A 72,089-nucleotide genomic window follows, 5' to 3' on the forward strand; every position below is an offset into this window, starting at 1 on the left:
AGGGAAAGACGGTATTCCCTCAGAAATCCTCAAATGTGCAAACGGTACCCTAGTTTCAGAGCTGCATGGAATACTTTGCCAATGCTGGAGAGAAGGCAGTGTACCGCAAGATATGAGGGATGCTAACATCATTACTGTGCACAAGAACAAGGGTGACAAAAACAATTGTAACAACTATCGTGGCATCTCCCTTCTCAGTACCATGGGGAAGCTATTTGCACGTGTTGTTCTGAAGAGGCTCAATGTTCTCCTGGAGAGAGTCTACCCTGAGTCTCAGTGTGGGTTCAGAGCTGAACGGTCCACCATAGATGTGTTTTTCTCTGTTAGGCAACAGCAAGAAAAGTACAGTTAGCAGAACAAACCTCTGTATATTGCCTTCATTGACCTGACCAAGGCATTTGACCTCGTTGGCAGAAAAGGTCTGTTCACGATTCTGGCTAAGATCGGCTGTCCCCCAACTCTGCTCAGCATTATTAGGGCCTTCCATGATGTCATGAAGGGGACCGTATAAGACGGATCCACATCCAAACCCTTTGAGATTCTCAGCGGAGTGAAGCAGGGATGTGTGCTGGCTCCAACATTGTTCGGCATCTTCTTTGCAGTTTTGCTCACATATGCCTTCGGAACTTCTACAGAGGGTATCTCTTTTCGCACGAAAATGGATGGCAACCTCTTCAAACTGTTGAGGCTTAGAGCGAAGACCAGGGTTCTTATGAAGCATGGAATTTGGCCTCACAATCAGCTTAAAGAAGACCCAGGTGATGAGCCAAAACGTGGGTAATGAGCCATCTAGCAGCGTGCTAGACTACAAACTGGAAGTCGTCCATGAGTTCATGTACCTAGGCTCGACGATCTCGGACAACTTGTCACTTGATAGCGAGATCAACAAGTGCATTGGAAAAGCCGCCACAACATTCTCCAGGCTGACGAAGAGAGTATGGGCTAACAATAAGCTCACTGTACACACCAAGGTTGAGGTCTACACAGCCTGTGTTTTGAGCACACTGCTGTAAGCCAGTGAAACATGGACTTTGCGCTCAAAACAAGAGCAGCGGCTCAACACAGTCCACATGCACTGCCTTGGATGCATACTCGGTATCTCATAGCAGGACAAGGTCCCCAGTAGCGCTGTGCTTGAGAGGGCAGGTACCGCCTCCATGTTCACCCTTCTCAAACGGAGGTATATGCGCTGGCTGGGCCATGTCTCACGCATGACGGATGGCCGAATACCAAAGGACCTCCTCTTCGGTGAACTGGCGTCTGGAAAGAGACCAAAAGGGCGAGCTAAATTGCGCTACAAGGACACGTGCAAGCGTGGCCTCAGCGTTCTCTCTATCAGTGTGAACACTTGGCATTTGCTCACCTCAGACAGGCATGCCTGGAAACAGGGAGTGAAGGAAGCTCTTGCTATGTATGAAACTACCTTGGTGAAGAAAGAGGAAGATAGGAGAGCCCTCAGGAAGATCCGTGCCCGTGATACCAGAGCGACATGTGCCTACTGCTGCTCACAGTGCGGAAAGGACTGCCACTCCTGGATTGGATTGCACAGCCACAGAAGATGCTGCTCGAATCAGTCCAACTGGGGCGCAAACCCATTATCCCTAGGGATCGAAGGATGCCTACTACTAGTGTAGGTATGGTTTCTTGATCACTGGCTCTGATGGAAGTACCTCTCTGCAGGGAAATTCTGAAGGCTGCCAGGTGTGCCCAGATTACAAGGAGCTGGACCCTGGATCTCCTACCTACCAGCTGTGGGCCCTAAACATTAGTAGCATGACCATCCATCCTGTTTTTACCAGCACAGTCCCTTATTTAAGCTGTTCCTCAGGCTTCCCAAGTGTTTTAAAGAAAATAGGCAAATTGTCCCATATTTCATGTGACTCCTATTCCCTGGTACTCTGTGTCTTGGGGTGGCAGCCAGGGAGCTCCTCCACTGGGTGGTTGCCCTGTTCCCCAGAGCTCTGCACCTTGTGACAGCAGCTCTTGCTGCAGGGAAACTTCTCTGTGGGTCAGCTTCCCCATTCCTTGTCACCCCATGGTGGCAGCTCCCACTGCTGGTAAGCTCCACAATAGGATGACTGCCTCGTTTCCTGGTGCCCCACGCTACCTTATTCCCCAGCCTCAGGGAGGCAGCTCCTGCTTTAATCCCTGCCCTCCCCACTTGCCAGAAGGCATTGGAATACCCCCTCCCCATGACCAGGGAGTTCTGGAGCTCCTATCCTTCACTTCCTAGTGCCTCTCCATTGGAGGCTGCATAGCCCCCATCCTCGGTGACTCACCCTGGAGCAGTAGCCCCCTTCTCCAAGGACCCCTGGCATGTGACAGCAGCCCCACCCCATCCCCACAGGCCGGTGTCGTGTATGTGCCATAGAGCAATGTGGTCACCCTAACCATTAATGAAATGAGGGTTGATCCTGCTTGAAGCAGGGGGCTGGACTAGATGACCTCCTGAGGTCCCTTCCTGCCCTATGATTCTATGACTATGAAAGTATTCATTCACATTGATCTTACTTCAGTATGGAAGACTAACTTACCTTTAGTATATTCGCTACTTTGCATTATATTCTGGTTTGTACTATATTCAGCAGTAAAGCCAGGAACCTATAAGCCTGTATCCTGTAATACAGCTCTTTCTGCAAGGTAGAGTAAAGCCTGAGGCCTATGGACTTTGAACAAATAGAAAATGTCAAGTATTGGGAAGCTGAAAATGGATTGTTTAAAGGTAAGGAGAGTTATTGGGTAATGGTAAGTACTGGCTGCCTTATTTTCAGTACTGTAAGACCTCTTGCTGAGTTCCAGTCAAGGGATCCCTCTTGGCATCATTGGAAATGGCTGTGCAGAGGGCTGGGTTATGTATTAGGAGGGATTGTTTGAGATGGATGCAGGCTTTCTGAGAGCAGTGAAGGCTGGAACAATTTGGACACTGGGTGTGTGTGTTGAGACTGACCACAAGTTACCTCTCTTGTTATCACGGGCCTGTTCATCTGGAGGAGTGATCCACCAGCTCTAACCAGCAGCAGGTTGGCCTGAAGCCACTACCAGCTGTGCAAACTAGTTGCAAGATAATTGGGTCCATGGCTGCTGTGCATGTAATGTAGAAAACACTTGCAGATTATTTTAATTGGCTGAAAAGCATTGTCTAAGTGAACAGTCTCACCTGAGGACTTTGGCCTTGTGGGTTCCAGGGACTTCGAATGCTGGGAGTCCCTGGACACCCATTGGCTATGCACCCTAGAGGACAAGGATAGAGGGTCCAGTGCTGTCCATAGCAGAAGGGGCATAAGTATCAATTCTTGCTTGCCTGAGTGCTAGCTTGCTGGCTGGTCAGTTTCTCAGCTTGTGGGAACCACCCATCTTGTAATTCTTTAATGGTTGGGAGACTTAATATAATCTGACAATAAAGCCTATTATATCTATACACTTAGTATGGTCTCACCGAGTGTATCTGAGCCAAAGAGCGCAGCAGCATTTCCAGCACCTAAGTATGAAAACGAATAAATAAATAAATAAATAAAAACGGCATTTGCATTCACACTATAGTCCTATACAGTGATCTATGGGTCTTCAAACAGAGTGATGTAAAAGGCCCTTAATTTAAATGAATCAGGCCCTGGACTAGACTGGTTCTAAATTAATAAAACCATTTAGTATTTATTTTGCCTTCTTACATGCTTGCATTACATTTTTGTCTTTCTAACCACCAAAGCTGTGACTCTTCATCTTTCAAAGCCACCTCTCAGACTGACAAGCTGATTACAACACTAGGAGAATGGAACCTCTGATTTTGATATACATATTTACAAGCTACTTTTCTTTTTATTGATTTACGAATATACATCATATTTTTTCATAAGCCATTCTGTCTTCTGGGTTCTTTCAGGATACACAACTTTCTTTTACTTTCTTTTTTTTTTCCTTTTCTGCAACTTAAAATATAAAGTTTTACAAGGTAGCTTCTAACATCCTTCAAGTATTAGATTTTATTTTGCTGGACACTCACCTTGTCACTCCTGGAAGTCAGTCTTCCAAATTACTGTGGACTCCCAGGTTATTGATTGATATTTTTATAAATGTGATACCCTCATTTATTCACAACAGGGAAAATTAAGACCGGAAAAAGTAGCTCCACTTTTTGCACAGAATCAAAATGGACAATATTGAAACAATTCTCAATAGCTTAAGTTATATATTTCATATATAGACCTCTGCCAAGGTACATTTCCTATATGAAGCAATAACTTCAGTTTGATTTCAGGGAAATTAATTTCTAATTTGCTGAAGAAGCAGGATTAATAGTTATATATACAACAATGAAGACCAATTAAATATTGCCCCATAAGTAGCCTGTGTGTTAGGCTGATAATATTATACTAGGCTGCTGCTTTCCAGGTGAGACAGACATCAGGTATAGGATAAATGGATTTCCTTCCCACACAAAACATGTTTCTAGTCATTAGAAGGGTGAAGTTTTTGAACTCCTTACTAAGGGGAGCAGTGTGGCCAAAAACCTAACTGGCATTGAGACTAAGCTTGATAAATGTATGGAGTGGGTGGTATTATGAGACTGCCTACAATCTCATGCAGCTGTTATGTGATGGCAAGCAGCAAATATCTCCAGTGGCTGTCAGAAGGCTCTGAGTTACTACAGAGAATTCTTTCCCAGGTGTCTGGCTGTGGGCTATGCCCGTATACTAAGGGTCTAAATGATATTTGAGTTTGGGAAGTAATTTTTTCTCTGTTTATATAAAAAGAGATTCTGTCATGGTCTCACTTACCTCTGGAACATGGGACATAAGTCACTTGCAGGTTTAACCTAGTGTAAATGGTGGGTTCTCTACAATTTTAAGCCTTTAAACCATGATTGCAGGCTTGCAGTAATTTAGATACAGATTATGAGTCTATTACAGGTTGTGTGGCCTGAAGTGTGCAGGACGTCAGATGAGAAGTTCTTGATGCTCTTGTCTCACCTATGAGTCTGAGTCTATACTTTTTCCAGCCAGATCAAAGAATTCAGCTATCACCAAGCTCTTTTGGTCGCCAAGAAACCAGTGATAATACTGTCAGAACTGAGTTTGGCTTTTTGATCACAATTGAGTGACACAGCCAGTCAAGGACATAAATAAAATGCAATTTGAATTGCATGTGGTGATCAGCCCATGGAACCTATCCACAAAAATTAACTATGGCACGGGGCAGTGGTTTTTTATCCATGGCTGGATAAAACTAGCTTTAGTATTGTTTGAGATTGAATCTTGTTGGATTTAAAACACTGGCATTTTGCAAAATAATGACCCGAATGGGTGGAAATCTCACACAGTGTAACGTGCTCTTTAAGTTTTTGTTAACTTTGTCAAAAAATTGTGGAAAAGTATGTTCGTAAGAGATTTCTGCTGCATTTCAATTTTAATTAAGGCAACAGACACCTTAACATTTGGACTGAAATGAAACCAAAAACATAGCAAGTGTTCAGATTGGAGTTTTTAGTCTGAATCCCAGCAAACAAAAATCTTTCATAGGCCAGAACTGTTATCTCTAAAAGGAACTAGAATGAAACATAAAGTACACTACAAATACTTGAGCAGTCTGACAAAGGTAGATGATAACTAAATGACTTACTACAAACAAAACCAAAAAAGGCACACACACCTCCACATCACAAGCAACTAAAACAAAAAATAAAATAGAACAAAACAGAAAGTGCACAAGATCATTTTATGGACATAGGCAAGCTAAATTCATATAATACCAACAATGTTACTCATACACATTTGGACTAAGCCAAGTCTCTTTGGCTGTGTCTAGACGTGCATTCCTCTTTCAAAAGAGGCATGTAAATGAAGGAAATCAAAACTACAAATCAGGTACAGATTTACATATCTGACACCTCATTTGCATATTATTTTGAAAAAAGAAAAGCAGTGTAGATGTGGCTCTTTCAAAAGTAAACCCTATCTTTGAAAAAGCTCTTCTTCACATAAAAATGTCAAGAAGGATTCTTTCAAAGATGGAGATTACTTTGGAAACAGCCATGTCTACACTGCTTGTCTTCTTTCAAAAAAAGCTCTTTTGAACAAATATGCAAATGAGGTGCCATATATGTAAATCTGCATCTCATTTGCAGTTTTGATTTCCCTCATTTGCATGCCTCTTTCAAAAGAGGAATGCAATTGTAAGCACAGCCTTTGTGAGTAGTTCTGTGATCTGAGTCAAGCAGTTCCCGTATCAATAGTTTTAACATTAGAAGGACATTTTATAAATTTTAATAGTTGAACCCCAGAAGAAATAGTCATACTACACTACAAGTCACAAAGAGAAATATTTTCATCAGAATGTTTTGTAGTCTTGCACTGAAAATGACAAATATACAGTACTTTTTCCTTCTGGAAATGAATGTATTCCCTTTTAAGTGCTTAAAAACGCAGATACACACACACACTTAATCATTAATGCCCAGGAAAGTTCAAATTTGCTCTAAATATTTGAACACAGAATAGATGAGTAAATCTGACTGTCTAATCTCACAGCTACCCAATGCACAGCTTTAAGAAAGGCATAAGATTCATGATTGCAATTTTAAAAGCAATGGCTTTCTTAGTCATAAGGGCTGTGTGATACCATCAGACCTTCACTATGGATCTCAGAACTCTTCATGAATACTAAAGCCTAATAATATTGCTAGTAAAGAAAGCACAGTAAATCACATGACAGCATTTGAACAAACAGATCTTTAGTAAAATTGGTAAGAAATGTTTATGCTATCTTTATATGGAATAACTTGTGCTTTTGAACATACATGTGTATTCAGACACTAGGGAATTGTGTGGCTACATATACCACCACTTTACTCCACAAAAGTTATCTTTTGTGAATGTGTGTCAGCCATACAGATTCAGAGGGGAAAACAAACAAACAAACAAAAAAAAAGAATGGTCAAATGGATTAAGGACACGAAAATAGTTTCCAAACCCATTCAACTAATTTATTTAAGCAAAAAACGTGAACACCCACATCTCTAACCTATTTTTTCAAGCTATCCAGAGCAGCAGGCAGCCCCTCTAATTCAGCTCCAATTACCTCTACCTGCCAGTCAGGAGGGTCGTTGCCTCCTGAAGTCCTCGTTATTTATTGCCTCTTCCTGAGGGATTGAGTGAAATGCTGGCCACGCCACGTTGGTGATGCAGGGGTGAGAATAAGACCTGTTAAGTGTATTGCTTTCTTCTTGTTTTCTTTGTGCACATTCAATAATAGATCTATGAATTGTTACATGCTAGCTATTGACAACTAAAGAACAAAGTGTAAACCTTGTAATTTTTGTAACAAAGTATAAATCTTGTAAGTTTGCAACAAAGTATATCACTTGTAATCTTGTAACCATAAGAGTTAAGTCTCCCTGGTCAATAAATAAGTAACTGGTTAAGCTGTAACCTGACTCTCCCTGTTTCTGTGCAAGCCAAACACAAAACAAAGAACCCAGCTGCTTTTCAACTGCAATTAACCTGGTCATTGGTAACAGAGCACTGAGAGCTGAGCACTGAGTCTTGCCGCCTCCATGGGACAGACTCTCTGGGGCACCCGTCAGCCACCCCTGGTTGCCCACTGAGAAGGGACTTTCTCGTCCTGGCAGTTAAAGACTTGGGTGTGGGAAGCTCTCAGTGTGATTGTTGGGGCACCCGTCACCCTGTCCTGGCTGCCTGCTGCAAAGGGACTTTTCCTGTCCTAGCAGTTAAAGACTCAGGTGTTAGGACCTTGGGGCATCCGTCAGCCTGCCCAGGCTGCCCGCTGAGAAGGGCCTGTCTGTCCTAGCAGTTAAAGACTCGGATGAAAATAAGGGCATAAGTGGTATCTTACTCAACCATCGGCTAACACCTGACCAAGTACGTTTGTCTTCTTTAGGCTGATGGATAGACCGAAGTCCTTGCATGCTTTGGAGAACTGATCCAGCAGTTTCTGAAGCTGGTTTTCTATGTGTGACACTACAGCAGCATCATCTGCGAACAGCATATCTCTGATGAGGACTTCTGGCACCTTAGATTTAGCTTTCAACCTTGCAAGATTAAACAGTTTCCCATCAGATCTTGTGTGCAAAAAGAAGCCCTCTGTTGAGGATCCAAAGGCGTGCTTCAGGAGGAGTGCAAAGAAGATCCCGAACAATGTCGGAGCAAGGACGCATCCTTGTTTGACGCTGCTCCTGATGCTGAAAACACCCGATAATGTGCCGTCATATTGGATGGTTCCTCTCATGTCTTCGTGGAAAGACTGGATCATCTTGAGTAACCGTGGTGGACAGCCTATCTTGTGGAGCAATTTGAACAGTCCATCCCTGCTGACCAAGTTGAAGGCCTTGGTCAGGTCGATGAAGGCAATATAGAGTGGCTTCCTCTGCTCCCTGCATTTCTCCTGCAGCTGCCTCAGAGAGAAGACCATGTCAACGGTAGAGCTCTTTGTGTGGAATCCACACTGTGATTTGGGATACACCCTCTCAGCAATCTTTTGGAGTCTGCCGAGGATGACACAAGCAAAGAGTTTACCAGTGATGCTTAGGAGGGAGATTCCACGGTAATTGTTGCAGTTGCTTCTGTCTCCTTTGTTCTTATACAAGGTTACGATGTTAGCATCACGCATATCCTGTGGTACCTCTCCCTCTCTCCAGCACAGGCACAGTAGCTAATGTAGGGGTTCCAGGAGAGTGTCCGTGGCACACTTGATTACCTCTGGTAGCATACCATCCTGGCCTGAGGCGTTTCCTACTGCAGTGCTGTCAATGGCTTTCTTCAGTTCATCCACAGTTGGTTCCTGATCCAGTTTGTCCATTACTGGTTGGAGCTCGACAGCATCGAGGGCTGTATCAACCACAACGTTCTCACGTGAGTACAGCTCGGAGTAGTGCTCGACCCAGTGATCCATCTGTTTGGCTTTGTCAGTGATGACTTCACCACATTTGGATTTCAGAGGTGCCATCGTGTTCTGGATGGATCCCATTGCCTTCTTGATGCCCTCATACATTCCCCTGAGATTACCACAGTCACCACTGGTCTGGATGCTGCTGCATAGCTCGATCCAGTAGTTGTTGGCACAGTGCCTGGCTGTCTGTTGTACTGTTTTTCTGGCTGCTCTGAGTGCATGCAGGGTACTCTGGCTCGGCGAGCGTTTGTACTCCAGGAGTGCAGCGTGCTTCTTTTTGATGACTGAAATCATCTCATCGGAGTTAGCTTCAAACCAGTCATTTGTGTTTCTAGCTCTTCTTCCAAACACCCACAAGGCAGTATTGTAAATTGTATCCCTCAGATGCTGCCATCTGGATGTCACATTGGCACCCCCAGGGCTGCTGAGCAGATTCTCCTCCAGGGTCTCTCTGAACTGTTCGGCTGTCTCTGAGTTTGTTGTATTTCTGGCATCAGTGCGGGGTCTATTCTTAACCAGCCCCGTATAGGTAAATAGTAACAGATGTGCCAGCCAGCACTATGCACTCACAAAGGTAGAAGTTAACTAAAAGCTTAATGCTGTGTGTGCATGTGTACACAGAAAGAGAGGGAGAGAGAATGTTATTTACTGTATACCTCTTCCTATCTCCTTTCATACTCTGGGGCTTAATGAATTAGTTTGCTTTATCTCTCCCTAGTCATCTGTGTATTTCAGTCAGTTATTACTCACTACTTAGAAGGGCCATCTGAAGTTGGAGAGTACCTGATGTTGCTTTAATCTGTTTCAGCTCCCTTGGAGTGTGTCTGTATTGGGTTTGCCTTTACTAAGCAGAATCTAAGCTATGGCTTTCCAAGCTTTTCACATATACTTTTGGGTAGCTTTTGTACAAGGCAAACTCCTTAAGGAATTTTCCAAAATGGCTAGTTTTATGTCTGCTCAGATTTAACTCTAGTTCAATGAAGTTGTTTGCCTGGCACTAGCCATCTATGGTTTTCACTTAAATTCCTACTTTGTAAAGGGCCTTTCTCTCCTGAAATATATTCCAAAGGCAGGAAGCCCAACCTGAACCTCATTTCTATACATAAAAAAGGCCTACGTAAAGACTCACAGAGGCCATTTCTTTCTCCCAAGAGCAGTCTAATTGACTTCAGTGGGATTTACATCTATAAATAAAGGACTAAATTGTACCTAGAACTCAGCAAAGGATGATATGCAAACTGCCTGAGGAAGTTTTGGAACTGAAATATCCCACTGAAGCACAATTTCTCTGGTGCTTGCACATTATTCTTCCCCAAAGCAAGAGGCAATAGCTTTTTATAGGGCACAGTATAAATGCTTGTTCTCTGAGAAGGGTATGAGCATGCAGTATCTAATGAACTTTACTAGCCTGTGAAGAAAGTTTGCTCATGTTAGGAGCTCTTCTTATACACAAGCATGGCACAACTGCTAGCCAGGTGGCTGGTGGGAGGTTGGGCAGGAGCAGGACAGCAAGAGCAGAGAAAGCGAGGATGGGGAGTGTAGAGGGAACTGAAAGAATGGCTAACATGGGAGCGGGAGGCTGGAACAGGAAGCTGGTCATGGCCCTGGTGAAATTGTTCAAGAATCCTGCTACCCGATCCCAGGGCTGTCCCCTGCAATACCAGCAACTCCCTCAGGATGACATTTTGCTCCTGCCAGCTGGCTGTGTCGGCAGCGGCCTCTTCTTTGTGGTGGCACCAGTGGGCACCCCTGGTATGGCCCTGCATGGGCATGAGAGATGGGGGTTTCCAACCCCCTTGCTGGCTGTTGCAGGTCTTCCTGTCCCATGGATGAGGCTTGGATGGCCCCCAGATGGTGGAGCGGTGGAGACTAAAGGGGAGAGAGGGGTGACCCATCAGTCCCATGACCTGCCCCTGGGGGCTATGCCTCCCACCCCCATGGACTCCTCTGTCCTCCTGTCCAATAGCTCAGGGGCCTGGGAGATCCTGGTCACTGTGGGTCCCTGCATGGGTGGAGCATGCACAGGCTTCAGTCAGAACCCCTCCTTCCCTCCCTGGGTGTGTGGCCTGTGGTGCTGTCCACGAGGGTGGGTGCTGAGTGCCACATGCAGCTCCATCCAGGGCCCAGGGAGCGTGGCCATCCGGGGTGTGTCTGGACAGGGGCTCTCAGCTCTATAAGTGGCCTGCTGCCCAGCTGTGACAGAGGCAGGTGCTCCCTCCTCACATGCTGAGGCATCTGAAATGCCTAGGACCTACCAGAGGGTCCTTGCAGGAACTCGGGTGAGGCACAGGTGGAGGGGGCCCTGGCTGGATGACCCACATGGGATAGCAAGGATGAGGGTCCTGTCACTGGAGTTCTAATCATTGCTGGTGGCCTCGGTGTCCTGGACTATCCACTTGGGGATGCTGGTGCTGAGGAGCCCGGCAGGTCTTCGGCCTCAGTCTCAGGCTCTGGCTTCGGTCCAGCAGTGTCAAGGATGACAAGTGGGGAGCTGCCTCCTTTGCCCTGAGGAAGTGGTCCAGCTCATCAAAGTGGGGGCAGCTGGTGCATACTTCCCCAGAGCGGGTGGCCACATCTTGGGCCTGGCTGGGTGCATGCTTCAGTCCTTCACCTTACCATGGACCTGGTCAGGAGTGTGGGCAGGGTGGCTCTGGGAGGTCAATCCAGTGGACAGGTGCCTGAATGCTGTGGTGTCCCAGCACCGGCTGGTGTATGGAGGAAGGACCTCTTCATCTGCCCACAGTCCTAGCAGATCTGTCACGTCAGCCTCACTCCATAAGGGTCCTCTTCTTTGGCTCCTGGGAGGGCTGCAGGGAGCCTTCAGCTGCCTGGGAGTGGGATCCTTGAGGGTCATGGTGCTCCGGGGTACTGACCATGGTGTCATTGGGGTGTCTGTTCTTGCTCTGGCGTCACAGGTAGGGCTGCTGGAGGCTTGTGCTCTTTGCTGCAGCCAGCCCACTCTCAGCATCCTGCCACCATGTTTCTGGGTCCCTGTGTCTTTAAACACAGCTGGAGGCAGAGACCATAGAGACCCTCTTGTGCTAGCAGGGGCATCCTTATGCTCTAGACAGCTGGTGCCATGGAGGACACCCTTTTTCAAAAGAGCAGCTGCAGGGGGAATCTACACACATTCTTTTTTGAAGGAACCTTACGAAAGGAGGCACTTTTCATGAAATGGGAATGGAAGAGCAGATTCAAAAGGCAAGCCATTTTCTTTCAAAAATACTTTCGAAAGAACACATTTTGTGTGTAGATGCTCTGTGTGATCTTTCAGAATAGTCCCTCGACCTGCTAGTGTAGACACAGCCAGAAAGATTTTGTAAAATTCTGTTTTCTTGTTATCAGAACTTCTGAGTAGGCTGTCAGTCACAGTTGGACCTGGCCGTGGCTAGTCTTGCTAAGAATTCCATCTATGCTTCTAAATTGCCTGTTAATTTCTGGTGTCTTGGTATTTTCATTTATCTTCCCACAATACTTCCTCCAACTCTCTTTGATTTTTTTAAAAATAATTCTTTGTGCTATCACTTTTTTTGTACTTCATTAGATTATCACTATTCATTTTGTTTTGCTTTTAAAAATAAGCTTTGTTCTTTCTTTTAATTCCATTTTGTACTCCTTATTCACCGTGGAATGAGATTTTAGTTTCAGGGCACTTCAGTGTTGTAGATTTGGCTGCAGTAGCTGCTGCCATTAATCCCTTTATTATATTAGCATTGAAATTTTTTATGTCATTACTTCCACAAAGATTATTCAAAACTCAAGTACATTTACTTGTAAATAGTTCCCAATTAATTTATTTAAAATTCCTGGAGGGTGATTTTCCATTACCCACAATTTCACAGTGACCTTGAAAAGTGGAAGCTGTAGGGAAATGATCACTCTTTCTTTCTTCTTCCTTGTATATTTCCTAGTTGAATTTATTTGTGATGTCTGCTCTTATAATTCACAGATTTAAACAGAAACACTGCAATCTGATGCTCTAAATCTAGTTGGGCTGTGCCAAGGGGCATCTGCCCTGCACTGGCCTTGCAAGGGTTAAACTCAGCTCTGGGAGAGGGCTGAAGTTGTGGAGCCAGCAGCTGTGGCATGTATCAGCCAATAAGGGCCCAGATGGTACTGCATAAATAGAGTGCACCCTGAGAGGAGAATGGGAGGAAGATGTTTGCTCCAGTTGTAAATTAGGAGTGACCTAGGCTACGTCTACGGCTACGTCTACACGTGCACCCAACTTCGAAATAGTTTATTTCGATGATGCGACATCGAAATAGGCTATTTCGATGAATAACGTCTACACGTCCTCCAGGGCTGGCAACGTCGATGTTCAACTTCGACGTTGCTCAGCCCAACATCGAAATAGGCACAGCGAGGGAACGTCTACACGCCAAAGTAGCACACATCGAAATAAGGGAGCCAGGCACAGCTGCAGACAGGGTCACGGGGCGGACTCAACAGCAAGTCGCTCCCTTAAAGGGCCCCTCCCAGACACACTTTCATTAAACAGTGCAAGATACACAGAGCCAACAACTAGTTGCAGACCCTGTATATGCAGCACGGACCCCCAGCTGCAGCAGCAGCAGCCAGAAGCCCTGGGCTAAGGGCTGCTGCCCACGGTGACCACAGAGCCCCGCAAGGGCTGGAGAGAGAGTATCTCTCAACCCCCCAGCTGATGGCCGCCATGGAGGACCCCGCTATTTCGATGTTGCGGGACGCGGATCGTCTACACGTCCCTACTTCGATGTTGAACGTCGAAGTAGGGCGCTATTCCCATCCGCTCATGGGGTTAGCGACTTCGATGTCTCGCCGCCTAACGTCGATTTCAACTTCGAAATAGCGCCCAACACGTGTAGACGTGACGGGTGCTATTTCGAAGTTACTGCCGCTACTTCGAAGTCGCGTGCACGTGTAGACGCAGCTTACACGTCCTCCAGGGCTTGCAACGTCGACATTCAACTTCGACGTTGGGCAGCACCACATCGAAATAGGCGCTGTGAGGGAATGTCTACACGCCAAAGTAGCACACATCGAAATAAGGGTGCCAGGCACAGCTGCAGACAGGGTCACAGGGCAAACTCAACAGCAAGCTGCTCCCTTAAAGGTCCCCTCCCAGACACAGTTGCACTACACAACACAAGATCCACAGAGCCGACAACTGGTTGCAGACCCTGTGCATGCAGCATGGATCCCCAGCTGCCGCAGCAGCAGCCAGAAGCCCTGGGCTAAGGGCTGCTGCATATGGTGACCATAGAGCCCCGCAGGGGCTGGAGAGAGAGCGTCTCTCAACCCCTCAGCTGATGGCCGCCATGGCGGACCCTGCTATTTTGATATTGCAGGACGCGGATCGTCTACACGTGCCCTACTTCAACGTTCAACTTCGAAGTAGGGGGCTATTCCCATCACCTCATGGGGTTAGCGACTTCGATGTCTTACCGCCTAACAACGATTTCAACTTCGAAATAGCACCCAACACGTGTAGCCGTGACAGGCGCTATTTCGAAGTTGGCGCCGCTACTTCGAATTAGCGTGCACGTGTAGACGCGGCCCTAGTGGCCAGGGAAGACTCAGGCTTCCTAACACAGAGCAGGGCTGGGGGGAAGGCAGGCAGAGCTGGGGGACCTCTAGCCAGCCAAGCTCCCAGGCTGTGTGGCCCAATACCAGGGCAGAGGGTGCCATGGTTGCAGGGAGGTAGCCAAGGTGACAGAAAGCAGCAGGTCCAATCTCTTGCCAATGATGAGTGGCCATTTCAGATGGCAGCTTGCCCTGAGGTAAGGGACTAAATGATGACTGGCAGTGGGTCACTGAGGCAAGATGGATATATAGGTTCAAGGTTGCCTTGCGGGGGAGGGCACTGCACCAGAGCAGTAGTCTGATGGAAGACCCTGGTGGTCAGAGAAGGATGAGGGTCCTGGTTTAAGGTTGTGGAGAACAGACAAAAAGCAGGTAACAGCAGGCAAGACACCAGCCAGAGGAGGGCATACCTGAGGCTAATTCACAAGTGACCAGCAGGAAGCACTGTGGCAGTGAGTCACACACCTGGACAGTCTCTCTGTTAAAGAATAAATGGACATAAATCAGACATCAGGAACGGTAATGTACAGAAGCCTGTGGGTGAACACTTCAATCTCCTTGGACACTCAGTGGCAGATTTAAGGGTGACTGTTCTGAAACAAAAAAATTTCAAAAATCAAGTGGAGAGAGAAATCTCTGAGCTTCAATTTATTTGCAAATTTGACTTCATTAACCATGGATTAAACAGAGACTGGGAGTGGCTCGCAGCTTACAAAGGCAGTTTCTCTGCTCTGGGTGCTAATGTCTCCCCATTATACTCTGACAAAGGCTCACATCCCCGTCTGATCTGACTTGTTTTTTCCTCTTTTAATAAGTACTGTTGATACTGGGCCATTTCCACCTTGCTGAATAGACCTTGTCAGCTCTGGCCCTCCCTCTTACTGGGATCTCACTCTTTGAATACCCCTCTGAAACCACCCCCCAACCTCATGAATCTGATGAAGCAGGTCTTTGCCCACGAAAGCTTATGCTCCAGAATATCTGTTAGTCTATAAGGTGCTGCAAGAATTCTTGTTGCTCTGGAAGCTGCAGACTAACATGGCTACCTCTCTGATCCTTGACACCTGGTTAGAGGGTGCCATCATTTAAAACCCACTCAATTGCTTTAGTCAATTAACTTTTTCTAAAAATGCATAATTTTTATCAGTTGTCTTACTTCCCAACAATTTATTATCACTCTTGAGTCACCACATGTAAGTTTTTTTTAGCATTTTAAACTATTTCTTATAACTACCAACTTTCTAATTTATCATGTGAGTTTTAGCTATCATAAATCCTTAAACAAATATATCTCCTCTGCTTTGCAATCTGAGAGATGTTACATTCTAGTCCTATATATTTGTTCTTTACTGCTATATAGTTTGCTAATTTCCTTAGGAAAGAATTAACGTCATATTTTCTTCCTAGTTTTCAAATTTGCTTAAAAGCAAAATGTACTGGAATTTTAAAAGCAAGATTTTCAATCAACCATATTTTGTAATAGTTATGATATCTAGTTTAGTTTTCATTTCCAGGGTTTTTTTTCTTTTAAGGTATTGACAATATGCTATTAGACTGTACATATTCCAACAAAAGATTGTGGTCCCTGTAAGAGTTATATTTTATGGGAAGGTGGAGGGCAGCCATCTGTGGGGAAGGAACAAGTTCTGACCTATCTAGAAAAATTAGATGTGCACAGGTCCATGGGTCTGGATTTAATGCACCCCAGGGTACTGAGGGAATTGGCAGACATCATTGCTGAACCTTTGCCCATTATTTTTGAAGACTCTTGGAGGTCAGGGGAGATACTGGATGACTGGAAGAAGGCAAACGTAGTGCCCATCTTTAAAAAAGGAAAGAAGGACAATCCAGGGAACTATAGACCCGTCAGCCTTACCTCAATCACTGGGAAAATAATGGAGGGAATCCTCGAGGAATCCTTTTTGGAACACTTGGAAGAGGAGAAAGTGATCAAAAGTAGCCAACATGGATTCACCAGGGGCAAGTCCTGCCTGGTGACCAATCTGATTAGCTTCTGTGATGAGGTAACAAGCTCTGTGGACATGGGGAAGTCAGAGGATGTGATATACCTTGACTTCAGCAAGACTTTTGATATGGTCTCCCACAACATTCTTGTCCATAAGTTGAGGAAATATGGATTGGATCCTTGGACTACAAGATGGATAGAAAGCTGGCTTGATGGCTGGGATCAACAGGTAGTGGTCAATGGCTCAATATATGGATGGAGGTCTGTTTCAAGCAGAGTGCTGCAAGTCTCGGTTCTGGGGCAGTTAGGATGAGGGACTGGATTGCACCCTCAGCAAGTTTGAGGATGACACAAAACTAGAGGGAGAGGTAGATTCATTGGAGGGTAGAGAGAGAATCCAGAGAGACCTGGATAAATTGGAGGACTGGGCCAAAAGAAATCTGATGTGGTTCAATAAGGAGAAGTGTAGAGTCCTGCACCTGGGGCAAAAGAATCCCAAGCTTTGTTACAGGCTGGGGACTGACTGGTCCAGCAACAGTACGATGGAAAGGGACCTAGGGGTTATGGTGGATGAAAGGCTGGATATGAGTAAACAGTGTGCCCTTGTAGCCAAGAAGGCTAAAGCATACTGGGGTGCATTAGGAGGAGCATTTTGAGCAGATCTAGAGAAGTAGTTATTCCTCTTTATTCGGCACTGGTGAGGCCACATCTGGAATATTGTGTCCAGTTTTGGGCCCCCCAGTATAAAAAGGATGTGGATGTACTGGAGCAGGTTCAGTGAAGGGCAACAAAAATGATTAAGGGTCTGGAGCACAAGACCTATGAGGATAGGCTGAGGGATTTGGGCTAGTTTAGTTTACAGAAGAGAAGACTTAGAGGTGATTTAATAGCAACCTTCAACTTCCTGAAGGGGAGCTCTGATAAGGAGGGTGAGAAACTGTTCTCAGTGGTGTCAGATGGCAGAACAAGGACTAATGGTCTGAAGTTGAAGAGGGAGAGGTGTAGGTTAGATATTAGGAAAAACTACTTCACCAGGTGCGTGGTGAAACATTGGAATGCGTTGCCTGGAGAGGTGGTGGATTCTTCATCCCCTGAGATTTTTAAGTCCTGGCTGGACAAGGTCCTGGCTGGGATGACTTAATGGGGGTTGATCCTGCTTGAAGCAGGGGCCTGGACTAGATGACCTCCTGAGGTCCTGTCCAGCCCTCTGATTCAGTGATATGTCACCACTAAACTCATTCAATTGCATGAATAAGGTCCATTGATAGATGGTTAGCATAAAAGTACCTTCCTTTACCCTGGCTATAATTTTCATTTTTTTTTCAGATTTATTTTCCTATTTTGTGTGGTGCAATATATCACTTCTATCAGAAATGCAATATACATGTCCTTTACACAAATAGCATGTCATTCCCTATTGCTTAAACATTGTCTATCATATTCTTTATATAATGCGGCTGTGTCTGCAGTTTTCCTTTCCCTGTACTGATTGTCTCTCCTTTTTTCCATCAATGCTAACCCTAACTAAATCATTCCAACTAGGGCTTTGTCAAGCCTGGTTTTAAAAACCTGTGTGGAGAGAGATTCCACTGTCTCCCTAGGCAACCCACTACAGTGCTTTGACACCCTTCTAGTGAAATAGTATTTTTTCCTCCCCTAATATCCAGCCTAGCTCTCTCTCACTGCAACTTGAGACCATTGCTTCTTGTTCAGTCATATGCCAGCCCTGAGAATTACTTAAATCCATTGTATTTGGAACTCCCCTTCAGGTAGTTGAAGGCTGCTATCAAAATCCTAAATCAGTCTTTTCTTCCACAAACTAAATGAGCTCAATTACCTCAGCCTTGACTCATAAGTCATGCTCCCCAGCCTCCTAATCATTTTCATTGCTCTCTGTTGTAATCTCTTCAATCCATCCATGTTGTTTCTGTAGAGAGGAGAGGAAAGGAAGGAAATGCATGACTCACCAGAAATAATCACTTCCCCCAATCTGTTAATGCAGTCTCGTATCTACTATAGTCCCCAGGTCCTTTTCTGCAGAAATGCTGCTGACCTATTCAGTGTGGAGCCTGTAGCAGTGCGTAGGATTCTTCTGTCCTATGTAATGATCTCTGCTTTTGTCCTTGTTGAACTTCTTCAGATTTCTTCCAACCCAATCCTCCAATTTGTCCTGATCACTCTGAACCCTATCTCTACCTTCCAGCATATCTACCTCCCCCCCACACCCCTAGCAGTGTCACCTGAGAACTTTCTGAAAGTGCCATCCATCCTGTAGTCCAGGTCATTAATGAAGATGTTCAACAGAACTGGTCCTGGGACTGACCCCAGGGCACTGAGCTTGATATTAGCTACCAACTGCACATTGATCTATTAATCACAATCCATTGAGCCTGATGATCTAACCATACTTATTTATGAATGAGTTCCAGTACATTTACCCCATCTCATTTTCCCTTTGTGAAGAGTTTCTACATTCCCACAACATCTGATGAAGTGAGTCTGTGCTCACAAAAGCTCATGCTCAAAACTTTTCTGTTAGTCTATAAGGTGCTACAGGACCCTTCGTTGCCATTCCCACAACATTTGCACTTGAAGTGGGGAACACATGACTTGGCTTTAAATATCTGAAAATGTAGTCTTACTTTGAATACAAGTGCTAATTAATCAATGACTTACTAACCCTTTGACTGTGACCACACTACCCTCCCTTTTGGGAGGGGTATGTAAATTATGGCCATTTAATATGCAAATGGGGTGCTGCCAGGCATATCCAGTGCTTCATTAGCATAATGGCAGCCGCATCAATTTTGAAGCTGCGGGTGCTTCAAAATATGCATCCAGCTTCGAAATTCCCTTACTCCCAAAATGAATTGGGAGTAAGGGAATTTTGAAGTTGGGTGCGTAGTTTGAAGCTCCCGCAGCTAGATTGCCAGTCAGCACTTCAAAGTTAGCAGCTTTGAAATTTGCATGGCTGCCATTATGCTAATGAGGAGCTGCATATGAACGGCAGCATCTCATTTGCATTTTCAAAGGGCCGTAATTTGCATGCATCTTCTGAAAGGGAGGGGTAGCGTAGCCCCAGACTTTGTGTTTTCCTCTCCTTTTGCTTATATCATCATTGGACAACTCTAATGACATTGCATACATTATCCCTGTTGTTTCAGTGAAACACTTGTTGGCATCTGATACCTTATTTCAACCTGGTTTATTTCCTTCCTTAACTTGGCTTTTTTGCTGTCATGACCATCATCTGGTAATGATTCTGCTTAATCTCTCTCTTTCTTTTTTTTTTTCCCCTTTATCAATTCTGCCTTTTTAATAGACTCTTCTGGAGTTTCCACACTGACTTCATTTTGGGTCAGAAAATATCTCTCTCTCTCTCTCTCGCCCTCGCTCTCTCATTCAATTCCACCCACCTCCTTCAGCCAGCAACCCAGGTGAGTTCTGCTGAATACTTCCTCCCTTTATAATAACCAGCCCACTCCTACCCATATGGAACATCAACCCTCTCAGTGCCTGTGTGATGTACACACCCCATCACAGAGCCAAAAACAGAAATAAACTTCAGTAAATATTATTACAATAAAGTCTACTAGCCACTCCATTTGATAAGAGTCTAATTTCTAGATCCTTTGAGAATAATTTTCTACAAATTCTGTTTTTCATCTTTTAAATTTCTTGAAAACTGGCAAATTGTGACGTGGAGTACATGATGATTTTAAATCACTAGACATTGTCCTCTATTCATCTTGTAATGTCTTAGTAAAAGTTTTATAAACTCTAATAATTAGAAATGACTTTACTTTTTGTTCCCATTTTCATGAATTATATCTATTATGCTATTAGCTGAAGGAGGTATTTAATCCAGACACCCTATTACTCAATGGACAGATGAATGAACCACACCATTTCTGAATGTCATAACTCATATCTTTTGCATTCCTGCAAGCTGGATAAACACATTTGAACAACACTGTAATTCACTTGACATTGGAATATAGGGTTTAAATTTTAAAAAGCACAATCTACAAATCATCTGGGAATAGGGAGACAAAGCATTACTGAATGATTGGTTCCCTTACATTATTTGCAAGGTGAACAGTAATTTAATTGCAAGCTACAGAATTAATAGCTGGATACTTCAGGTCACTTGAAAATTCATGAAGATTGTGGATCCATTATATTAAGCTAAACTCAAATATTTTCCACACCAGCTTTTTAAAATGATAAAAGACTATTGTACTAATGCCTATAGAAGATGGAAGGTACAAAGGGTGTCTTACACTCCATATTTGTACTGCTGTGATCTTGGACCTGTGTCCTTGAATTGATTTTATAACAGCCTTAGGGCTGCTCTAATCTACTGTGAGAAATCTGGGAAGCAGCACCCTCCATACTGTAAGTCCCCTGAGAGCATCATCCTGAGGGGGGTGTCAGAGCCTGCAACAACTGCCTACCAATGTCCCAGGCATAGGGCCCCCTATACCACAGGCTGCACCCCTTCCCTTCTCCATCCCTACCCTGACCCCTGGTACCCTCCCTGATGAATCTTGTTGGGGATTATCTGGTGTGGGCAGGGGATGGTGGGCTGCAGCAGCAACAGGAGGTCAGGTCTCATGGCTTCCTTCTTCCCACCCCTGCACTCAACACCTGGCTCTCCATCACACCTTCCTGGCCTCTGCCCTAGGTAATCCTCTTCTAGGCACCCATCCATTGGATGGCTCTGGCAGCTGATGCAGCAACCCCAAAAATGCGAGGCCTAAGGCAGCCACCCCACCGCATCCTATGGATGGGATGCCTTTGTTCTCTTCCTCAGTGAAGCAGGAATTCCCTTTCGCATCAGCCTTCTCCCTATTGCACTTCACCTTCCCCTGGACAGAGAAGTGAAAACATCCTGTAACAGGTTATGATTGAACTCTCTTTGAGGGTGGGAGCTATGTGGAAGCAGATTGCTGCTGAACAGCTAAAAAAGGTGTGGACAGAACCACATGTGGAACAGACTGTGAATGCCAGTTATCAGAGCTGTGTGCCAGTCTCTGATGCTTATGGGGGGAGCAGCAGTAGCTCGAAAGGGGCCAATGTGTGGCTTAAAAACCCTCAAATGCTTATCTACTTAAACAGAGGGTAGACTGGAGAATTTATCCCAGGCATTAGCCTGTATGGCTATGACTCAACTGGGCAGTGGAAGGGACTCAAATAATAAGTACCGTTGCTTGTTTTGAATTGTAATTATTTAAGCCTTCGTATCTTTCCTGATAGTCCTAATGAAAACTCTTTCCTTAGCCATATAGCAGAGTTGTAATTGAGATTATCTTAAATTAGTGCTCACAAGGTCTAGCTGATGAAGCATCTATGTTTGCCTCCAAGATACACACAGCAGCCAGAAATCAATATGGGACACAGGCATGATGGTAATGCCCCTTTCTTTGGACATGCCCCATTTTCCTGCCTCATTCAGTGAATGGCATAAAAGCTTCCTTGAGAATTCTACACCACTAGCAGTTCATTCTTGCCCTGGGACATTCCTTTTGGAACCAGATGAACCCCATGTGAGATTCAGTGTTGCACCACTCAGAATGATCTTGGCACTTATTTACTATTAACTTATTAACTTAACTATTGATTTTATTAAGGCCAGTACTTCATCTTTTTTGTATTGATCACTTATGTTGAGGGTTTAGAAAGAACACTAATATTAAAGGATTTAATTTCCCTCACCTATGTAAAGTAATTTACTGTTATGGTTTCCTTAGGTACTCAGGACCTACAGTATCCATTATTTCACTGGATTTGCAGGTGCCCAGCCTTCTAGAAAATTGAGCCCAAATACTTATTTTCACTGCATGATTCTTCCTACAGATTGCTTTGTTTCAGAAAATGAAAAATATATATATATAAATGTATGAGCGCACAGAGTATGTCTTTTTTTAAATTGGAAAAAACATCAGCAGAGTCCTGGAGTCGGAGCCTTGGAAGTAGTATAGAATGAAAACTTGATGTTTCCAAATTCCAGTGTGTATTGCCACCCAGTTCTGCATATCAGCTTCACTAACTCGTTTTACAAAAGTTCAGTTATTTTGTATAACAGGTAACTTGTTGAGTGTTTGTGGTGAAAACATTTCGTTTATAGATTTGCATTGTGTACATTGTTTATAAATACATTAGAAAAGGAGATTTTCCATATTCACTGGTTTCTTTTGATACAGTTTACAGACACACACATGCTAATTAAAGTTATACAGTTTGAAATATTTCACCAGCAATAACAGAGGTAACTTAAAAACACAACCCACTTCCCTTTCAAACAGTTACCTACCCTTACAAGTCCTCTAATATCTTGAACAGTGCAACATGTCCTGAAGATCATGTGCTTTAGGTTACAGTAGTCCCTTGGGATGTGCGAGGGTTGTGTTCCATGGGCGGTGGGTTGGGGCTGAGGGGTTAGGGCTTCCAGTGGGGAGGGGGGAGTTGAGCTGGGGTGTACGGGGGTGGAATCTGGGGCCATGGAGATTGGAGCAGAGTCTGTGGGGGTAGTAGGCAGCGGGCTGGAGCCTGAGCCCCATGTAGGGCTGTAGTGTGCCAGGGGCTGGGAGCCCCGTGCATGGGTTGGTGGTGAGATGGGGCCGCAGGGGAGGGAGGTTGAGCGATCCTGTGCGGGTAAGGGGGTTTTAGCCCTCCTAGCTGCCTACAGTGCTTCTCTGGGAAGGCAGGAGGAAGGGGCTATTAGCCTGCCTAGCTGTCTGCAGCTGTGGGAAGCTAGGCAGGCTGACAATCATGTGTCTCCAAGTTGTGTGAAACTTGCATTAAAGAAAATTTTGTGCACCCTGAAAATACATAAAGTAAGGGATTCCTGTACTCTGAAGGAAATGGAAGCTAATACTTAAGTATAGCACTCTCTGAACATTTCAGCTGGTCCTTTTCATTTACAGTACTACGATTCCAGCTTGAGCTCTTCTGGATTCCACTGTGCTGCTCAGGCACAGGCAGAAAGCAGACCCTTCAGGAATAAGCAAAGATATTCTTAGTAATCCCATACACACTTGGAAGGGTATTGGTGGAGAGAAATAATTCTTTGTCACTGCATTATTCCAAGGTAAGGAGATTAATTATAGATCACAAAAGGCAGGGTTTATACTGACCTTGGTGCTGGTTCCATGGATGCGGTGGGGATGGACCACGCACACAAAAAAGGATGCTCAGTACTCACTGGTGGGTCCCACCAATCAGCTCTTCTCCCACCTCTCCTTGTGCCTCCTGCCCACTGCTGATCAGAGGTGCACAGGAAGCACTGTGGAGGTGGGGGGGGAGAAGGGGAAGAGTGTGTGTAGGAAAAGAGAGAGGGTGAGATGTGCACAGGGACAGGGTGGAATGGGGTGTTAAGAGGGGGCAGGGTTTAAGTTTGGGGGAAGGGTTGAAGTAGTAGGGTCTAGGGCAAGTCAGCATCGAACATCACTGGAGGAATCAGTCTGTGGGACAGACAGTGAACAGTGAATACATGGTGATAGTTTACTAGGGAGCCAGCTGGTAACGCTTCTCTGGCTCTTCTCCTTGTTCTGAGCTGCTATACTACAATAAATATGGTTACCAAAAGACTGAATAAATACCTTCCCTACACTGCTTTTCTGTGTAAACTGTTGCTGAGGTTGCCACAAGTATGTTATGGATTGTGAATGTAGATGTGATGGATCGTGATTGTGAATTGTGAAATTATTGGTCAAACTAGTCTCAAAAGTTTGCATTTTCTTTTACAAACTAATCGTTCAGAATTAAGGAAATTGTCACTTTATTTTCCTCCAGCTGCTATTTAAGAAGGCAAACAGGATGAATGATATCTCCCAACCTGCCTTGCCAGCCGGAAGCCAATAATGGACATCTTGTCAGCTTCTCATCAATGAGTTAAGAATTGAGTTGTATCTACCCTAATGCAGATATTCTAATAGCGGATTCCAAAATTATAGTCACCAGGATGGCCTTGTACCACTGCACTTGCTTTCCTGAAGCCACTCCTGCCCCTGATTGGCAATGGCCAGTGTGAAGGGATGATACAATGGGTTATGACTAGGAATAATAGGATGAAGTTAAGAAAAGGACAATTGGACTAAATTTCCTGACAGTGAGATTTGTTAGACTGAAATAGTCCAATTCTTCAGAGGAAATAATGAAAGCCTATCATCTGGAACATTTAAAATTAGACTGGATAATGAGCTTGTGAAATATGGTGTATGAAACAATCCTGTATGAGCAGCTGATAAGCTACATGTCCCAGAAGTTCTTTTTAATCTCCAGTTTGTGATTTTAAGAAGGCTCTAGAGATGGTTGCATTTATACGTACGAACGTATTTTATTTCACAAAAATCTATAGTGACAATTGTGCAAGTGTAAAATTAAAATGCAGGGATGTGAAAGTGAAATGTTTCACACGGTGATTCCATTTGTGGTATTGTGGTAGAGTACTGCCTATAGTAGCTTAGGGATAACAAACTCATATGAGTTCAATTACTGCAACCCCATGAAATGCTATGCAATGTGCCTTGTAGTAGGACAGCAATCAATCATCCAGCTGCCACCACTAGTCTGTTTCATTTCTTTTTGGGCTCTCTGGTAAAATAAGAAAACAGCTCACATGTAGCAAACAAGAAAAAAACCAGGAAAGAGAAAGAGAAACATGAAGATAACTCACTCTAGGTAATGGCACCCCAGCGTACCACTGTCCACTTCAGAGCTCACTGAGCGCCAGTGCAACTCTGAACTCAGGGAATCTGACCCCTCCTGCAAAGGGAAGGGTTCTGCAGCTGACCAGACCTTTCCTGAAGGCTGGAGAAGCTCAACAGCCTGTTCAGTTCCCAATGTCTTTGTCTTTTGGGGAACTGACCATCAGTATCGTCATTCATTTTTTATCCAAGGATTTGTCAAGGTTGTTTGGTTTTCTTTAATCCTTTCAGTCAGCCTAGTATCCATGAGGAAATACAGCCAGGCTTTTTTACACGAATTCATTGCCCAGACATTTTCACTAGTCCCTTTGGAGAAACTTGTTTAATTTTAGCCAACTCAATTTTTCATACATAAGAACATAAGAATGGCCATACTGGGTCAGACCAAAGGTCCATCCAGCCCAGTATCCCGTCTGCCGACAGTGGCCAATGCCAGGTGCCCCAGAGAAGGAGAACAGAAGACAATGATCAAGTGATTTATCTCCTGCCATACATCTCCTGCCCTTGTACTGAAGGCTAGGGGCACCATACTTTACCCCTGGCTAATAGCCATTTATGGACCTAACCTGCAAAAATGTATTGAGCTCTTTTTTAAACCCTAATAGAGTCCTGGCCTTCACAGCCTCCTCCGGCAAGGAGTTCCACAGGTTGACTGTGCGCTGTGTGAAGAAAAATTTCCTTTTATTAGTTTTGAACCTACTACCCATCAATTTCATTTGGTGTCCCCTAGTTCTTGTATTATGGGAAAAGGTAAATAATTTTTCTATATTCACTTTCTCCACACCATTCATGATTTTATATACCTCTATCATATCACCCCTCAATCGCCTCTTTGCCAGACTGAAAAGTCCCAGTCTCTCTAGCCTCTCCCCATATGGGACCCATTCCAAACCCTTAATCATCTTACTCGCCCTTTTCTGTACCTTTTTTAATGCCAATATATCTTTTTTGAGGTGAGACCACATCTGCACACAGTACTCAAGATGTGGGCGTACCATAGTTTTATATAGGGGAAGTATGATATCTTTTGTCTTATTATCTATCCCTTTTTTAATAATTCCTAACATCCTATTTGCTTTACTAACTGCCGCTGCACACTGCGTGGATGTCTTCAGAGAACTATCCACTATAACTCCAAGATCCCTTTCCTGATCTGTCGTAGCTAAATTTGACCCCATCATGTTGTACGTGTAATTTGGGTTATTTTTTCCAATGTGCATTACCTTACCCTTACCCACATTAAATTTCATTTGCCATTTTGCTGCCCAGTCACTCAGTTTGCTGAGATCTTTTTGTAGTTCTTCACAATCCCTTTTGGTTTTGACTGTCCTGAACAACTTAGTGTCATCTGCAAACTTTGCCACCTCACTGCTTACCTCATTTTCTAGATCATTGATGAACAAGTTGAACAGGATCGGTCCCAGGACTGACCCCTGGGGAACACCACTAGTTACCCCCTTTCATTGTGAAAATTTACCATTTATTCCAACCCTTTGTTTTCTGTCTTTTAACCAATTCCCGATCCATGAAAGGATCTTTCCTCCTATCCTATGACCGCCTAATTTACATAAAAGCCTTTGGTGTGGGACCGTGTCAAAGGCTTTCTGGAAATCTAGGTATGTTATGTCCACTGGGTGCCCCTTGTCCGCATGTTTATTAACCCCTTCAAAGAATTCTAATAGATTAGTTAGACACGACTTCCCTCTGCAGAAACCATGCTGACTTTTGCCCAACAATTCGTGCTCTTCTACGTGCCTTGCAATTTTATTCTTTACTATTGTTTCTACTAATTTGCCTGGTACTGATGTTAGACTTATCGGTCTATAATTGCCAGGGTCTCCTCTAGAGCCTTTTTTAAATATTGGCGTTATATTGGCCATCTTCCAGTCATTGGGTACCGAAGCGGATTTAAAGGATAGGTTAAAAACCACGGTTAATAACTCCGCAATTTCACATTTGAGTTCTTTCAGAACCCTTGAGTGAATACCGTCTGGTCCTGGAGACTTGTTATTATTCAGCTTATCAATTAACTCCAAAACCTCCTCTAATGTCACTTCAATCTGGGAGAATTCCTCAGATTTGTCACCTAAAAAGGCTGGCTCAGATTTAGGAACCTCTGTAACATCCTCAGCCGTGAAGACTGAAGCAAAGAAATCATTTAATCGCTCTGCAATGGCACTGTCTTCCTTGATCGCTCCTTTTATATCTTTATCGTCCAAGGGCCCCACTGCTTCTTTAGCGGGCTTCCTGCTTCTAAAGTATTTAAAAAACATTTTACTATCATTTTTTGAATTTTTGGCTAGCTGTTCCTCAAAATCTTTTTTGGCTTTTCTTACTACGTTATGACACTTAATTTGGGAGTGTTTATGTTCCTTTCTATTTTCCTCACTAGGATTTGACTTCCACTTTTTAAAAGCTGCCCTTTTCTCTCTCACTGCCTTTTTAACATGGCTGCTAAGCCATGGTGGTTCTTTGTTAGGTCTCTTACTGTGTTTTTTTATTTGGGGTATACATTTAAGTTGGGCCTCTAGTATGGTGTCTTTAAACAGTTTCCATGCAGCTTCCAGGGATTTTAGTTTAGTTACTCTACCTTTTAGTTTCTGTTTAACTAGCTTCCTCATTTTAGTGTAATTCCCCTTTTTGAAATTAAATGCCAGATTGTTTGACCGTTGCGGTGTTCTTCCCAACACAGGAATATTAAAAGTTATTATATTGTGGTCACTATTTCCAAGTGGTCCAGTAACAGTTACCTCTTGGACCAGATCCTGCGTTCCAGTCAGGACTAGATTGAGAATTGACTCTCCCCTTGTGGGTTCCTGTACTAGCTGCTCCAAGAAGCAGTCATTTAAGGCATCAAGAAATTTAATCTCTGAATCCCGTCCTGAGGTGACATGCACCCAATCAATATGGGGATAATTGAAATCTCCTATTATTACTGTGTTTTTTATTGTGATAGCCTCTTTAATCTCCCATAACATTTCAGCATCACTATCACTGTCCTGGTTAGGTGGTCGGTAATATATTCCTAACGCCATATTCATATTAGAGGAACGAATTGTTATCCATAATGATTCTACGGAACATTTTGATTCCTTTAGGATTTTTGTTTCATTTGATTCTATATTATCCTTCACATATAGTACCACTCCGCCACCCGCACGACCTGTTCTGTCTTTCCGTTATAATTTATATCCCGGTATGATAATGTCCCACTGATTGTCCTCATTCCACCATGTTTCTGTGATGCTTATTATGTCAACTTCCTCCTTTGATATGAGGTACTCCAGTTCACCCATCTTATTGGACAGACTCCTAGCATTTGTGTAAAAACACTTTAAAAAACTACCACTATTTACATGTCCGCCTTTCACAGACGCCTTGGATTTTTTTATATGCTATTGTTTCACATCTGATCTTACCCATATATTATTTCCCATGTTCCCTATCTGACTAACTTCTAGGGCATCCCTATCTATGGAGCCTCGTGCAAGAGAAGTCTCCGTCCGATCCACGTGCTCCCCCGCACCAATCGGCTTTCCCTCACCTCTTAGTTTAAAAACTGCTCTACGAACTTTTTAATGTTTAATGCCAGCAGTCTGGATCCACCAGGATTTAGGTGGAGCCCATCATTCCTGTATAGGCTCCCCCTACCCCAAAAGTGTCCCCAGTTCCTAATAAATCTAAACCCCTCTTCCCTACACCATCGTCTCATCCACGCATTGAGACTCGGAAGTTCTGCCTGTCTATCTGGCCCTGAGCGTGGAACTGGAAGCATTTCAGAGAATGCCACCATAGATGTTCTGGATTTCAGTCTCTTTCCTAGTAACCTAAATTTGGCCTCCAGAACATCTCTTCTACCCTTCCCTATGTCATTGGTACCGACGTACCACGACCACCGGCTCCTCCCCAGCACTGCCCATAAGTCTGTCTAGATGCCTCGAGAGATCCGCAACCTTTGCACCAGGCAGGCAAGTCACCATACGGTTCTCCCGGTCATCACAAACCCAACTATCTGTATTTCTAATGATCGAATCCCCCACTACTAAAACCTGCTTCTTCCTAACAGCTGGTGCTCCCTCCCCCGGAGAAGTATCCTCGGCGTGAGAGGATACCATAGCACCCTCTGGAAGGAGCGTCCCAACTATGGGATGGTTTCCCTCTGCTCCCATTGACTGCTCTCCTTCCTTGAGCCTTTCTTCCTCCGTAACAGCATCAGGACTGTCAGATTGGAGGTGGGACAGCCCTACTATGTCCTGGAAAGTCTCATCAAGAAACACCTCTGCCTTCCTTAGCTCCTCCAGTTCAGCCACCCTGGCCTCCAAAGCATGCACTCGGTCTCTGAGGGCCAGGAGCTCCTTGCATCGAGCGCACACATACGCCACCCACCCACAGGGTAGGTAGTCATACATACTGCACTTGACACAATAAACAGGATAGCTCCCACTCTGCTGCTGGGCTTCTGCCTCCATTTCCTACTCTAATTATATATGAGGGTTTAATTAAATGTTTCAGATAGAGGTTGTTATAAAGGATTTAAGTTTAAGGGCAATAGAAGTCACTGGCTCCCTCCAAGCTCCCCTCTCAAAACTCCCTCCTGTTAGCACTTACCCTGTTCACAAGCACCCGGTTGCAAAGCTCCCTGGTCGCTTACTAGCGGGCTTTAAGTGCTCGGCCTCCCTGAGAGCTCCTCCCTCTGCTTACAGCTCAGCCAATCAGCATACAGTGTTTCAATTCAAACCTAATCAAGACTCACAGCTTCCAACTGCCTGCCTGAGCACACAGCTCAGCACTCCAAACTCCAAACAAACAAACAAACACAAGCCCAGAACCCCCAAACACAAGCAGCCGCTTACCCCAAGCTGCTTAAGTTTGCTCCTTCCTTCTCCTCCTCCAGGAGAGCCTCTCAAAACTCCCTCCTGTTCGCAAGCACCCGGTCGCAAAACTGAATACAGAAACTTTTCCTTCATAAAATATTTCCACAGTTCCACAGGACATGATCAACAGCTTATTTGGTTTTGCACACATTACTCGGACCATCATTGCCTTTTTAATAAGGAAGGATTACCATTTAAGGCACAAAGACCTGTTAACATTCTAAACATAATTAGTTTTCCTGTCATGAGGGTGGAGTACCCTATTGTTTTTGATTTTGAATACACATCATAAAATATTTATGTTTTTGTTTTCTCATTCCATGGTTCTTTTCTTTCCTTTGCAAGTTCCTTTGTGACCATGCTTTAAAATTCTTGTCGAGCCAGAAGATTGTTTATACTCTACCTATGCTATGAACTTTTGATCCTTCACTAGACTTGTCAAATTTGGCCCTGCGTTTCATAAATACTTCCAGGAATTTCAGTGGACATAACGTTTAATTTTCTCTTTCCTCATTTTTTCATACTTCAAATCCATGAATGGTGAAATAACTGCCCAGCTGTAATTTGCTTTTCCATGTCTTATTGTTTTTTTTAGTTCACTCAGTTTTGTTTTGATTTGTTTTGTTTTTTTCCACATATGTCCTTTAATCATTTGGCCCTTGATAGTTGAGGCAGTGGGTAGAAGGTCTATAATTTTGTGCAGTAAGCTCCCAGAAATCATATAAAGCTGTTTCATATTCTATTTTCATAAATCCCTTTTGCCTTTTCCCAAAAAGGTTAGCTTTAATATTTTTTCCCCTTAGGTTTGTAGCTGCTTTCTCCATGTCTATTTGCAGCATAGCATCTGTTGTCTGAACCAAAAGTATGGCATCTGTTGTCTAAAACTGGTCTTCTCGGTGCTTTATACATCATCACCAATACTTTCTTACATGAATCTCATTTGTTTCCAGTTATATTTTAAGACAGCTCATCCCATTATTACAAACCTAGAATCTTAGAAACATAGAGGTGGAAGGGACCTCAAGACGACATCAAGTCCCGACCCCTGCACTCGTGGCAAGACCAAGTGTGATCTAGATCGCCCCAACAGGTGTTTGTCTAGCCCAATGTTCATAATCTCCAGTGATGGAGATTCCATTACCTCCCTAAGTAATTTATTCCAGTACTTAACCACCCTGACAGTTAGGAAGTTTTTCTTAATGTCCATCATAAACCTCCCTTGCTGCAGTTTAAGCCCATTGCTCCTTCCTCTATCCTCAGAAGTTAAGGAAAATATTTTTTCCCTTATTTTTACAACGTTTACATAAAAGCTGTTATCATATCCTTGTCAGTCATCTCTTTTACAGACCAAACAAACCAAATTATTTCAGTCTTCCCTCACAGGCCATGTATTCTAGACTTTTAATCATTTTTTTGGACTTTCTTGGACCTTCTCCAATTTGTCAACATCTTTCTTAAAAAGTGATGCCCAGAACAGGACACGATACTCCAACTGATGCCTAATCAGTGCTGAGTAGAGAGGAAGAATCACTTCTTGTATTTGTACCTCCGTATTTATTGTCATTATATTTTCAGCCATTTTCAGCCAGCCATTCATCTTCCTTTTCTGAAAAAAAATTGTACCTTGGTTATTGTGACAGTCCGTACAAATATTTACTCTTTTTCATAAAACTATACTATATGTTGTGTCCCTCATAAGGTATCATTTGAAAACTTATACTCTGCTCAACAGTCTTGTCCTGTTTAACATTACTGCCACATACATTTTAAGTTATAAGATTCTACTATGTGGTGTTAATGAAACATATTCCAACCCTGGTGAACACTCACAGGCCAAGGCCCTGGAGACAAGAGTCACTTATGCCTCCACAGGGTGTCAACAAGATCAAATGGACTATCTCCTGTTTGCTACATCTATGAGATGTTTTTTTCTGGCAAAACTGGCCTTTGGTCAGAAAAACCCACAAAGCATCTAAACGCAAAGGTTATGTCTACACTAGCACACTACGTTGAAATAGCCTATGAACTAAGAACATCAAAATAGGCTACTTCGATGCGTATTGTCTACACATCCTCCAGGGCTGGTGCCATTGATGTTCAACGTTGAAGTAATGATGGAGAACATCAAAAGGAGCCACCCCAGAAGGAAATGAGGAGTGCCCACACACACAAGTGCTCCCTGTCGAAATTCGGGGCCAGCAAAGTCCCAAGCCGCTCCCTTAAAGGACCCTTCCCAGACACACTCGCCCTGCACTGCACGAGATCCACAGAGCTGACAATCAGTTGCAGACCCCGTGCACTCATCATGGACCCCCAGCTGCAGCAGCAGCAGCAGCCAGAAGCCCTGGGCTAAGGGCTGCTGCATGCAGCGACCATAGAGCCCCGCAGGGGCTGGACAGAGCATCTCTCAACCCCTCAAGTGATGGCTGCCATGGAGGACCCCGTTATTTCGGTGTAGCAGGACACAGATCATCTACACATGCCCTATTTCGACATTGGATGTCGAAGTAGGGAGCTATTCCCATGTGCGAATAGGAATACTGATTTTGACATCTCGCCGCCTAATGTCGATTTCAACATTGAAATAGCTCATGACACGTGTAGATATGACGCGTTCTGTTTCAACGTTGTGCCAGCTACTTCAAAGTAGCAGGCTAGTGTACATGCACTCAAAACGTGCTTTGTCGACCTACTGTCGACAAAGCCCAGCACATCCTCTGGCAGCATTGTGCTTCTCTGCATTCAAGTATAACACATATGTTGCCAGTTTTTTGTTGACAAAAAAAAGCCATGTAGATGCTCCAGGGGTTCCTCTGTCTACAGGCAGGGCTTCCAGTTCATCGGGCAGCCCTGTGGGTCCATTCTGTTGAGAGAGGGCCAGGCAGTCTGGCAGTTCTCTCTTGACTGAGTAGATTGCTCTTTTGATCTGCTTTTGCGTGTGGATGTGATCTATTGACAGAAGTTTTGCTAGAAGATCTCTTCTGACAGTAACTTATGTTGACTTATCGCTGTAGTGTAGACATAGCTGTTTAGTAGCCATTATTTTGCGGGAAAACATAAGAACATAAGAACATAAGAACATAAGAATGGCCATACTGGGTCAGACCAAAGGTCCATCAAGCCCAGCATCCCATCTGCCGACGGTGGCCAATGCCAGGTGCCCCAGAGAAGGAGAACAGAAGACAAGTGATTTATCTCCTGCCATCCATCTCTTGCCCTTGTTATGAAGGCTAGGGCACCATACTTTATCCCTGGCTAATAGCCATTTATGGACCTGACCTGCAAAAATTTATCAAGCTCTTTTTTAAACCCTAATAGAGTCCTGGCCTTCACAGCCTCCTCGGGCAAGGAGTTCCACAGGTTGACTGTGCGCTGTGTGAAGAAAAATTTCCTTTTATTAGTTTTGAACCTACTACCCATCAATTTCATTTGGTGTCCCCTAGTTCTTGTATTATGGGAAAAGGTAAATAATTTTTCTATATTCACTTTCTCCACACCATTCATGATTTTATATACCTCTATCATATCGCCCCTCAATCGCCTCTTTTCCAAACTGAAAAGTCCCAGTCTCTCTAGCCTCTCCCCATATGGGACCCTTTCCAAGCCCCTAATCATCTTAGTCGCCCTTTTCTGAACCTTTTCTAATGCCAATATATCTTTTTTGAGGTGAGGAGACCACATCTGCACGCAGTACTCAAGATGTGGGCGTACCATAGTTTTATATAGGGGAAGTATGATATCTTTTGTCTTATTATCGATCCCTTTTTTAATAATTCCTAACATCCTATTTGCCTTACTAACTGCCGCTGCACACTGCGTGGATGTCTTCAGAGAACTATCCACTATAACTCCAAGATCCCTTTCCTGATCTGTCGTAGCTAAATTTGACCCCATCATGTAGTACGTTTAATTTGGGTTATTTTTTCCAACATGCATTACCTTACACTTACCCACATTAAATTTCATTTGCCATTTTGCTGCCCAATCACTCAGTTTGCTGAGATCTTTTTGTAGTTCTTCACAATCCCTTTTGCTTTTGACTGTCCTGAACAACTTGGTGTCATCTGCAAACTTTGCCACCTCACTGCTTACCTCATTTTCTAGATCATTGATGAACAAGTTGAACAGGATCGGTCCCAGGACTGAGCCCTGGGGAACACCACTAGTTACCCCCCTCCATTGTGAAAATTTACCATTTATTCCAACCCTTTGTTTTCTGTCTTTTAACCAATTCCCGATCCATGAAAGGACCTTTCCTCCTATCCCATGACCACCTAATTTACATAAAAGCCTTTGGTGTGGGACCGTGTCAAAGGCTTTCTGGAAATCTAGGTATATTATGTCCACTGGGTGCCCCTTGTCCGCATGTTTATTAACCCCTTCAAAGAATTCTAATAGATTAGACAGACACGACTTCCCTCTGCAGAAACCATGCTGACTTTTGCCCAACAATTCGTGCTCTTCTATGTGCCTTGCAATTTTACTCTTTACTAGTGTTTCTACTAATTTACCTGGTACTGATGTTAAACTTATCGGTCTATAATTGCCAGGATCTCCTCTAGAGCCTTTTTTAAATATTGGTGTTATATTGGCCGTCTTCCAGTCATTTGGTACCAAAGTGGATTTAAAGGATAGGTTACAAACCACTGTTAATAACTCCGCAATTTCACATTTGAGTTCTTTCAGAACCCTTGGGTGAATGCCATCTGGTCCTGGAGACTTGTCACTATTCAGCTTATCAATTAATTCCAAAACCTCCTCTAATGTCACTTCAATCTGGCAAAAAAGAGTGAGGGTTAAAAGGTGCCTTCTGACAAAGGAATAGCTTGAGGTTTCCCTTCAAGCCAAACTTCCTGTCTGCTAAATCTCATCTGGAGATTATACTTTGGCAACAGAAAGGACTATAAAGAAAGGAGGCAGATGTTCCAAAACCTCCTCCCTTTCTCTCTACTGGGCTACGTCTACATTAGCCCCCATCTTTAGAAAGGTGGATGCTAATGGACACTTCAGCAGATGCTAATGAAGCACTGCCAAGAATATGAAGTGCCTCAATAGCATAATGCCATCTGTGGTGATTCAAAAGTGCTGCTTTCAAATCGCTTGCTGCCTGTGTAGATGGGAGCCTTTCAAAAGGACCCACCAGTCTTCGAAAGCCCCTTATTCCTAAAACCAAATAGGAATAAGGGGCTTTCAAAGATTTGGGGGTCCTTTTGAAAGGCTTCTGTCTATACGGGCAGTGCATGATTCAAATGCAACATTTCGGCTACGTCTACACGTGCACCCAACTTCGAAATAGCTTATTTCGATGTTGCGACATCGAAATAGGCTATTTCGATGAATAACGTCTACACGTCCTCCAGGGCTGGCAACGTCGATGTTCAACTTCGACGTTGCTCAGCCCAACATCGAAATAGGCACAACGAGGGAACGTCTACACGGCAAAGTAGCACACATCGAAATAAGGGAGCCAGGCACAGCTGCAGACAGGGTCATGGGGCGGACTCAACAGCAAGCCGCTCCCTTAAAGGGCCCCTCCCAGACACACTTTCATTAAACAGTGCAAGATACACAGAGCCAACAACTAGTTGCAGACCCTGTATATGCAGCACGGACCCCCAGCTGCAGCAGCAGCAGCCAGAAGCCCTGGGCTAAGGGCTGCTGCCCACGGTGACCACAAAGCCCCGCAAGGGCTGGAGAGAGAGTATCTCTCAACCCCCCAGCTGATGGCCGCCATGGAGGACCCCGCTATTTCGATGTTGCGGGACGCGGATCGTCTACACGTCCCTACTTCGATGTTGAACGTCGAAGTAGGGCGCTATTCCCATCCCCTCATGGGATTAGCGACTTCGACGTCTCGCCGCCTAACGTCGATTTCAACTTCGAAATAGCGCCCAACACGTGTAGCCGCGACGGGCGCTATTTCGAAGTTACTGCCGCTACTTCGAAGTAGCGTGCACGTGTAGACGCAGCTCTCGAATCACCATGGCTGGCATTATGCTAATTAGATGCTGCATATTCATGGAAGCATTTCATTAGCATCTGCTGAAGTGTCTCATTTGCATCCCCCTTTTGAAAGGTGGAGGCTCGTGTAGACATAGCCATTTTGTCATTAACAATGTTTCAAGGACAAGGAACTCTGGACTGCAGGAAGTGAAGAATCCTGGCTATAAAGAGTCCAGATAGTAAGACTGCAAAATCATTTGCTGAAGTTGTGTGGGGTGGGGCTTTCTTTGACTTTATTTGACTTAATATTATTTGTCTTTTACCTTTATTTTCTTTTTAATTATTTCTGACTTTTCTGCCACATTACATACAATCACTTATTTACCTTTATGGAAAAAAATAAACTTGCTTTAATTGTTTTATCTAGACCAGTGTGCTTGGACTGAGGTGTTTGAGAAACTCCATTTGACATACCAGGATTTCTTTATATCATTTCCTCTTCTTCTATCATTAAGGAAATGGAAGACTTACATGAGCTTGCATTGTCCCAGAAAGTGATGGGCAGTACAAGACACATATTTATGGAGCAAAAGTTGGAACTGGAAGTTTGCAGGTGTCACCTTGCGATGTAATACATGATTGGTTGTCTATGACACTTATATAACTTATATCTTATATCACTTATCTGGCAGTGATTTATATGACAATGGGCAGACTAGGAATTGTTGCTCTCATAGGCTAAGTCTAGACTAGATTGATATGTTGGCAAAATGGTCATTTTGTCGAAAAACCCACAGAGAATCCAGATACCCAAGAATACACTGTTGACAGTAAGTCAACAGAATGTAGCACTTTTGTTGACAGCTGTACCCCATTCACCACGAGGAAGAACGCCTCTGTCAAGAGAGATCTGTTGCCAAAATGCTGGTCTGGACATTACAGGGAGGCCTACTGTCAACAGAAAGAGTTTCTGGGACACCAGGCAACCCTGTTTGCTATGCTTCCAATTGGCTGTTTTGCTGACAGAGGGGCTGGGCAGGCTGTCCACTCTCTGTTGACAGAGCAGATTGCTCTTTCCACCTGCCCTACAGTCTGGCAGCAATCTGTCAACAGAAGTTTTGTTGGAAGATATCTTCCAACAAAAACTTCTGCCAACAAATCCCTCTGGTCTAGACATAGCGATACTGAAGCCATGTGCAGGATAACCCAGGCTGCAGAATTGAAGAAGTGACTGTTCATCTGCCCAGGTGTGACCCGCTCGACGTCACAATGATTATGATTTTCTCCAAATATTCCACTAGTATTACATATATATTTTTCTATAACTTCCTTCACATATGATCTGATCTAATAGGTTTATACGCATTAAAATTTCTTTGAACTTTTCCTGATTTCCTAACGGTTACCATGATGTCTCCCTCTCCGCCTACCTGCATTCCAGTGGCAGCAATACTTTTCCTGCATATTATTATGTGGAGCTGTGTCTATACTACAAAGTATTGTCAACAGAAGAGACCTTCTTTTGACAAAACTAGGGAACATCCAAACTGCAAATGCATTCTGTCTAGAATCTATTGGTAAAACGCAACTTTTTGCCTGGAAGAATTGTCTTGGATTTTGAGGCATAGCACCCGTGTAGACAGATTCCGTTGACAGCAAAATAGTGTAGATGCTACAGGTGCCCTCTGTCAACAGAAAGGGCTTCCAGTTCACCAGGCAGCCCTGTTTGCAGAGCTTCCAGTTGGCTGTTCTGTTGACAGAGGGGTGGGCAGTCTGGTCGCTCTCTGTCAACAGAGGGCATCGACAGGGAGAGCTCCTATTAGGTGTGGACGTGTTCTGTAGACAGAGGTTCTGTGGGGAAATATCTGTCAACAGCGAAACCTGTCAACAGAATTCTGTAGTGCAGACACAGCTTAATATTATAGTAATAGAATTGTTACAGTTGCCTCTGACTTGTGTTAAATCATTTGATTGCTTTCACTGAAGATGTATTTTGTTAATTGTCTGCAATAAGCTCTAACATACTACATTTTGCATTTAATACATCAGTATATTCTCTCAAACCATTTTGGAGCTCACTGTTTTCCTCGGAAATCTTTTTCCCACCATAAATCATATTGCTTTGATTTATGTCATTAATTACCCTCTGGAATACTTTGGCTGAGTTGATGTCTTTCCTGAGCTGGAGACCTCAGTTTTATTTTTCACAATAAGCCAGCTATAGGTTTGCTTTTACTTCAAATTGCATCTATTCTGCGTATTTCACTCTATATTTCTGAAAGCTTTGAATCTCCATTCAATTTTCACAGAAATGTCTTGCTCCCCCCCACTTCCAATTTGCAGGGATGGAAAGACCACTTTAGTCTGAAGCAGATCCTTAGACACTTCTATTCCGAAGCAGAACTTATATACCCACATCACAATAAAATGCATAATACCTTGCGATGAGCCTTAACTTTGTCTTTGTCCAATTAAAAATAAGCTATTTTTGGTTCATTGTCCATTTGATTCATCTTGCCTCTGAATTGGGAAAGCAGAAGCAGAAGAATCATGCAGTCATTTGAATGCTGATATCAGAAAAGCCACTCATGTTAAACGAAATTTAAAAAAAAAAACTCTAATGCATGTCAGTACATCAATACATTTAAAAAAACAAAAAAAACCCTCTTCATCCTCTTTATATTTGGGAAGACAATTCACCATAGGGAAGCTTTATATTAATTTGTTCCTTCTTAATATAAGATGCTAGAAAGCAAAGTTAAATGAAATATTTGCATGCTAAAGAAAAGATATGACTACATATATGTACATGGCATGCAAAGGAAACAAAACTGAATTTTTAAATTTATAAACGTTATTACAAAAAACTGAATTTATGAAAGTTTTATACATGCTCCCTCTTCAGCTGTGTCTACACTAGCCCAGAAGATAGTATCTATATTAAAATCAGAGATTTTATAATTAGTTCAGACTCTCATTTTAAGTTATTCATAACCATTAGTGTATCTTTATGGAACAGTGTACATCTTGGAGCCTTTGAAAGCTTTTGAATTCCTTACCTTGATGTGTGTTGTTTCACTAGATTTCCTGCTTGAAATTTCCTGTTATAGCCTTTGGCAGATCATCATCTCAACTAATCTATTTCTTGGTAGGTAGCAACTTTTCCTAGGGCCAGGTCCTGCAAACACTTACATGAGTAACTATACTCATGTAAACAGGTCCCGCGATTTCAGATTTACATGTGAAAATGTTTCTTGAGTTTAACAAAGGAGGAAGACTAAGTTCTTTATCTGTTAATATTGATATCATACTTTTGCTCTGTACAGGTGGTAAAACTATGACTAGCATTTTTGAAAGGAATAGAAAAGATATAGTACGATCAAAATCTTGACTAAGAGGTTAATCAGGTTAATTGTAAAAATGACAAAAAAGGAGTTGAAGATAACAAATACAATATAGTCATATAATTAAGTTAGTTATATTAGACCAGAAAATGTCAGTGATTTTCTGCTCTGAATATTCTAATAAAAGAAAGACATGAGGCAATGTGAGGTACTTTATTTCATTTTTAAGCCTTTATAAATTGAATTACTTCTAACAAACAAGGAAATACATTTCCTTAATAATTTTCCATTTTCCCATTTTGATAAAATATGAATCCTTTTCTCCTCCTCTCTTGTTGTAATGGGAGGTAAAAACACTATGATATTACCACTCTTTTCTTGTTAGTGAAACCCATCTCACTGATAGAACCTTGCATGATATTAGCACATCTTTTAATCGATGACCTCACCACACATTAAGTGATTATGGCCATTGTTTGGCTTGTCAGAAAAGCTATATGGCCTGTCTAAAGGCTCCAGAGACAGAGAATAACTTTCTACTGCAGCTTCAGACCATGCTAATGTCTTCTTTCCCTGCCCTCCCCAGGCAACAGAAGGTATGAGCATTTAGACCCACACCTATTCAAGAGAAAATATTTTCCTTCTAGACCAGGTGGAGCAGCTCCCATTGTTCTACGTATGAAAACAGTGAAATACTAGGATTCATCATGATACACAGTGCACATTACCCTAGTCACTCCTTTTTTGGAAGTGGTGGCTGGTCTGACTATATACTTGCATGCAAGGCATTTATTGAGAATATTTACGTGGAAGCAACCAAGGCCAGGAAGCCATCCAGCTAGAGAAGACTGCTGTAAGATCCTCAAGAGAGGGTGATAAAGTTCTGTCACAGGGAGAACAGTGGCCACTGGTTGCTTCTGGAAGAAAGCAATATTCCACCCCTCCTCCCAACCCACCCACTATTATGATGACAAACTCTTATGCTGCCCTGACAATGTGGAATCTCCCCCAAGAATGGTGGAGGAGATGTCAGGTATCCCCCAAGGCAGAGGGGATAGCAGACCTTACTGCCAGGAAGAAACACGGGGTAGCGGTTGTGGTTGTTTCTCTTGTAACAAGAACAGAACTGAGCCAGCCAACTGTCGGTCTGATATGGCAATCTGGAATCCATACAGGCCTTTGTAAATGAGATATTAGAAAGGGATTGTCAAGAATCATCCAGTCCTCTGATTACCCCAATGTTACTCATCCCTGTGGGGATTAATGGTACTGTCTCTGGGAGTAAGGGTGAAGGAGCTGGGGCACAGGTTATGTTCTCTTTGATCCTTCAAATAAAGGCCCAGGCAGAGACAGATGCACCCTGGAAATGAATACTTAATTTTGATGATAGTGTCTCCAGGCGAACTCCAGCTTCCTTGATCATGGAATTCTTTTCTGGGAAGAAGGAATGCTTAGCAGAGGTGAGGTCCGCCTATCAAGAGGTGCATATCTAGATGTAGATGGGCTAACATAGTAAGGTGCACTTTAATATAGATTTGATGGGAGCAAGAGACAAAAGGCCACTAATACATATACGAGAATGGAGACCTGGGAGAAGGGGAAAAGGAAACAAAGAAAATGGAGAGACATGAGACAACATACAAGGAAATAAAATCAGTATCTAAGATGTTTGTATAACAAATGATTAAATATGACCTATGACAAAAGATTGAAAGTCTAGAAAAGCGCAGACTGACAGGGGACAAGATAACAAGCACCTAAAAGGTTGTTACAAGGAGGAGGGAGAAAAATTATTCTTCTTAACATCTATTGATAGGACAAAAGCAATCATCTTACATTACAGTAAGGACAATTTATGTTGAACATTAGGAAAAACTTAATTGTCCAGGTGGTTAAGCACTAGAATAAAATGAGTCTGGTTGTTCTGAAATTTCCATCACTGGAGATGTTTAAAAAAGCAGGTTAAAGAAAACCTGGAATGGTGTAGATATTTTGTCCTGCCTTGAGTGCAGGGACTGGATTAGCAAATTTCTCAATGTCCCTTCCAGTCTGATGATTCACATTGCTATTATTTTCATGTTAGCTTGAGCTTGGATAGTGCATGTCGGTCTGGCTGTTCTGGGAGGCACACTGCCTGCAGTGCAGACATACCTTGTGACAACTGTTTTCTCTAACTGAATCTTCCACAGCAACCAAGAAAATGTGAACCTGAAGCAGGAAGCACATGAGAGCTGATGCAAGGGATTACTTGGCAACAGGGCCACGACTTTGGAGCTCATTGCTGGATGAGATTGGAATGGTGATTAATCTCACAGCTTTCAGACTGAAATATAAAATGCACTTCTTCAATTTAACATTTCAACAGCTGCAGCTGAAAATCAGACGTGAACAAAATGGTAGAAGAAAAGGGGAAGGAGGCAAAAGACATGGAGGGCAGGAGAAGGTGAAGAGGAAGAGAGGAAAAATATTTTCCTTATATTATTTCTTATATATTCATTTTATAACATTTGTACCAAATACTTCAGTAGAAATAAGGAAGAAAGGTAGGCCATTTGCCTATTTCAGTTCTACATTTTTTTTTTTTTGTGATGTGAAGGTACTAAATATTTTGTTGTGGTCTAAAAAAAAAGCCTGGATGGTGGGAAAAAGAGAATGGCATCTCTTGCTCTTTTGAAAAAAAAGCAAAATAATAACTCATAGTATTATATGGACTATAGGAAGCCCACTCATTTGTTTCATGTAGTCAATCAAATCACTGCATTACTGGAATACTTAGAGCCATTAACGTTTTTATTATTCAGTTTTATTACTGTGCAAATGCAGACCTCTTTGGAGTTATGTTTTTTGTTTGGTTGGTCGGTTACTTATATTTATCTATTGTAGAATTAATCTCAAGAGAGTTAACGTCCCTGTAAATTGGTCACATGAGATTTTCTTCCTTACAAATGTCTAGATTAAACCAGGAAGGTCACAAGGACTGTCCTGGGAGGTTGCAGCGTGCAAGGAAATTTGGGGTGAACAGGAATGGATGCACATCATGCCTTTCTATTTTTAGAAGACATTTGCACCAACATCCCATCTTGCTATGGTTCCAAGGTAGGAGGGACTCCAACTTTTTTATAAACAGCAGCAAGAAAAGAGGCAAAGACCTAAAATCTGTGGTGATCCCCTTTCAAAAAAAACAACAGCTGCTCCTGGAATGAAAAGAATCAAGCCACAGTATACTTGGACAGTCTCCAGACCATCATCTGGGAACATAAAAAGCTAAAATAGTGCTTTATTTGTGTCAGGAATTTTTCTTCATATCTAAATTGTCTATCATATCTCTAGAGTCAATAATAACATGAAAATAAAATTCCACGTATAGGTCAGCAGAAATTAGTGGATCTTGGAAAGGTAACTTGTCCACCTGGGGAAACATTGTTGTCTCAGCTGTGGGTGAGTGTGATGTTCAAGCAATCCACTATTTCTTCAATACCAAAGGGGATCTTAAAATGATGGCATGAACCTTGTTCTCTGCAGAGTCAAATATGCCTTCCTTGATTACGATGTCTTGATTATGAAGCTAGAACTGATAAAAATGCAGTAACACATCTGTTTTTGTCTCTTGGGAGGCAAGAATCCTTGGTAGTTTGTAGGGGTCTTGTTTCAGCAGAGTTGTTACTCTGACTGAAGGTTTTCTATGGCCAAATACAATAAAACTGCTGCCAAAGGCTTTTAAATGAAACCAAAATGGTGTACATTTTATTGGTACTGCTTGCAGGTGAAAACAACAATGTGCTATGCATAATTTTACTGGGGAAATTTCCATGGTAAGGTATAAAAGAAGAGATGATTTTCTTCCTAATAGAATATAATGCATTGTAACTGGATACTGTTGTAAACAAAAAAGATGCTAGGGTAGATTCTCTGATGCATAAAGCTTAGATTTAGCGTAGGTGAGGAAAATCAGTAGCAAATTTGTATACTGTAATTTGAACTGCCATAAGCCGAATGACAAGATTTGCACTGTGATATTAACATGCAGTAAGATTGTGGTATTATATGTTGGGTTGGCAGTTTAACCTACTATTAATGTTACCCCACAATTCCCATTTTAACACTATTTTCAGCTACGTATGTCTTTGTCAACTTCTAACTATTCAAAATTTTCCATGCTTCAGGCTGAAATGCTCTGAGAAATTTCATCTAAAACAGTTTTGCTGTTTGTGCGAATACGGCTAATGGAAATATTCTAGTAATGTTCTTTTGATGAAGGGGTTGTGTGTAATAGTCTGTTGGATTGCATGAAAAGATATAGCAATTACTATACAGTAAGACTACAGTTTTTGCTGTTGTGGCTTATGGGATCAGTACATTGTTCCATAAGCAGCTTAGGTAGTCATTCCATTATGCATTACTTTGTTTTATGCAGAGTTCCCTTGACACGAATGGGAGACTAGCATCATTGATTTCAATGGAACTTTGCTTACTAACAATGATACATTGAAATGTTGCATATTAAAGTGGATCAGAGAAATGAAGCAATCTGGTTTGCTCCCAGCTGCATGGTTATCACATTACAACTACACAGCCCAGAATTAATTTGCTCCCTCACTAAATTGCTAATAAAAATTCTGTAAAAGAAAAAAAAAAGATTGCATATTTTGATTTTTTAATAAAATAAATTGTAATAGTCAAGACTAGTGACATTTCAGAAGTGAACATTCACCCTAAAATGGCATAAAATTAATAAGTGACCTGTTTAAGCAAAAATAAAATTGATATTTCTACAATGATCCACAATTATACAAGCACAGTGAATGCAAATCAGTTGAAACCAATACAACAGAAGAAAGCAGAAATAAAAAAAAATATCATCATCACTTCATACTGGGGCATTTCAATTTTAAATGACTATTTAGAATAAGGAGAATACTGGTGATTTGAGTAATATGGTATGTTATTCATTTACTTCAATAAGATTTTTAAGAGTCTATATGATCAATTCAAGTAATACTGACACCACTTACAGAACAGCAAATATGGTACCCAGAGGAAGAATAAACCAATATTTATTGAGCTGTTTTCAATAGGCATATTAACCTACTGCCTAACATATTCAAGCAATTAGGACCTAATTTTTTCCTGTTGTAACTCCTTTTACTTTTAATCTTGACTTGATATAGTTGCTCAAAGAGAATATGACTATAAAGTTGAGGAGGACAGACAACTGCACATCACAAATCTCAAAGGCTGATATGCCTACATTGCTAAGCTTTGTCATAACATAAGAACATAAGAACGGCCATACTGGGTCAGACCAAAGGTCCCTCCAGCCCAGTATCCTGTCTGCCGAAAGTGGCCAGTGCCAGGTGCCCCAGAGGAGGTGAACCGAAGACAATGATCAAGTGATTTGTCTCCTGCCATCTGTCTCCAGCCGTTGACTAAAGGCAAGGAGCACCATACTTTACCCTTGGCTAATAGCCATTTATGGACCTAACCTCCAAAAATTTATCAAGCTCTTTTTTAAACTCTGTTAGGCTGTGTCTACACGTGCCCCAAACTTCGAAATGGCCATGCAAATGGCCATTTCGAAGTTTACTAATGAAGCGCTGAAATGCATATTCAGCGCTTCATTAGCATGCGGGCGGCAGCGGCACTTCAAAATTGACGAGCCTTGCCGCCGCGCGGCGCGTCCAGACGGGGCTCCTTTTCGAAAGGACGCCACTTTCTTCGAAGTCCCCTTATTCCCATGAGCTCATGGGAATAAGGGGACTTCGAAGTAGGCGGGGCCCTTTCGAAAAGGAGCCCCATCTGGATGCGCCGCGCGGCGGCAAGGCTCGTCAATTTCGAAGTGCCGCTGCCACCCGCATGCTAATGAAGCGCTGAATATGCATTTCAGCGCTTCATTAGTAAACTTCGAAATGGCCATTTGCATGGCCATTTCGAAGTTTGGGGCACGTGTAGACACAGCCTTAGAGTGCTGGCCTTCACAGCCTCCTCTGGCAAGGAGTTCCACAGGTTGACTGTGCGCTGTGTGAAGAAAAAAAATTCTTTTATTAGTTTTGAACCTACTCCCCATTAATTTCATTGGGTGTCCTCTAGTTCTTACATTATGGGAAAAAGTAAATAACTTTTCAATATTCACTTTCTCCACACCATTCATGATTTTATATACCTCTGTCATATCGCCCCTCAATCTCCTCTTTTCTAGACTGAAAAGTCCCAGTGTCTCTAGCCTCTCCTCATATGGGACCCTTTCCAAACCCTTAATCATTTTAGTTGCCCTTTTCTGAACTTTTTCTAGTGCCAGTATATCCTTTTTGAGGTGAGGAGACCACATCTGCATGAAGTACTCAAGATGTGGGCATACCATAGTTTATATAGGGGAAGTGTGATATTCTTCATCTTATTCTCTATCCCTTTTTCAATAATTTCTAACTTCCTATTTGCTTTACTGACTGTCGCTGCACGCTGCGTGGATGTTTTCAGAGAACTATCTGCTATAATTCCAAGATCCCTTTCCTGATCTGTTGTATCTAAATTTGCCCCCATCACATGGTATGTATAATTGGGGTTATTTTTCCCAATGTGCATTACCTTACACTTTACCCACATTAAATTTCATTTGCCATTTCCTGCCCAATCACTCAGTTTGCTGAGATCTTTTTGAAGTTCTTCACAATCTACTTTGGTTTTGACTATCCTGAACAGCTTGGTATCATCTGCAAACTTTGCCACCTCACTGCTTACCTCATTTTCTAGATCATTGATGAACAAGTTGAACAGAATCGGTCCCAGGACTGACCCTTGGGGAAGGCCACTAGTTACCCCTCTCCATTGTGAAAATTTACCATTTATTCCAACCCTTTGTTTCCTGTCTTTTAACCAGTTCCCAATCCATGAAAGGATCTTTCCTCCTATCCTATGACTGCCTAATTTACATAAGAGCCTTTGGTGAGGGACCTTGTCAAAGGTTTTCTGGAAATCTAAATATATTATGTCCACTGGATCCCCCGCGTCTGCATGTTTGTTAACCCCTTCAAAGAACTTTAATAGATTAGTAAGACACGACTTCCCTCTACAGAAACCACACTGACTTTTGCCCAACAAATCATGTTCTTCTACGTCTGACAATTTTATTCTTTACTATTGTTTCTACTAATTTGCCCGGCACTGACGTTAGACTTACTGGTCTGTAATTGCCAGGGTCTCCTCTAGAGCCCTTTTTAAATATTGGCGTTATATTAGCTATCTTCCAGTCATTGGGTACTGAAGCTGATTTAAAGGATAGGTTACAAACCAGCATTAATAGCTCTGCAATTTCACATTTGAGTTATTTCAGAACCCTTGGGTGAATGACATCTTGTCCTGGAGACTTGTTACTGTTTAGCTTATCAATTAGTTCCAAAACCTCTTCTACTGACACTTCGATCTGGGACAGTTCCTCAGATTTGTCACCTACAAAGGGTGGCTCAGATTTGGGAAACTCTGTAATATCCTCAGCCGTGAAGACTGAAGCAAAGAAATCATTTAGTTTCTCTGCAATGGCATTATCTTCTTTGATTGCTCCTTTTATATCTTTATCGTCCAGGGGTCCCACTGCTTTTTTAGCTGACTTCCTGCTTCTAATGTACTTAAAACACATTTTATTATTGTTTTTTGAATTTATGTCTAACTGTTCCTCAAAATCTTTTTTGGCTTTTCTTATTACATTTTTACACTTAATTTGGCAGTGTTTATGTTCCTTTCTATTTTCCTCACTAGGATTTGACTTCCACTTTTTAAATGATGCCTTTTTATCTCTCACTGCCTCTTTTACATTGTTGTTAAGCCACGGTGGCTCTTTTTTAGGTCTCTTACTATGTTTTTTAATTTGGGGTATACATTTAAGTTGGGCCTCTAATATGGCGTCCTTGAAAAGTTTCCATGCAGCCTGCAGGGATTTTACTTTAGTTACTCTACCTTTTAATTTCTGTTTAACTAACCTCCTCATTTTTGTATAATTCACCTTTTTGAAATTAAATGCCAGAGTGTTGGACTGCTGCGGTGTTCTTCCTAACACAGGAATATTAAACATTATTATATTATGGTCACTATTTCCAAGCGGTCCTGTAATACTTACTTCTTGGACCAGATCCTGCGTTACAGTCAGTACTAGATCGAGAATTGCCTCTCCCTTGTGGGTTCCTGTACTAGCTGCTCCAAGAAGCAGTCATTTAAGGCATCGAGAAATTTTATCTCTGAATCCCGTCCTGAGGTGACATGTACCCAGTCAATATGGGGATAATTGAAATCCCTTATTATTACTGTGTTTTTTATTTTGATAGCCTCTCTAATCTCCCTTAACATCTCAGCATCACTATCACTGTCCTGGTTAGGAGGTTCGCAATAGTCAGAGGGAGGGGCTGTCAGGAAGGCCAGAGAATATAAACCCTGCTGGCAGGCGACTAATGTTGCAAGAAACTAATGTTGACACACAAAATGGCAATGCACGTTCCCACTTGTCCTCTCTGATGTCATCTCATGTTCATACTGGGAGCTCTCCCTCAACAGCAGGAGCCACGCCCTATGATATGTGTCCCAGAGTGCCTGGTGACACCATCTATTGCTAGCTGTTGTGGGACCTCAAAACAGCACATGAGGCACCTCAGAACTGTACCAAATGTCCCATCAGGCATCACTTTTTTCAGGGTCTCCCAGCTTCCTTTTGTGCCTTTTTTCTCAACTGCCATTCTTTACTTTGCATTCTGGCATCTGCATGTTGTGTTAACTATCATGAAGGCCTCATGCATGGCAGATGAGATCATCTTGAAATTAATGACAGAGGAAGGAGACTCAAAGGAGCCTGACAGCATGTGGTATGGACAGCAGCAACTGCCATTGCAATTGCTATTCACTGAGCAGTGGTATAGGGTAAAGAAGCACTTTTGCAATAGGGAAACCAGCACCGAGTGGCAGAATTGCATCGTCTTGTAGGTGTGGGATGGAGACTAGTGGCTAGAGAACTGTGGGATACATAAGACAACCTTTCCAGAGCTTGCGTGCTGAGCTAGGTCCTAGACTGAAGATGGCAGAATGAGAGCTGTCCTGTCAGCTAAGAAGTGTCTGGCAATTGCTGTGTGGGATCTGGAGACTACCGATTGCTACTAGTTAGTTGCAAATCAGTTTGGAGTGGGGATGTTTACAGTCAGAGCTGTACTGTTGCAAGTGTGCAATCAATAAATTGCATTCTGCTGTGGAGGACCCAAACCCCAAGAAATATGCATAACTCAATGAATGGCTTTACAGATAGGAGTTTTTCAACTGGAGGTCAGGGAGGAGGCCAATAGATAGCACACATAATCCTAATTTAGGACCAGCCCACCTTTTCACTGAGTACATCAACAGGAGGAGATATTTCTCAATGGTACTATAGGCACTTGTGGATCACCATGGGCAATTCACAGACATCAACTTAGGGTGTTCTGTAAAGGTGTATGATGCATGCAGCTTCAGAAACACTGGTCTGCACAGAAAGCTGTAGGTGGGGGCTTTCTTCCTAGACTACAAGATTACAGTGGGCGATGTGGAAATGCCCATTGTGATCCTAAGAGACCCAGCCTTCTCCTGGTAGCTTGCATTCATGAAATCATACACCGGGCACCTGGACAGCAGTAAGAAGCATTTTAACAACAGGCTGAGCAGTTGCTGCCTGGTGATTGAATGTGCCTTTGGGAGATTAAAGGGAAAATTGAAGTTTTGTCTATGGCATGCTAGCTTGCAGTGAGGACAAAATTACAATGATTACTGCCACATGCTGCACTTTGCATAATTTGTGTGAGTGTAATGGGAAATTGTTTGCTTAGAGGCACAGTTTCTGACTGAAAAGTGGAGCACTGAGGCACAATACTTGACTGAACAGCATGAGAAGCCAGGCTGACACCAGCTGTCAAAGGAGCTGCAGTTACCACCAAGGAAGCTTTGTGGGTACAATTTGAAAATGAGGGGGACTGAAATAAACTTCTTACAGGTGTTTCTAGGCTTCACCCTCACCCTCTCCCACAATCAATGCAACGTATAGTTAGCATCATGCCTTTGAAGTATACATCTGAGATCACAGTGATTAGTCTGTGAGATTGTTGGGCAGTAAATAAAAGCATTGTACTATTAGAACAGTGTTCCTTTATTCACCAGAAAACAGAGCAATGAAACACAATAAATCACTCCCCACAGTTGGTGAGGGAGATACTGGCAAAGGTTTACCCCTCCAAAGTATGTGTAGGTCCAGGTATCATAATCAAATTTAAGAGAAGTGTGCATGGGAAATGAGTATTACCAGTGAGTGAAAAGGAATGTGAGGACATAGGAGGTGGTCAGGATGGACACAGAGTTTTGAATCTGCTGAAGGGAAGAGGGTGCAAACTCTCTTGGCAGTCACTCAATAATGAGTATGACATCTTCATGTCACCCTCCTCTTCATGAGTCCATTGATGGCTGATGTGCCTGATTCTGGAGCTGCAGATCTTATCACAGAAGTGACAGGTGTTGGTAGCTGTTGGAGAGCCACAGAGCAGTTTTTGATGCTCCTTTTTACTTGTTCACCTCATCGGCACTGCAGCAATACCTTTAAAACTGCACAATCCCTTCACAGATTATCGTTCTCCACCGGGAGCTGTCTTAGGCGAGGGTGCCTCAAGAGTTGACAATGATGCTGCACTTTTCATGTGTGCCTTCAGCAAGTCCTTATATTGCTTCTGTTGGCCCTAAAGCTCCTTCATCTTTCCTCCAACTCAGAAAACAGAATCTGTTTTGGGAGGTGCTGATCAGACATCCAAACCATGTGATCAGTCCAACAAAGTTGTTGATGAATGATAACGGCTTCAGTGCTGGTCATGTTCGACTCTCCCAGGATGCTAGTGTTCATGTGCTTATCCTCCCAAAAGACAGTTAGGACTCTCCTGAGACAGCATTAATGATATTGTACAAGTGCCTTCAAATGGTGCAGACATAGCTGGGTTCACTGTCCTGCTTAACTAAACACTTTAGGATTTCTCCCTGGTCTGCTATCACCCTCACTATGTATTTTGTGGTCTGACTGACAAAGGTCTTTGTAGGAGTGTGAGAGGGAGGCCAGGCAAGGCAGGGGTTAAACAAGGCCTGTTAGCCCAATCTGCCCCACCCTGGTTCACCTGTGGCCAATGTCAGGCCTGGAGGGGTATAAAGAGAGGGAAGCCAGCTCAGTTTGGAGCTGACCAGCCAAGAGGCAGGAGGCCCCAGGCCAGAGCTGCTACCTGGTTGGCTGCCAGATGGCACAGCCCAGGACCCTCCCCCAGGTACTAAGGGGAGTGGGGAGCCCCCCGGGGAACCCCACTCCTGCAAAAGGGGGAACTAGATTCTCAGGGCCATGCCCCAAATTCAACCCATAGACTCCTGGGTGGGGGCTGAGGACCCACCCAACAGGCCCTGGCCTAGGGGCCTAGCCACTAGGCCATGTGGTCCCAGAGGGGAACCGCTCAAATGTGGTGGAGAATGTGGGTGTAGCCCAGCCCTACAGAAGGGCCATCCTACTGTACCAGCCAGAGACCCAGAAAGGATGAACCACTGAAGCAATGGAGCCCCTGATGAAGTGGATGGTGGAGCAACAGGCTAGTCAGCAGCAGGTGCTCCTACAAATGGCTCAGCAGCAGCAATTAACTGGGGAATCAGCAGCACACCAGCAACAGCTGATGCATCAAGTAACATCCCTGATACAACCCCGAACCCTGGATGGGCCACCAGCACCAATCAAACTCGCGAAGATGGGCCCAGAAGATGACCCCGAGGCATTCTTGGAGACATTTGAGCAGGTGGCCACTGTAGCCCAGTGGGCCAAGGGCAGTGGACAGCCATCTTGGTACCTTACTTGACAGGGATTGATGGCCTATTGGGCACCGGATGCTGTAACTTCCCAGGACTATGCCCAGGTCAAGGCAGCGATCCTCGATGCTCTGGATATCTCGGAAGAGACATTCCACCAGCGCTTCTGTGGGGAAGTATGGGCTCCTGGAACCCAGCCCCTTCGCATTGCCCAGAAGCTGCGAGATACCTGCTGGAGGTGGTTGAAGCTCAAAACAAAGTCTGGGGTGCAGGTAGCCTAGCATATTCACACAAATTCTGCCCCCTCGGGGAAGGGAGTGGGTATTGAAGAACCATCCAGAAGATGTGACAGCAGCCATCCAGTTGATGGAGAATTATCTAGAAGCCAAGTTCCCAGACTACCTCTGTAGGCCCCAAGTCAGCCAGAGGCACCCTGGCATGAGGGACTGAGGGGGTCCAGGAGTCACAAGGCAGGGATGGTCCCTGGTCCCTGCTGCTCCTTCCTGGGCCCTGAAAGACTCAAAGTTACCAGGCTAACCCTGGGCTTCACCCCTGAACCAACCCACCAGCTCCTCCCTAGGGAACCCAGCTGCCTCTCAGACAAGGTAACAGCGACCCCACTCATGCCCCAGCCTGGAGATCTGGTCCTACAACCATATCCACCATGGGCCCCTCAAGGAGACCCCTCCAAAGGCCACCCTGAAACAGGACTCCCGCTTCACATGTGGGGGCAGTGGACACTGGTCCCGAGACTGCCCATACATGAAGTGCAACTTTGGGAAGCTCTGGACCTCACAAACATGGGCACACCCCCAAGACCCTACCAACCTGACCGTTCCTGTGTTTGTCAAGGGGACAGAGGCAATTGGGCTGATTGACTCAGGCTGTGCCCAGACCCTGGTTCGGCAAATGCTCATGCCTGATGTAGGGCCACCCCAAGGCACCATCAGGCTGCAGTGTGTCCATGGGGATGTCAAGTCCTATCCCTGCACCTGGGTGACCCTAAGGGTGGGAAGGCACAAAGAATCAACAATGGTCGGCCTGGCCCAGCTCTTGCCTATCCCGTAACACTGGGTAGAGACTGGGGACATTTTCATGAATTACTAGCAGGCCTTGGGAAGTCTTCATCTAGAGAACAGCAACCCCAGCAATTGAGCATGGCAAAGGCAGGGACCCCAAATCTGGCTAGAGTAGGGGAGGTGGTGGACCCAGGGGAAGGGACCAGTCCCAGCCCAGGTGGACCCACGCCCCCATCATCTGGAGAGGGAGCCACCCCCACTGCCTGAATCTGCAGTCTTTGCACAGCTCTCGGACTTTGTGGGGGAGCAGCAGGTGGACGAGATACTGAGCCAAGAATACAATCAGGTGGCAGTAGTGAATGGGGAGGCCACTGGAGCTCATCCTGTAGGACAGTTCCCTCATTTTGAAATCCAGGGAGACTGTCTCTAACGCATAGAGAAGGATCCACAGACAGGAGAAGTCCACCATCAGCTCCTGGTTCCCCAACCATATTGGAGAGAGGTCATGTGTCTTGCCCATGCCATTCCCATGGCGGGACACCTGGGAAGAGATAGGACACTGGCCCAGATCCTGGCCTGCTTCTTTTAACCTGGCGTCCACAGGGAGGTTGCAGACTTCTGCGCCTCTTGCCCAGAGTGCCAACTCACAGCACCTCGGTCCATGGGGAAGGCCCCATTAGTTCCCCTCCCACTCATGAATATACCCTTCGAGCAGATTGGTGTTGATATAGTTGGCCCCCTGGAGAAGAGTGCCACTGGATACTGGTTCATCCGCGTCGTTGTTGGTTATGCAACTCAGTACCCAGAAGCCATGCTGCTACACTCCATGACTGCCAAGAGGGTGGCAACTGAGCTTATGGATATCTTTGCTCAGGTCGGGGTACCACTGGAGATCCTAACAGATCAAGGGACAAACTTTGTCACGAATGTTGCAACAACTCTGCCGTCTGCTAAAGGTCAAGACCCTCCGATCGTCCATCTACTACCCCCAGACTGACAGACTAGTAGAACGCTTCAATCGGACTTTGAAAGCAATGCTCCGCAAGTTCATGCTGACGGATGCATGTCACTGGGACCAGCTCCTCCCCACCCTCATGTTTGCAGTTTGGGAGGTTCCTCAGGCCTCCACAGGGTTTTCACCCTTTGAACTCCTGTATGGGAGGCAGCTGCAGGGGATTCTGGACCTAGTAAGAGAGATGTGGAGGAACAGCCCTCCCAAAGCAATGACATGGTGCAATATGTGCTCAACCTATGTGAAAGGCTTGAAACGCTAGGTACATTTACCCAAGAAAACCTCCTTCAAGCACAGCAGGCCCAGGAGGCAACTTACAGGAAAAAGCAAGACTCCATGAGTTTCAGCCGGGGGATTGGGTGCTACTGCTATTACCAAGTACTGACTCTAATGTCCTCGCCCGCTGGCAGGGCCCTTATGTATAAAGGGGTATAATGGGAGGGAAGAACAGCTCAGTTTGGAGCTGATCAGCCACGAGGCAGGAGCTGGCTCTGAGGCAGGAGGCCCCAGGCCAGAGCTGCCACTTGGTTGGTTGCCAGAAGGCAAAACCCAAGAACTCCCCCAGGTACTGAGGGGAGCAGGGAGCCTCCCCCACCCCAGGGAACCCCACTCCTGCCATAGGGGGAGCTAGATTCTTGGAACCACACCCCAGACTCAACCCACAGACTCCTGGGTAGGGGCTGAGGACCCACCCAACATGCCTTGGCCAGAGGGCCTAGCCACTAGCCCACTAGTCCCAGAGGGGAACCGCTCACAGTCTCATTGTCCTTTCAGTTCCATAGCTCCCTTTCTAAGTGTTGTTCCCAATGCCTGTGCTTACTCACTGATTGATTTAGCACTTCATGAACCATATCCTCCTTGTTCCTTTTAGGGAACTTCCTTATTTGTTGCAATCTCTCTGACACAGTCCATGGCAAGGTTGTCAAGATCTCTGCTGTTCAGTACAAAAAGGAATCTGTTAACATTGAGTCCCACGCTGTAACATTTCACTTACAAGTCCCTTTTCAAACATTTCCCCTCACTTTCCTACTGATCGTTGCAAGGAGCCCATCTTGGTAATCATCATAGCCATGGTGAATGAGAGGGTGGGGGCGGCTGTGCATATGACCAAAAGAAATTTCAGCCAAGGCTAGCAAATTCCGTTTGCAAACACAGTTCCAATTATTCCACAGGCGGATATCACTCTGGCAAAAATCTCTCAGCTCAGGCTAAACAAGGAAATTGGGGCACAATTTCTCCAGGCTTGTAGGTTTTGCCCTGTTGCATATGCAGCCCACCTATGTTCCACTTTGGTTCCTGCACAAGTGACTGAAGGGTATGGGATGTAACCTAGAACATGGGAGGAACAAAGCTGTACTGCCATGGAATCTGCAGCAGAAAATTCACAAGTAGCTCATGAAAAGCTGAGATGACCTTCTGCAGGATTCCACTGAGATAACAGTGAGCATCAATATCCTGCCTGGCCATAATGATTAGATACAGCCATCTATGTACAACTTACAAAAACACAGCTTCCTCCCACTTTTCCATGTCCTCAGCTGTATACCCCACAAGCCACAGCTACTTATCCTTCATCTCATCCCATTTCCTGGTCCCCAAAAAGCAATTGCTCAAATTGGCTATCTCTGTCAGCAGTAGAGAGTGATCCTGGTTGCAAGAAACACTTGGTGATACCAGAAGAAGCCCCTAGTCCTTTCCTACTGCAACCTACTCATCTACAATTTTATTCTCCAGGTTAGGTCCTCTGTGTGCTACTTCCGTGCCCTCAAAAGTATCCATGTCATTCTTGACAGTGGAGGTGAGGGTCACTACAGAGGATAGTGTCCAGATCTCTTTTTACTCTAGTATCAAGAAATGTGCCCATCTATATTCCAGTTCCTATGGGTCACTTACAGCTGTGACTGAACAAACTCCTGTCCCTAGACATATATGAGATGAAACAGCTCCACGGCAGTCTGTGTGGGGAAGTGTTTGGTGTGATGGCCAAGCATGGCATCTGAGAAGATGCCATGAGACCATTGCACACTGAGCCATCAGGGGTATAGACAGAGAGAGGTGCAGGTGCTCAGGCTGCTTAGGGCACCATGATGAGTATGTTAGCCCTGAGTGTTGCACCTCATCCACTGAATCAAATGCCTGAACAGCCAAGTGGATGAAATAAGACAGTCGTTATCCTCTCCAATCAATTCACACAGAAAAGCCACACAGTAGGAAATGGGATTTAAATTTCTTAGGACTTGTAAGGGGATGGGGTGAATAGTTGATCAACTGGCTGCACAGCAGCAGAGTTCAAACTGCTGACCAGAGCGTCTGATTGGGAATTGTGGGCCACTTCCTAGAATACTTTAGAGGCCTGAATCAGCAACAAAGTGTCTTGAAGTGTCTAAAGTATGTTTGTTAGCAAAAAAAGGGACAGAAAAAGAAAAAAAATAGTCCCTTATTGAGTTGGAAGTATTGCCAAACAAAAGTTGTTTTGCAGTCTGGATGTTCATGCAGGGTCACCACCAAAAGCCACTTTTCCATGACAAAACTTGTCATTGCAGACAAAGCATAAATCTGTGTAAATATGAATCCCTCTCCTGCTTTCATCATGACACCAATGGGACCCACTTTAAGAAAAGACAAGTGACTGGACAGCCAGCTGCATTAGACCAGAAAGTCAAGTCTGAGGAGGGAAACTGATTCAGAGAAATGACAATAGACACACAAAACTAATGTGATTAAATTACACATTAGCTGTGCAACAACTGTCTGTGAGCAGTACGTGAAAAACAAATCCTAAATATGCCTTGAAATGACTTGAAACATCCAGAAGTATATATCTGAATTCTCATGTATGTCTGTAAATCACATTAAAATCTGTATGAAACATTTAGCAACCTTACCACTGAACCATTTGCACTATGAAATTATAGAGATTGTCTTTTGGAAAGCAGCAGATAGCAAAATTCTTTCCCAGATCATTGAAGCCCTCTGATGTGCCTATGTCTCGTATGGTAGATCTCACAGCACACTAATCACAACTTAAAGAAGTCCATCAGACCTTCTTTCCCCAGGATCCAAGATGACACATAATGTATGTGACAGGCTATCAAAAGGAATCCTCTCTTCTAAATAACTGGTCAGGTAGACTTGGTAGGAGGGTGATTTAGATTCATTCCTGAAAGTAAAACCCCTTGAAACTAACCAACAAAAAATACTTGTGTGTATTTAGCTTCGTGTGCTGAGAACTGCTACTAAGGAGATCAAAGATGTACCTAGTGTAGTGTTAGCACCTACTGAAGGTCTGTACATTTTCCAGCTTAGGGTATAGCAATGATTGTGTCCAGTTCTGAACACAGAATTGAAATATTTTCCTCTTCTAGACCTTATAACACTGTCAAGAAACGGTAAATAGATTTTCACACCTCATCTATTTTTTCTCTTGATTATGAAAGTCCCTTCTGCTGTGTACTCAGTGAATGTCAGTGTGTAGTCACAGTACTGCTAAATATAGAAGTACCTTCATAGTTCACATTTGTGGTGTCATCAGAAGATAGTGTTTCATGTCCATCCCCAGAAATATAACTTGACATCAGTCTCTAGTTCTAATTAACATATGTATGGTTGCATTTCAACAGTGTTGTCTCTGCTGCCACTTTTGATAATGTGTTTGTTTACAAAACTTTGATACGATTATAATAAATTTAGTAAATATTATGATGGTCTTTGTTAAATGCTAGCAACAAGCAACAAAGCACACAAAGACACACCTTCTCTGTGGAGCAAATCCAGACCTCACCTGTGTCTGAGGATTTCCCCTTACTATACAGCATGGTTTCTCAAATGGGGGGGCATGCACCCTGGGGAGGCATGAAGAAATTCCAGGCGGGGGGCACAAGGCAACCCAGTCCCTCCCCCATTGCTTCCCCCACCTGAAGAAAGAGCTAGCCTTTGCTTCCAGCTCTCAGCTCCTGCCATTTTACGTGGGTGACCTGGCACAGCTTCTATAAAAAGCAGGCATCTGGCAAAGACGCATGGGCTACGTCTACACGTGAAGCCAACATCGAAATAGCTTATTTCGATGTAGCAACATCGAAATAGACTATTTCGATGAATAACGTCTACACGTCCTCCAGGGCTGGCAACGTCGATGTTCAACTTCGACGTTGCACGGCACCACATCGAAATAGGCGCTGCGAGGGTACGTCTACACGCCAAAGTAGCACACATCGAAATAAGGGTGCCAGGCACAGCTGCAGACAGGATCACAGGGCGGACTCAACAGCAAGCCGCTCCCTTAAAGGGCTCCTCCCAGACACAGTTGCACTAAACAACACAAGATACACAGAGCTGACAACTGGTTGCAGACCCTGTGCCTGCAGCATGGATCCCCAGCTGCCGCAGAAGCAGCCAGAAGCCCTGGGCTTAAGGGCTGCTGCCCACGGTGACCATAGAGCCCCGCAGGGGCTGGAGAGAGAGCATCTCTCAACCCCCCAGCTGATGGCCGCCGTGGAGGACCCGGCAATTTCGACGTTGCGGGACGCGGATCGTCTACACGGTCCCTACTTCGATGTTGAACGTCGAAGTAGGACGCTATTCCGATCCCCTCATGAGGTTAGCGACTTCGACGTCTCGCCGCCTAACGTCGAAGTTAACTTCGAAATAGCGCCCGACGCGTGTAGCCGCGACGGGCGCTATTTCGAAGTTAGTGCCGCTACTTCGAAGTAGCGTGCACGTGTAGACACAGCTATGTGGAGCTAGCTGCCTCTTGCAAAGATGAGTGAGTGTGTGTTGTGGGGGCAGGAAGAGAATGGGGTTAGATGAGGGGAAGGGGGTACCTGGCTTGGGTGAGGAGGATGGGGATAGGGTAAGAACTGGAGGTTGATGGTGCCTGGTTTTATGGGTTGGGAGCAGCTTGGGCAGCAGCTTGCTGCACTTGCAGTGATCAGGTGGCTAGCCGGCTTGTGAGACACGTGGTGCTTGGGCAGCTGGCCCCGGCATCGCAGGCTTCAGGTGGCTTGGGCTGGCAGCTGACCCTGGCAACACGGGGCTTGGGTAGCTCAGGCTGGCAGGTGGCAGCTCTCCCGAGAAGCATGGAGCTGAGGCACTTGGGCTGGAAGGTGGGCGGCAGGCCCTAGCAGTATGGGGCTTGGGGCAGGCAGCTGGTAGGCACACAGCAAGTCCCAGCGGCGCAATGCTTAGGCAGCCGGCATGCTAGCAGGTGGCTGGCCCCAGCAGATGATTCTGGCAGCACAGGTCTTAGGTGGGCAGGTGGCTGTCGCAGTCAGTTCTGGTGGCTGGCATGGCGCTCTGGCAGCTGGCCAGTTGAGGCTGTACCAGGCACCTTCAAGGAGCTAAGAAAAATTATTTGTGCATATTTTAATTTTAAATAACATTTTTATATCAAGTTCTTGTGTTTCTTTTAAATTACCAACTGAATTTTTTGTTAAAAAGGGGGTTGGATGATGGTAAAGAAGAGGCAGGGGGTTCTCAAAAATCAAAAATGGGGCATGAAGCTGAAAAGTTTGAGAACGGTTGCTATAGAGCTACTTCAGTTCTAGAATATAAAGCATTTTTGGCAAAATTTTGGCTGGCTTTCCGGCTAGGAGTATTGATGACTAGAGGATCTACTAATCTCTCCACTCCAAGCCTGCTGACTGGATTGGTGGGGGGGAAGGGGCAATTGCTACAGGGCCCAGTGTTTCAAAGGGGCTAGAGGTCTGGTCTCTGCTGCTACTACCAGCAGCAGAAGCTCTGGGCTCCTTTGAAGTCCCATGGCTGTGCTGCTCCACCACTCTGCAGGGCTATGAAGGAATTCAGGGCCCAGTGCCACGGCCCAGGTCATGAGGAGGGCTGACTACCATAGGCCCCCCCCACTGGCTCCCGTGGACCCACTCTTTCTAGGGCATGAAGCCAGGCTCCCCCACCTTGCCCCAGGGCCCGCAGTAACTGTCAGCCCTGCTGCCTCACTCTGTCCCCACCTACACAAGTAACTTGTAGGTGCATTGACAAAGAATTCTTGCAAAACTATGCTCTACAATGTGCAGGTTTCCCAGAGAGACCACATACAAATAAAGTCTCATGCAGTAACCAGCCCAGCTCCTCCTTTGCTAGAGACCTCTAATTTTAGTGGAGGATAGGAAAAATAAAGAAAGAATGGTGTCAATAAGATTTAGGAAGTTGGTTTGCTTTTTAACAGGAGGCTCTAGTTTTAGCATTATGAAATTGTCCATCTATTGATTTAGGAACCTCTTGGGTGACACATATTTACATGCATTTATTACTTATAGGAAGGTGAATGTATTTTAGAATAAAACCCAGAATATAAGGTTTTAATGCATAGTTCCTCTTCACCACCTCTTTTTTGTTTGTTTGTGACACACATACATGTTCCAGAAAAATTCCTGCTTTATGATTGCCATCACGTGACATCACTTCTACTTCTTGCTCATTTCCAGTATACTCAGCAAACTCCTTATGTCAATTTATATTCCTAGTAAATTTCTATACAATTTGTTTAAGACACTATATACTCCTCATGACCTAGCTCAAAATAATTCTATCTTCTGCCCTATTTTTTATGTAGGACACATAGGAAGATATTTAGTTTAAATGAGAAGTACCCTTTGCCCTATTTTCACTGAATTAACATATGGTATCTATAAATCTAGGATGCTGAAATTCCCTCCACTTATGTGCTGACCGTTTCAGTCACTTACAAATTTAAAACCTTCCTATATTCCAGTTGTTTATAAATCTGTCAGTCTCCTATGTCAGTATTCACATCTCTGTACTTGTGCTACCATGGTTTTTGACAAGTCCACTGCAATGAATATAATATTTAGTTGTCTTCCACATTCTCTGTAGTCCTTCTTAAATATTTTTTCCTTCACTGGTATCATTTATTTTCCATATGGATGACAGCTAGTGGGAATAGCTCAGCATTATTCTCAATTTCCGTGTTATGCTTATCTTAGCTTTCTGGGGAATGCTTATCTTTTTTATTTTAATTTCTGAGTGGAGTGATTGCCAAGGTTATTCAATCTTCAGTAGAAGTCAATGAAAAACAAAACCTATCTTAATTTATTGTTTGCTTATCCCTCCCCTCAAAATTTTAAGTAGTAAGTACATATGTTATTATAAGCCACTGAAAGCCATTTATTTAACTTTCTCACTGTTACCTAATATGCCCTGTACTATGAGCTTGAAGTTTATTCTGTCAAAGAAAAACCAAGTATGACACAAGTTCACTGGAATGTAAGTAATGTTTTATTAGTCACAATAGGCATTTTACAGTACAAATACTGACGAGAATTCAACCTTTAAAGTGAATGCAAGATGAGCTGTCCTTTGCATTTTCATAGAGGATGTTCATTTTTGTTTTTACCCTCACAAAGGAGGAACAATTTTTTCATTATCTTCCTTCTCATCTACTTCTCTCTTTTTTGCCTTCTTCTTTCTCTGTTCATTCATTATGGGCATGTCTACACTAGCTGGTTACTTCAAAGTAGCCGGCACAACATCAAAATAGCACGCGTTGCGTCTACATGTGCCATGCACTATTTTGATGTTGAAATCGACGCTAGGTGATGAGATGTCAAAATCGCTATTCCTGTCCGAAGATGGGAATAGTGCCCTACTTCGATGTTCAACGTCGAAGTTGGGTGTTTGTAGACAATCCGTGTACTGCTACATCGAAATAGAGGGATCCTCCATGGTGGCCATCAGCTGAGGGGTTGAGAGATGCTCTGTCCAGCCCCTGCAGGGCTCTATGGTCGCTGCATGCAGCAGCCCTTAGCCCAGGGCTTCTGACTGCAGATGCTGCTGCAGCTGGGGTCCTTGCTGTGTGCACAGGGTCTGCAACCAGTTGTCAGCTCTGTGGACCTTGTGCTGTGCAGGCCGAGTGTGTCTGGGAGGGGCCTTTCAAGAGAGCAGCTTGCTCTTGCCCCAGAAAGGCTACTGCAGCCTGTGACCCTGTCCGCAGGCTTTGCTGGCCCCTTATTTCGATGGGGAGTGCTTGTGTGTGTGGACGCTCCGCATTTCCTTCTGGTGCAGCTTCTTTCAACATTCCCCGTTGCTACTTCAATGTTGAACATTGACAGCACCAGCCCTGGAGGACGTGTAGGTGATATGCATCAAAGTAGCCTATTTCGAGGTTCTTACTTAGCCTATACGACATCCTTCCTCACTTCCTATAACCTTCCTCTCTTCTGCTGCTTATCTGTACCTGTCTTTTCATTTATTAATCCATCTTTTTTTTTTCAAATGAACAATGCCTTTTGGGAAAAGATGGAGGGGAAGAAGTACTGATCACATAAAGGATTGGCTTCACTGATTCATGTTGTTACCACAACTTTATCACCTTTACTTAATGATATACAAAATTAATTCCAGGGGTTACAAAGATCTGAACCCAATCTGGTGTGTTTTAATTGAAAAAAGCTTATAATGTTGGAATAAAACAATATTTCTTTGAAACCTTTGAAACTCTCTAATGAAATTATGTGATTATAAGAATAACTTTTGGTAAAAATGATTGCATACATTTAATTACTGTAATTTTAAGAGGATTGAAACCCTGCAGAATAAGAAGAATATAAGAATGGAGGACCACTGATCCATCTACTCCAGTAGCTCTCTTCTGATAATGGCCAGTGCTGCATGCTTCCAAGGAAATGAAAAAAATAGACTATGGCAATTCACTGAGGCTACGTCTACACGTGCACCCAACTTCGAAATAGCTTATTTCGATGTTGCGACATCGAAATAGGCTATTTCGATGAATAACGTCTACACGTCCTCCAGGGCTGGCAACGTCGATGTTCAACTTCGACGTTGCTCAGCCCAACATCGAAATAGGCACAGCGAGGGAACGTCTACACGTCAAAGTAGCACACATCGAAATAAGGGAGCCAGGCACAGCTGCAGACAGGGTCACGGGGCGGACTCAACAGCAAGTCGCTCCCTTAAAGGGCCCCTCCCAGACACACTTTCATTAAACAGTGCAAGATACACAGAGCCAACAACTAGTTGCAGACCCTGTATATGCAGCACGGACCCCCAGCTGCAGCAGCAGCAGCCAGAAGCCCTGGGCTAAGGGCTGCTGCCCACGGTGACCACAGAGCCCCGCAAGGGCTGGAGAGAGAGTATCTCTCAACCCCCCAGCTGATGGCCGCCATGGAGGACCCCGCTATTTCGATGTTGCGGGACGCGGATCGTCTACACGTCCCTACTTCGATGTTGAACGTCGAAGTAGGGCGCTATTCCCATCCGCTCATGGGGTTAGCGACTTCGACGTCTCGCCGCCTAACGTCGATTTCAACTTCGAAATAGCGCCCAACACGTGTAGACGTGACGGGTGCTATTTCGAAGTTACTGCCGCTACTTCGAAGTAGCGTGCACGTGTAGACGCAGCCTGAGTGTTCCATTCCCTGTCATACAGTACCAACTTCTAGCAGTCAGAGTTTAGGAATAGCCTGAGCAGGGGTTTGCATCACTTGCATCTTGGCTAATAGCCATTGATGGATCTATGCTCCATGAGCTAACCCTTTTTTCTTTTTTACCTGAGTCATGTATTAGGACTTTACAACATTCCTAGGTAATGAGTTCCATAGGCTGATTGCACTCATAATAAGTACTTCCTTATGTTTGCTTTAAACCCGTTGTCTATTAATTTCATTGTCTGACCCCTAGTATTTAAATTATGCAAATGTGTAAATTACACATCTCTATTCACTTTATTCACACTATTCATGATTTTCTAGACCTCTTTCATATCCTTCCCTCAGTCATCTCTTTTCCAAGATGAACAGTCTTAGTCCTTTTAATTTCTCCTCATATGGAATCTGTCCCATTCCTCTAAATATTATTGCTTCCCTTTTCTGCACCTTCTTTCATTCTAATACTTTATTTTTGAGGTGAGGTAAGCAGAAATGTACGCAGTATTGAGGATCTGGGCATATCATGGATTTATATAGTGACATTATGATACTTGGACTGGGTCTACACTTGCCCCCAGCTTTGAAGGGGGCATGTTAATCAGGGTGATGGGAGATAACTAAAGAAGTGCTGCGGAGAATATGCAGCACTTCATTCTGCTAATTCTCCCCCACAGCAACTTTGAAGTGTCAAATTTCAAAGTGCCGGCATGCCTGTAGCCACAGACACTTCAAAGTGCCATTCCTTCTCAAAATTTTGAGGACCTTTTGGGACTCCACTATTTACATTTCTTCACCATATTTCTTCCGATCCTTTGTTTCTCTTTTTTTTAACAGTTTCAGATTCATGAGAAGACCATCTCTCTTGTCCAAAGACCTCTTACTTTAATAGCCTTTAGAGAGAGAACTTGCCAAAGGCTTTCTGAAAGTCCAGACACTCTATAGCCATTAGAGCAACCTTCTCCACGCGTTTATGGATGCCATTAAAGAAATCTAATAGATTGGAATATCATGATTTCACTTTACAAAATGATTAAATGATTAAACTGCGCCAAAAAAGCAGTTCTAGTTTAAGAATGACAGCATTTGGACTTCTGGGCTATGACTGATCAGAGCACTTGTTAAAACTGACAATGCACATGATTAAGGTATATTGAAGGGTCTGGTATGGAGCAGAATTGTGAAAATTAACATACATTATCAACATTTTTGCCAATAATTAGTAGAATGATAGAGAAGACTGGTACACTTTTTTGGTTTGACTTGACAGGTTTATTGTTTCTTGCAGGTGTTGACATGATGTCACAGCAGACAGGTGAGCAGCATAATAATCCTCTCTACGTACCTTTTAGGGTGTCCTGATTTTTGATGGCATTAGAATGAACAGGATGACTAGGAGACAGAGAAAGTCCTTATTCAAAAAGGACGAAGGACCAGTCAGTGAGACACTCTGTGAAGTTATTTCTTTGTATGGTCTACACAGAAGTCCTATAGGAGTGGAAAGGAATTACAACCTGTACATTTGACAACTATGCATCTATCATTCAATATCCAGACCAAATTTAAGCAATTTTTCAGTTTTAGATTCTACTTTATTTCCCATGCAGATGTTAAGGACCAGGGCATAATCAGTCTGTCATAGAAGTCAAAGTTAGGCTGGGGTCTGCACATCAGGGACTGTAGCTTCTGAGCAAGTATTAGAGGAATTGCAAGAGCCAGGCTTGCTAAGCAAGTGCTGGGATCAAAGTCAGGCGATAGTTCAGAGCCAGTACTGGGGGGAAGCAGGCACTAGGGTCTGAGTCAGACTGCGATCAGAGACCAGAAGACAAGGGAAATTCTCACACCAAGTCAGGCCAAAGTGTGTGGTACGTCCAACAACTTTCTGGGGTAAGCCCAATTTAAACAATCAGTTGGCCAATCAGAGTGCTGTAATATACTGCCACTCTGGCTTTCTTGGCTGGCACTTCCTGTTCACTCCACAGTGCTCCCTGGCTGCAGGCCTGTAGTACTTCCCAGTGAGAATATCAGCAAGCCAAGACTCTGTAGATCCAGGTTCTCATCCTTTACATGGATTTTCTGAAAGCACAGAGTCAAAAATCAGATTAAGGTTGGCAGCAGTTATCTCCCAGTCTTTCTCCACATCATCCTATAAAAAGTCAATAAAGGTATTTCTACTTTTCAATGTATGTCAGCTATGAATCATTCTTAACTCCTAATTGTCTACACCAAAATCTCTCAGACTTAGGTCTACGAGCATGGGAAAGCAGAAAGTCTGAGCCTGAATCTAAGACAGTCAGGGAGCTCAAACCCTATTGTCCTGGAATGTATACACAGTTGCTTTGTTTTCATAGCTCCAGACTCAGGACCTTAGAATCTGTGAGAAGCATCTCATGACACTGTGAGCAAACTTCTTTTGTACTGCTGCCCAAAAATTATAGATCAACTCTACAGAAGTTAAATCATCTACCATCCTGCCCATGCACACTTGTTCTAGTGTAGCAGCTTAGTATTTAAACCTCTCATTTTATTCTAGATAACACTGCCAATTAACCTCAGGAGAATCTTCACCATTTGCAATGGATATTGACCAGAAGTCCTTTACAAAGTGTACTGCATTGTGGTCACTGGCTGGAGTGCAACCAGCTTTTTGTTATTTTCTGGCACAAAGCCAGTGAAACAATGCATTTTGGTCACAGTGCCAGAAATGACAATTCATACCTGCAAAAAAAAATGCAGAAGTTGACAGTATTGAAAATGTACTGGATTGGTGACCAGTGCAGAGAATAGACAAAGCAACTCAAGGCCAACTACCAGTAAACTAGGGACTGCAACCACACCTCTGGTACATTACTGATATCATCCACATTTGATGAGCTTAACTTAAGATTTCATAGAATAACAGATCTGTCAGGGACCTCTAGAAATCATCAAGTCCAGTCCCCTGAACTCATGGCAGAACCATGTGCCATGTAGACCATCCCTAATAGTAACAGAGAGGGAGCCGTGCTAGTCTATATACTATCAAAACAAAAAAGCAGTCAAGTAGCACTTTAAAAACTAACAAAATAATTTATTAGGTGAGCTTTCATGGTGTTTGTCTGATCCGCTCTTAAAAATCTCCAACTATGGAGATTCTGAAATCTCCCAGTGCTTAACCACCCTGACAGTTATGAAGTTTTACCTGGTATCCAACATAAAACGTCCTTTGCTTCTGGTCCTATTATCAGAGGCTAACGAGAACAATTTTCCACCCTCCTCCTGGTAAAAACCTTTTAGATACTTGAAAACTGTTGCCATATCCACTCTCAGTTTTTCCAGAGTAAACAAACCACATTCCTTCAATCTTCCCTCATAGGTCATGTTTTCTAGACTACATTGGGCATGCCCCTGTGGAACTGTGAGAGTCCTGGAACACTAAATGGCTTAGATCATATGCATAGATCAAATCCTGTGAACAGGGGATAGGTTTGATACATCAGCCTGTGAGTGACAAACAGTGCAGACTTCCATGGAAACACTGAGTTTGTCTGGGTTCTGGCAATTGTACTGAGCACTGAACCACCGGCATTTTAATGGTCAGACAAGCTAGGAACCTGCTTGCCCCAGAAGCCACCAGGGAAATCAGCAGGAGCCAGCAGTAGGGAGTAAATGATGCAAATTAAGTGACTGCTAATGGAAAAAGACCCAAAGGGGGCTTTGCCCCAGGATCAGCTGAAACATAAACTAGGGCCATACTCAGAGGAGCTTTTTAATGCCGTCTCCCAGGAACGTCCCCTTGAAAAAATGGAAGATTGTGAAGATGCTCTGAAGCCTGCTAAATTTTGGGGTCCATTTGAAAGGAAATGGCAGTGGATTTCTGTTCATGGACCCCAAACAGTGCAGGCAGGCTGCACTGGGAACAATAGTGAGGTATTAAGCCATGCAGAGGTTAATGTAGTGTCCTGTTGATTCCCTCATAAATTATGACCTGTGGGTGATGAAAGCTGCAAACTTTTCCTGTAGTAGGAACTCCAGCTAACTAGTCATATTACAGGGAAGGATGTATTTTTCAGCATCACCTCAGCAGCTCATCTGCTTATTGTACTTGTCGGTGTGCTGTTAAGTCTCCATGGCTACATCTACACTAGAGATTTTTGTCGACAAAACTCGTGGAGCATCCACATTACAAAGGCATTCTGTTGACAGTAAATCAACAGAATGCAGGACTTATGTCAACAGTATTCTGCTGTTCCCCTGGGAGGCAGAATGCCTCTCTCAACAGATCTCTGTCTACAGAAAGCCAGTGTGGATGCTCCGAGGGCCTTCTAGTGTCAGAAACGTCCTCCATGGCAACGGTCCACAGCATTCACAGCTCTATGCTCCCTGCCTTCGGCCATTCTTAAAACCTCAGGGAGCGCCGGAAACCCCCTGACAGGAAGATGAGAGTGGGAAAGCAGCCCAGCAGCATGCTGTCTGCTCCACACCTCACAGCCACGCCGTCCAGCTGATCTGAGTGACATAGCAGTGAGTCAGCTGGCATGCGAACAGCCGGAGAGGCACAAAATATCAGGCATCCTCATGGACCAGGCCTGAAATACAGGACCTCCTGGCCATGTGAGGAAAGGAACACACCCTCCTGGACCCCTCAGAAAAGTAAAGGAACGCTCTTGTGTTCACGTGGCTGGCTACCACCATGGAGCAGATGAAGGTGAAGGAGCTGCACCAGGGTACACGTGGGACCACAATGCATGACTGAGGATCCCTCCCACTCCTACCTGCAGAAAGAGGCCTAGGAGGAGGAGGAGAAGAATCAGGAGCACCCTGGGACCCAACCCCTGGTGAAGCCAGAAGTGGACATTGGCCCCTCCAACCAGGCTACATCCAGGGCATCCCTGGACCCATTCGAAGGACAGTCCAGTAAGTACCCCATGTATCACACACCCACAAATGGGGGGTGGGCCAGATGGGGTGTTCTGCAAGCCTCACCTGGCTGGCTGAGATGGAGCCTTGAACTGCAGACCCAGCACCTGGAACCATGTGCAAGGCAGCATGTCCCACCTGGACTCATCAGGCAGTCCCTGGGCATGTGTGTCAGCTTACTGACAGCCTCCTCGGAGGCCAGATGAACCCCAAGCCCCAGGGGAAAGGGGCCCACCAGCCTGACATGAATGGAAGTGGCTTAGCCATATAGGTGTCAGCCTGACCCCGGACGCACCTAGCAGTGTGGCTTCTGGCATGAGGGAGCCAGCACCCATTTCCACAGACAGTGCTGTGAACTGCTTATATGTGTGGGGTCCCTGGGGATGGCCAGGATTCACCCAGATCACCTATGACCCATGAGAGGACCCATGTCTGGCTGGACACCCCCCTTGGCTGCTAGCCTATTGAGGAGGTGGGGAGGGCATGCAGTCGCCAGCCTGGACCCCAAGGCACCACAAAGTTCCCATGAAGCAGGGTCCACTGTGCCAGCCACACATGCCAGTGCTCCTGGGAAATCCCCATCCTGTGGCCTGGCTGGTGTTGGTTGTAGGTCATGGTTGGGGGCAGGGCCTAAGGGGCTGCAATGTGTGAATGACTCACCACATCCCCTCCTCGTCTCCTTACAGCTGGACACAAAATGAGCAAGGGCTGAGACAGTCCCACCTCCCCGTCAGGGCCAGACAAACCCTAGGCAGCACTGGAGTGACCTGGTATGCCCCCACCCAGAGGGTGGGCCCGTGGCCAGAGGAAATGTTGCCAGGCTGGAGAGGACCCCTAGAAGGCCCACAATGCCACCCTCTGGAGGATGATATGTATATGATAGGTATGTATGACCAACTTCCTTGAGTGGCAGCAGCAGGACAATCGGGAGTGGTAGGCATGGGACTGGGAGTGGTGGTTGTGGGCATGGGACCAAGTGATGTCCTGGTTTGACGCCGTCAACAGCATCTGGCGGGATCTCTCACCCCAGTGACCCATGTCCTCCACTGCCACTGCTCCCCCGACCACAAGTTTCACTGCTGCCCTGCACCCACCAGCCATCACCCACCCCACCCCATGCCTGTGCTCCCTGCCGCCCAGGTTCACCCACTCACCCTGCTAAATGTGACCCAGCTGCAGCACGAATGCCTCCATATTACCCCCTGTTCCCAGCACCAACCCAGCCCCAATTAGGACTCTGAACCCACAACAGGAGGGCATCTCAAGGCCGATGCCACTTGGGGCTCCCCCACAGGGTCACAGCGCCCCTTCTCCTGCCTGGATTGATTGCCCTGAAGCAATTGGGGAACCCCAGAGTGGTGAATCTGTCCCTGACCGCATCCACATCTGGATGACGCTCTGCAGCAGAAGTGTGTTGATAGCCATCACGACCTCCATGGAAAGGGGATCGAATACACACATAAGGGACTGGGGGGATCCCCAAGATCTCCGGGTGACTCTCCTGCCCTCTCCCATTACCTTCCCCCCCCCCGAGGTCTCTGGGTACCCTCCCACTCGAAACCACCTCCCAAGCAGCAGGGCTGTGTGAGGATGAGATGTTATGGTCCTCCAGGTATCGGGCTTCCCCCCACCCCTTACATCCCTCACACCACCAACTCCACTTCCTAAGAGTCCCCATTGGGTAAGACAACCACCCCTCCCTCTATTCAGGGCCTGCAGCCTGTAGTTGTGTTACCAGCATGAGGAGGCCTTCTGTTGACAAAACTAGGGAACACCAACATTACAAATGCATTCAGTTTAGAATCTGTTGACAGAACACAACCTGTTTCCCAGCAAAGTCTTGTCTTGAAATTTTGAGGCATAGCATCTCTGTCGACAAATTCTGTCGACAGAAAAATAGTGTAGATGCTCTGGGAGGTGGGCAGGGGAGGGTCTGCATCAACAGTGAGGGCTTCCAGTTCACCAGGCAGCCCTGTCTGCAGAGTTTCCAGTTGGCTGTTCTGTCGACGGAGGGCTGGGCAGTTTGGCTGCTTTCTGTTGACAGAGGATGTCAACGGTGGGGCCCCTAGTACGTGTGGATGTGTTCTGTGGACAGAGGTTCTGCTGGGAAATATCCGTTAACAGTGACTTCTGTCAACAGAACTCTGTAGTGTATACTCAGCTATAGAATACAGCTTGACAAATGTCAACCCAAAGGATAATTTTCAATGAAGTTGTAAGTGGGTGAAAATAGGGGATCAGAATGAAAGTGTCTCCTCAGTTATCACTACATCATTGCTACCACAAAGATATAATTTTGCCTTGATTGAATCTGAAATTACAATAATATTAAGCTATTTTACTGACCTGTGGATATGAAATTGTCTTTTCATGTATATCACTTTTAGTTGTGCATCTGTAAACACTAACACAGTAATTCCTAAAGTGCTATATCCCAGTAGAAAGCATAAGTAACTGTGGTTAAGTGCTATATCTTTCATAGCAAACATGACTAAGCAGTTCTCAGAGAATATCTGATGTAAACAGCTATATTGTTCTGTGCACATTTATGAGATGCTGAAATTGAATAAACAAAGTAATTACTCAATCGTGTTAAAGCAGCCTAATAATGAGTACAATTATGTACAGTAAAAGCTCTGTTGTCCGGCATGTTGAGGGAATGGGAGTGCCAATTAGTTGAATATTCTGGTTTAATTTAGAGTCATTATTTACCAATGGCATGCTGATTTTCAAAGAATTAAAACACAGTAAAATTAATAAATAAAAAATAGTATACAGGTATTCACCAATCCAGTAGTACTGCATTGCAGAGTTGTTGGTTTCTTGAAGCACTTAGATGTTTTCTATAGATTAGGTTTTCTTCTGGTACTATATATCATTGTGGGCTGTACACATCTTACACTCAGATCACCAAAAATACACTTAGCACTAAAACTATACTGAACATAATTTAATTTTTCTTTTCCTTTTTAATTTCTCACTACTTCTTTTACTTGGTTGTTAATCCATGGTGGCACTTTTTTGGTTGTCTTACTGTGGTTTTTAAATTTGATACCCATTTAAGCTGAGCCTTTATGATGGTTTCTGTGAAGCTTGCAGGGATTTTACTGTACCTTTTGATTTCTCTTTAACTAACCTGCTCATTGTTGTGTAGTTCCCTCTTCTGAAATGAAATGCCATAGTCTTGGGCTGCTGTGGATTTTTTCTACCACAGGGATGTTAAATTTCATTATATTATGGTCACAATTTCTAAGTTGTCCTGCTATATTCACCTCTTGGACCAGATCTTGTTTCTCTACTTTGGACCAAATCAAGACCTGCCTCTACCCTTGTGGGTTCCAGAACCAGCTTCTCTAAGAAGCAGACATTTAAGGTGTCAAAAACTTTATTTCCCCATCCCATGCTGAGATGACGTGTATACAGTCCATATGGGGATAGTTGAAATCCCCCATTATTACTGATTTTTTTGAAAAAAATATAGCCCCTCTAATTTCTCATCATTTCGCAATCACTATCACAATCCTGGTCTGGTTGTTGATATTATATCCCTACTGCTGTATTCTTATTATTAGAGCATAGAATCACTATCCATACAGGTTCTATCGTATATCTTATTTTTACTTCATTTGAGTATGTTTTACTTATGGTGTGACTCCCCCAATAGCATGATCTATTTTGTCCTTCTGATATATTTTGAACCCTGGTATGACTGTATTCTGTTGATTTTCATCATTCTACCAAGTTTCTGTGATGACTATTATGACCATATCCTCATTTTTATAAGGCATTCTAGTTCACCCATTTTGTTATTTAGAGCTCTAGCATATGTATATAAGCACTTTAAAAACTTGTCACTATTTAGCTATCAGCCATTTCCTCATGCGATTGAATGGGAGTCTTTTTCATTTGACTGTTTCTTGTCTGATCTTAAATATAATCAGCTTCCATCCTCTCCTCTTTACTATGCCATGGAAAATCTCTATTAGTAGACCATCCCTTAAGGGGTGCTTCTGTCCAATACCTTTGTTCTTCCATGCCTTCCCTCACCCTTAGTTTAAAAATCCACTCCAAACCTTTTTAATGTTGTGTCAGCAGTCTAGTTCCAGTCTGGTTTAGGTGGAGCCCATCTTTCCAATATAGGTTCGCCTTTCCCCAAATGTTTCCCAATTCCTAACAAATCTAAGCACCTCCTCCTACACCATCATTTCATCCACGCGTCATGACACTACATATTCTGCCTAACAAGCCTTGCACGTGGAACAGCAAGCGTTTCAGAGACCGCCAACATTGAAGTATTGGATTTCATTCTCTTTCCTAGCAGCCTAAATTTGGTCTCCAGGACTTGTCTTCTGTCTCCCCCTTTCTAATACACTCGTTTAGGGTCATTCATGATGTGAGACTAGGTTTCTGGTTTTGAAGCCAGATCTGCAAAGTGTGCAAGGAAAACAAAAACACAAAGAACAAACAAACAAAAAAATCTGGCTGTACTTTGGACCCTAAAAATACGGGAACTTTCAGGTAGGATTAAGAAATGGGAGTACTTTAGGCCATCCTGTTGCTTCATGTGGGAACCAATACACTTTTCCAAACACTTGTCAGCTATCTATAACTGAATA

This window comes from Carettochelys insculpta, chromosome 3, assembly GCF_033958435.1.
Source record: "Carettochelys insculpta isolate YL-2023 chromosome 3, ASM3395843v1, whole genome shotgun sequence".
Lineage (NCBI taxonomy): Eukaryota > Metazoa > Chordata > Testudines > Carettochelyidae > Carettochelys > Carettochelys insculpta.